Source organism: Danio aesculapii, chromosome 10, assembly GCF_903798145.1.
Source record: "Danio aesculapii chromosome 10, fDanAes4.1, whole genome shotgun sequence".
Lineage (NCBI taxonomy): Eukaryota > Metazoa > Chordata > Actinopteri > Cypriniformes > Danionidae > Danio > Danio aesculapii.
In genome coordinates, this window is record NC_079444.1 from 12692955 (window position 1) to 12753902 (window position 60948).

General features: G+C 36.6%; 4 protein-coding genes across 12 annotated transcripts; 1 reads left to right on the plus strand and 3 right to left on the minus strand.

Annotated features, from left to right (window-relative positions):
• Window positions 1–10014: 10014 nt before the first annotated feature.
• Window positions 10015–25931, minus strand: hnrnpd (heterogeneous nuclear ribonucleoprotein D). Of its 5 annotated transcripts, none has more exons than XR_008838431.1 (8): window positions 25582–25931; window positions 20003–20171; window positions 19739–19900; window positions 19522–19653; window positions 15746–15842; window positions 13834–13989; window positions 11096–11609; window positions 10015–10409 (listed from the first exon to the last, which is right to left on the minus strand). XR_008838431.1 is itself a non-coding variant. In XM_056466521.1 (8 exons), exons 1-7 carry the CDS (start codon window positions 25740–25742, stop codon window positions 11542–11544), a joined length of 945 nt encoding a protein of 314 aa, XP_056322496.1. In that variant the 5' UTR covers window positions 25743–25931; the 3' UTR covers window positions 10015–10409; window positions 11504–11541. The 5 variants fall into 5 exon arrangements, 4 of the variants coding, with proteins under 4 accessions (XP_056322496.1, XP_056322495.1, XP_056322497.1 ...); XM_056466521.1 differs by having other exon boundaries at window positions 11504–11609; XM_056466520.1 differs by having other exon boundaries at window positions 10015–11178; window positions 11504–11609.
• Window positions 25932–26123: 192 nt separating this feature from the next.
• Window positions 26124–33120, minus strand: hnrnpdl (heterogeneous nuclear ribonucleoprotein D-like). 4 transcript variants are annotated; one of them, XR_008838453.1, is made up of 8 exons: window positions 32895–33120; window positions 31098–31266; window positions 30850–31011; window positions 30600–30731; window positions 29214–29319; window positions 28973–29134; window positions 27150–27694; window positions 26124–26421 (listed from the first exon to the last, which is right to left on the minus strand). XR_008838453.1 is itself a non-coding variant. In XM_056466859.1 (8 exons), the coding sequence occupies exons 1-7, from the start codon at window positions 32981–32983 to the stop codon at window positions 27624–27626; spliced, it is 891 nt and encodes a 296-aa protein (XP_056322834.1). In that variant the 5' UTR covers window positions 32984–33120; the 3' UTR covers window positions 26124–27253; window positions 27606–27623. The 4 variants fall into 4 exon arrangements, 3 of the variants coding, with proteins under 3 accessions (XP_056322834.1, XP_056322832.1, XP_056322831.1); XM_056466859.1 differs by having other exon boundaries at window positions 26124–27253; window positions 27606–27694; XM_056466857.1 differs by having other exon boundaries at window positions 27606–27694; window positions 32895–33119.
• On the plus strand, window positions 27173–43848 carry enoph1 (enolase-phosphatase 1). Of its 2 annotated transcripts, none has more exons than XM_056466861.1 (6): window positions 27173–27271; window positions 34641–34742; window positions 36332–36534; window positions 39159–39291; window positions 40561–40684; window positions 43409–43848. In XM_056466861.1, the coding sequence occupies exons 1-6, from the start codon at window positions 27173–27175 to the stop codon at window positions 43546–43548; spliced, it is 801 nt and encodes a 266-aa protein (XP_056322836.1). In that variant the 3' UTR covers window positions 43549–43848. The 2 variants fall into 2 exon arrangements, with proteins under 2 accessions (XP_056322836.1, XP_056322835.1); XM_056466860.1 differs by lacking the exon at window positions 27173–27271 and adding an exon at window positions 34306–34552.
• Window positions 43849–47969: 4121 nt separating this feature from the next.
• tmem150c (transmembrane protein 150C) lies at window positions 47970–60694 on the minus strand. Its single transcript, XM_056466862.1, has 9 exons — window positions 60461–60694; window positions 59850–59898; window positions 57732–57834; window positions 57588–57641; window positions 56577–56609; window positions 56321–56388; window positions 54872–54999; window positions 53736–53913; window positions 47970–48606 (listed from the first exon to the last, which is right to left on the minus strand). Exons 3-9 carry the CDS (start codon window positions 57803–57805, stop codon window positions 48398–48400), a joined length of 744 nt encoding a protein of 247 aa, XP_056322837.1. The 5' UTR covers window positions 57806–57834; window positions 59850–59898; window positions 60461–60694; the 3' UTR covers window positions 47970–48397.
• Between the last annotated feature and the right edge of the window lie 254 nt (window positions 60695–60948).

Genomic DNA, 60948 nt, shown 5'->3' on the forward strand with positions numbered 1-60948 from the left:
TAATTATTAAATTATTGTGCATGGCAATTGTTGGGGCAGTGTGATTATGATAGTACTTTGTACACAGCCAACTTGTTTGTTGGAGTTTGTCTGGGTGGAATGAATTGGCCTTAAGAGAATCAGTAAAAAAACATGGAAAGAAGGATGGCATAAGATTACACAAAAACAAAACCTAATCTTGAAAGAATTGTTCTCTACCGAAAAGTCTTGTATCATAAACAGCAAGAAAATTACATTGGAAGAGGTGCAGGAGGAATGGTCCCAAGTAAATCAATGGAGGAATGAGAAAATAGAAAGACCTATGAGGGTAAAGACCTATGGTAGAAAAGATGGATGGAGGAACTGTGGCGTAGCCTTGTTGGAGACACTTGGCAGAACGTAAGCAGAATGCTGACTGATCAAAATGGAGCCAGAGGGACAAGCAAGACTGACAGATCCTGAAGAATAAACGTCCCAGTGGAGCTCAGAGAGCAAGAAACCTATGCAGAAGCACTGGGGCAGTGGCCCAAGGTAGAGCAATAGACTTGGAGGCCAGAGGTAGACCGAGGGGATCAATGCAGTAGGTTGAAGCTTGAGACCTGAGGCAGAGCAGTATTGTTCAATTCAATTCATCTTCATTTCTGTAGCTCTTTTACATTGTAGATTGTGTTAAAGCAGCTTAACATAGAAGTTCTAGTACATTGAAACTTTGTCAGTCCAGTTTTCAGATTCGAAGTTTTCACTGCTGAAAGTCCAAGCACTGAAGAGCACATCCATCGATAGGCAGCTCCACAAGTCCCAAACCAAGCAAGCCAGTGGCGAGGAACAAGACTTCACCAATTGAAGAAAGTGAAGAAAAAAAACCTCGGGAGAAACCAGGCTCAGTTGAGCACAACCATTTCTCCTCTGGCCAAACTTCTTTGAGGGCAGAGCTGCAGTCTTGGCACTGAAGGCTGGAGAACACTGGATGTCCATTGTGGAGAAAGCTTGGCAAAATTGGAGGCAAAAATGACAAGGAGCTCAGCGAGACAAGTGGAATATACACTGAAGGACTGTGAGGTCTTTGAAGAGGAAATGGGACTAAGATGAGAATGTTTGTAACTCAAATAAAATCATCAAAAATTAGATTTGCAAGCCACGAGGAATAGGATCACCAGTCAGCAGTGGTAAAATCAGCAAATCAGCAAATCGGCAAATCAGCAGTGGTAAAGAAGATTTGAGGAAATGGATTGCATGAGGAAAAGGAATCTTCAATGGTAAAGGGATAAATGGAACGCCACTTTCTGGAATTAGCGGCTCAGACTGAAAAGACATTGCTTAACATTTAGCAATCTGATTGAAATTTTTATCAGATTGAAAATGTGGTTTCAAATTTTTGCATTTCTAATCTAATCAAGAAGACATGTAAACACTATAAAGTAATGTAAAACTGGTAAAATGACAGATGACTGAAGCAGAAAGTCAACAAACAGAGTATAGATTCTGGCTTCTGGACAAACACTGGAGTCAAACCACACACCTAGACGGACTTTGACTAACCGTGCCTAGTGGATATACAACTGGAACTGTACATGACTATTCTATTCTTAAAAATGGCTATAGTCTATTTACCAACACTGACACAACCAATGCTCATTACATACCAGTGGCTTCCAACCACATTCCTGGAGGCCCACCAACACTGCATACTTTATACCTGTCTTTGGTCTGGCTCTCCCATTTCAGGTCTTGGAGTCTCTACTAAGCTGAATATCTGAATCCGGTGTGTGTGTTTTAAGGCAACATATGCTGTATCTAAAACTGTCCCCATTCACTATTCCCTACATTAGTCTACTAATATAGTCCACTTGAAGGAGGGAATGAAAATGAGTGAGTAAGGGGAGTGATGACGTTTTGTTTGTGCTTTGCTGGTTGATAAATCCCTTAGATGGATTGGACTTCTTAGTCCAATTATCTTCTTAGACCTATTATGCAAAAATCACTGTTATAAGGGGTTTAAACACAGTTGTGTGTCAAGAGTCTGCGAATATAACCAGCTTCTACTGGTAAAATTGATTAATGTTATTTTTTATAATCACACTTCATAAAAGCAGTGCAAAAACACTTTGACATACTCTCTTTGTACGTGTCCACAGATGGGGAGAGCTCTGGCTATTAGTGACTATCTCTCCCTCATTAGCATCGGCTGTTAGTCTTGTTTTTGAATCTGCCACTATGCTCGCACATAGGCATTTGTAGCTCCGCCCTCTTTTAAAATAAGCACAATCTCTTTTGATTTTGAAGGGCCATGAAACCCCCCTCTTTCGGTTCAAGTTTACCTCAGAATTTAAAAAAATGCTTTGTGATGGGCGTGGAGCTCTGCAAGCAGAGGGAGGAGTGGGCGTGGCCGGCAGAGCAGGTGAAAAAAAGGGGAGGGAACAACTATCGTCAGTTGGCTCACAAAATGAGACTCAAACCATGAGGAGACCCATGCTTTTATAGTTTACAAAGTTAAAATGCAAAAAAGTAAATAGTAAGTAATTTAATGCCCTGCTATTTGTTATTCGTAATTTCATATAAACACAACCACAATTTGTTCTATCATCATAAAGATAACTGTTTATATAAACACTATAAATAAAGAGGACTTATCTCCTGCCTGAATGCAGACACAGTGGCAGTGTAGCAGGTCTCTTTCTCTATCTATTCCAACCATTAGCCCTTCCGGTATTCGGGAGGATTTTATACCTAGGCGGACACAGCAGCACGGATCTAGGCAACATGTCTGAATGGTAACAAACTCAACTGATAAAAGACAAAGTCCGCCATTCACCAATTCACGTAAAGCTCTCCCGACAAAAATGCTTGCTGCAAACAAACAGCATTGCTGTATCGATCCTGAAAGAATCTCGGGAAAAAAAACATGCAACAAACCCCGCAGGTCATGAAAACAAACACATACGACCCGTGCCATGCACGGTCTCACCAAGTCATTGGGTCTCAAAGCTTGGCAGGTCTGCCATGCCTTCGGAAAGCACATGCTCTCATAAATAATTAAGAAGCAGGCTCTTCTCATAGGATAAGAAAACTCCGCTATGAATAACTCCACTAGCAGATTTGCACTACGTCACTGATTTTGATCCCACCCCAAAAATAAACTTAAACCCGGAAGATGAAATTAGCTGACAAAAGCTCAAAATTATCCAGTTTTCCCCACAATTAAAGCTGACAGCTGCTAACGTTGTCTTAACTGTCTCAACACACACAAATCTATTAAAATCCCCAAAGAAGTACTCTATGGTTTCTTGAACCTTTAAAGTGACAGTCACTAAAATGGGACAGTTGGGATCAAAGCTTAAAAGGGGCAGCTTTAAAGAGTTATTCAAGAGTTCACACGTAGCTCACGATTTATACATAGCTTGTTTGGTGTGCTGTCCCGGGAGAGAGCCCTGAGCTCAAGGGATCCTCGAGCCCAGGGCTCCCTCCTTTCACAGGGCGAGGGGAGATTGAGGTCAGGTCGATCTGAAACTCCCCCGCTGCTGAGGCCAAGGTGAATTTCCTGAGAGTAAGACATTAGAAAAAAGATTTAGGCTTATTTTATCTATAATATAGAGCACATTTGCATGGTGGGAGGAAACCGGGGAACCCGGGGGAAACCCACGCGGACAGGGGGAGAACATGCAAACTCCGCACAGAAATACCAGATGGTCCAGTGAAGACCCAACGCCATTGGTATTCTTGCTGTGAGGCAACAGTGCTAGTCACTGGGCCACCGTGCCGCCCATTCTGGATAAAGGTGGAAGAAGGGGAGGAGGAGGGTTTCTTCCAGATAAAGATAGTTGTAGAGAGGAAATGAGGATATATATAGTGTCTTGGGATCCTTTGATTGGAGGATCATGATTAGCTAATGTGGACCAGCTGGGTCAATCATGAGCACATGCTCCTCTCGAAATTAGTTTAAAATTAAACTTCACTAAAACATTATTTGTGGGTTATTTTGAGCTGAAAATTCACAAACACTCTAGGTATACTCATTCGTTCATTTTCTTTTTGGCTCAGTCCCTTTTTTAATCTGGGGTCGCCAGAACGGAATGAACTTATTGTAAACTTCAGTGTATTGTTAGGTCACTCACCTTTTATTTTCTCTTTGTCATGTAGGCCGACTACAACACCGAACCAGCAGTTCCTCCCAGCAAACTCAATCAAGTCCAGGATCAAGTCAATGATGTTAAAGTGATTCTCAAAGACAACATCAACAAAGTGTTGGAGAGAGGAGAGAGACTAGATGACCTGATCGGCAAAACAGATGATCTACAAGCAACGGTACGAGCTAAAATGACACCAGCATATTAAGTTTATTGATAATGGTGATCTTATAAGAACATTAAAAGGCATAGATCACCCAAAAATGAAACTTCTGTCATCATTTACTTGCTCTAAACCTGTTTGAGTTTCTGTTGAACACTTGTTCTGAAATTAGTAGAAAAAAATGTAACCATCAACTTCCATAGTATTAGTTTTTCCTATAATTGAAGTAAATGGTTTTAGCTTTCTTCCAAATATTGTTTTGTGTTCAACAGAAGAAACTCATAAATGTTTCGGAACCACTTGTGGGTGAGTAAATAGTCAGTAAAGTTTCATTCTTGGGTGAATTCTCACTTAAATGATGGTGGTAGTTCCACAAAACATACCCAGCAAACACTGTTGTGTTTAATAGACATCTAAACGTAGACAGCTTGGCTAAAACAAGGCTAAACTTGTCAGTGAAAATCTTATAGACATCTAAGAATAGCCCAAAACTAGACCAGTCGTCAAATAGGTAGATTAGACAGACTTTATAAGTGTAGTCATTTATTTCTGTTTATTTGATGACTTGTCTAGTTTTGGCCTATTTTTAGACGTCTGTTAGATTTTCACTAACATCCCAAATTTAGCCTTGTTTTAGCCAAGACTATGTTTAGACGTCTATTAGACATCTTTTAAAAACAAAAAATGCTTGCTGGGATATACAGTTAGGTCCACAAATATTGGGACATCAACACAATTCCACCATTTTTGGCTCTATACACCAACACAAACAAGATGTGCTTTAACTACATAATGTCAGCTTTAATTTGAGAGAATCTACATCCAAATCAGGTGAACGGTGTAGGAATTACAACAGTTTACATATGTGCTTCCCGCTTGTTAAGGGACCAAAAGAAATAGAACAGAATAATAACCATAAAACAAACTTTTACTTTTTAATTCTTGGTTGCAAATCCTTTGCAGTCAATTACAGCTGGGTTTCATTCCTGGTGGGGCTCTGCCAGGCCTCTACAGCAACTGTCTTCAGTTTTCTCTTCAGTAAGTGGAATACAAGCTCAGTCGGATTCAGGTCAGGGGTTCGTTCTTTGTACATGGATTACTCAGTTAGCTGGATTTGGTTATTGACAATTTGACACGATGCAGGATCGTTTTGTTCTTCAAAACTGATCCGAGAGTTGTTGTCATACCAACAGTTCTGGTAGCTCAAACCTGCTAGGAAGCAGGCTCATTTCATGTAAACAGGATTAGATTGGGTCAGTTCAAGCAAAGATAATACTGAAAGTATGTACCAAATGCTGATATTTTCTTACAGTAGTAGTTATATACACTTGGGAAAATAGTAAAAATATATATATAAAAAAAAAAAAAAAAAAAAAATATATATATATATATATATATATATATATATATATATATATATATATATATATATATATATATATGTATATATATGTATATATAACTATATAACTGTATATAAAACTTATGCAAACTGCACTCCAATATATGAGTACAAAGACTGCCACCTGGTGGTTCACAGAGAACATTTATTGATATGAACTTTTTAGATCGCTTTAGAATTAGTACAATTTGTGTGTAATAGACATGCACAATATGCGACTTTTTAAAATAAATAAATACATGAAGCAGTAGTACATATGCAGTCATGCACATGTTTTGACAGCTAATATGACGGTGATTTGATGCTTCACAAAAGCTGCAGACACCTTTACCGATATCAAAATGCTTTTGTAAACATCCAGTTATTTACACCGATTAAGAATCTTTCCTTCTCAATACTCTTCTCTTCCCATCATTCTGGTACAAGTTGATCTTGATCTCATCTGTCCATAGGATGTTGTTCCAGCACTGTGTAGGCTTTATTAGAACTAATTTGGCCTTCCTGTTTTTGAGGCTCACCAATGATTTGCGTCTTGTGGTGAACCCTCTGTATTCACTTTGGAGCACAGGGCCTTCTCTTTATTGCTGACATTAATGCACATACACCTTCCTCCTGGAGAGTGTTCTTGATCTGCCCAACTGTTCTGAAGAGTGTTTTCTTTAACCAAAAAAAGAATTCTTTGGTCATCCACCACAGTTGTTTCTGTGGTCTTCCGGGTCTTTTGGTGTTGCTGAGCTCACTGGTGCGTTCTTACTTTTTTAAGAATGTTCCAAACAGTTGTTTTGGCCACGCCTGATGTTTTTGCTATCTCTCTGATGGGTTTGTTTTGTTTTTTCAGCCTTATGATTGCTTGCTTCACTGATAGTGACAGCTCTTTGGAGCTCATCTTGAAAGTTGACAGTAAGAGATTCCAAATGCAAATAGCACACTTGAAATGAACTCTGGACCTTTTTATCTGCTCATTGTAATTGCGCCATGCTTAGAACAGCTTAGAAGCCAATTGTCCAATTACTTTTGGATCCTTAACAAGTGGGAGGCACATATGCAAACTGTTGTAATTCCTACAGCGTTCACCTGATTTGGATGTAAATACCTTCGAATTAAAGCTGACAGTCTGCAGTTAAAGATCATCTTGAATCTTTGTTTCATTTCAAATCCATTGTCTTGGTGTATAAAGACAAAAATGTTACAATTGTGTCAATGTCCCAATATTTATGCACATAACTGTGTGTGTGTGTGTGTATATATATATATATATATATATATATATATATATATATATATATATATATATATATATATAACTATTTGTTTTTATAAAAATTTATTATTTCTGTAATTATCTGCCCTAGGCGGACTCATTTCAAAGAACGTCCACGCATGTTGCCAGAAAGATGTGGTGGAGAAACACCAAGATGATGATTATAATTGGAGTGGTAGTCGTTGCCATCATTGTGTTAATTGTTGTGTTAGCCACGCAAGTAAAGTAAAAACGATCCTTTTCAATTCAGTTGTATTGATAAAGCACATGTACACATACACACACACACACACACACACACACACACACACACACACACACACACACACTAAAATGAACAGCCTTTTTTAAGACTAAGAATGTAACGTTTGGTCTGGGTAGATTTATGTGTAGATAATTTGCATATTTGTTTGTTTTATTGACATTTCCTGTCAGGTTCTATTCAAATATTGTGTGAATATGTTAGGGCTTGTATACGATAGTTTCCAAAAATCATATCTTTCTAAAGATATTGCATAATTGAGCTTGAAATGTGCAACTTGTATGTATGAAATGTGACAAATTTCATGTGCTAATGCTCAAATAATAATAAAAATATGCAGAAGAACGACTGCTAATCAAATGCAAAGGAAGAAGCAATCAATACTCTAATATTAACACCTGATTATGCTTTATACTTCATTTCTGTTTCTTGATAAGCTGTAGTTTACCTTTTTGACAATATTTTTGTATTCCTTTATCTATAGTCCAGTGTTTTCCCATTTACAAAGATATATTTTGATAGTTGTGTGGGTGGGTACCTCCTCATCCACCACCAGTGTGCAGCATCCACTTGGATGACACGACAGCAGCCATATTGCTGAGGAGACGAGAGGAGTGATGAAGCCAATTATGATATGGGGACGGGATGGTTAGGAGGCCATGATGGAAAGAGGCCAGTGGGCAAATTTGGCCAGGATGCCAAGATACTCTTTTTCAAAGGACATCCTGGGATTTTTAACGACCACAGAGAGTCGGGACCTCAGTTTAACATCTCATTCAATAGACGGCGCTCACTGAGCAGTATAGAGTCCCCTTCACTATACTGTATTGTCTAGACCAGTGTTTCCCAACCCTGTTCCTGAAGGCACACCAACAGTACACATTTTCAACCTCTCCCTAATCAAACACACCTGAATCAACTTATCATAACATCAGAAGAGACTCCAACACCTAAAGTTAATGGGTCAGAAAAGGGAGACATCCAAAATATGTACTGTTGGTGTGCCTCCAGGAATAGGGTTGGGAAACACTGGTCTAGACCCACACAGACCACAGGTGGGTTACGCAGCAGATGCCCTTCCAGCTGCAACCCAGTACTGGGAAACACCCATACACTCACACATTCAGACAGTGAGGGAACCCGGAGCACCGGGATGAAACCAATGCCAACAAGGGGAGAACATGCAAACTCCACACAGAAACGCCAACTGACCCAGGCTGGTGGTTGAACCAGCGACCTTCTTGTTGTGAGGCGACAATGCTAATCACTGAGCCACCGTTATTTTCTAATAATTCAGCAGCCAGATGTCAGTTATATCATGTAGTGTAATTGAAAGCAAGTTTTTGGTACACCCCCCCCCCCCTCCTTGTGAAATCCCTTTTAGCCTCTATGTTTATACATGTGGTCAGCCATCTTGTAAGCAAGCTATACTTTGAGAGCAAAAACACCATGATTCATTAATATTCAAAATATTAGTAGTGGTGGCGCAGTGGGTAGCACAATTGCTTCACAGCAAGAAGGTCACTGGTTCAAGCCTCAGCTGGGTGAGTTTTCCCTGTGTTCGCGTTGGCCATAATGTGTGTGTGTGATCGTGATATGTGTGCGAGTGTGTATGGATGTTTCCCAGTGATAGGCTGCGGGTGGAAGGGCATTCGATGCGTAAAACATATGCTGGATAAGTTGGCACTTCATTTCACTGTGGCAACCCCAGATTAATAAAGGGACTAAGCCGAAAAGAAAGCTCCACGCAATCGATTTGTGTTGGGACAACATGAACGAATTAAGTTAGGTAGTTAGTTTTTGCAAATTGAAGTGGATTTAAACTATTAAGTTGCCAAGAAACTCAAGAATTGTGCTGTTTCAGCTCAATTTAAATAAGTAGCTTGAACAAACACATTTAGAGTGCTCCAGTAGCCCCTCATGTCTAGAAAAGGTCTAAACCGGTATATGACACCAGCACATATGGTTCCTGGAATGCTATATTGGAAAATCATTTTTACTCATGACACTGATTGTAAACTCAGTAAAAGTACATGCTTGGGTTGGGTTTAGTTGACCTTTTAGTAAGTTTAAGGTCAAATCTTTATGATGTCTTTGTCAAGAGGTTGTATGACCTATAATAGATACGACATTTTATACTGGAAGTACTGATTGGCATGTATTTATATTGTAAAGGGGAAATGTATGAAACACATTTAAAGGAACAGTTTACCTAAAATGGAGTTTACACTGAAAACAATATATTCAGTCATAAAGACTTACTATAAACATTTTGAAAACCCTCCTTGTAGTCATAGCACTCCATATTATTATACTGAAAATAGTCGAAAGTCATTTTCTTTACTATTTTACTTACGAAAAACTATTCACTTTTGGGTGAACTATTCCTATCGGACACCTTGATGTCAAAACAATGACACCAAAACATCAAATCGATTTGATCAAACCCTAACATCTATTTGACATCCACACATTGATGCTCTTTTGACAACAAAATAACCACACAATAAATATTCAAAGAACAGTTTTATTCATCTGAAAGCTTCGCTTCCAGACTTATGCTGGATTTTGTATCGCTATAATGTGACGTAAACTTCCCTGACGTAAAAATGACATCAATTAGACATCTATTATTGGCGTCAACCAGAAAACCGATCATAAATTGATTACAGGACAGTTGAAAAGCTGATTTGTGGCTGACACCAATGTTAAATGCTAATTTTATATCAAGGTAGTCAGCTGACATCAAACCGATTTGCATTTTTGATGTTTTTTTTATGTCGTCATAAAACGAGGTGATTCATTTGTCAAGAAACACCAGGCTTGAGGTTCATAGACTTTATTTAGTTGCATTTGTTTCCAATGGTTTACATGACTGTAGCAAAATACTGCAATGTGAAATGAATACTAGACGGTCTACGCAATAAATTAATAGACCTGCAAATGAAGAATTCTGTTTTTTTGTGGTTCATTGTACTCAACACAGCAAGAAATATGATTATAAACATACACAAGCTCTACATCAACAAACGTAAATGCAAAAAATGAAATTCAGGACACTTCTCAATGCAAAATAACACTTAAAATAAGTTTTGAGTGTGTTTTTCTTATATATATTTAAACACAATTGATGATTTAATAGGCGACCAAAGTGTAGTAATGTGTCGACATCCCGCCCTTTCGTTTTCTCCTCTCCGGTTTGACTTTCTCCGTTCCTTCTGAAAAACAAACAAGTAGATGTGAGTTACGCTTCACGAAGACACCAAGGCATCAAATGTAAAGGAATCCCAATTGATTAATAATAAAGAGAAAAATGTGACTTTGCAATAAATAGTTAATGCAATATCGTAACAATTAAAATGCAAAACCTTCCATTAAAACACAAAAGGAAAACATTACAAGCATAAACAATACGAGCAAGATTTCAAAAGGTTAAAAAAGAGAATGTATGTTAGATGAAATATTTTCCACCGCTGTCAGTAGAAAAATCACACAATAAATACAAAATATTATTCAAATAAATAAATAAAGCACTTCTCCAGCACAGCGGCGTCCAAGTACGGCTTTTAGGATTACAGGATATTACAGCTACGCGAGCTACAAATAAAGAAAAGCAAGCATTACAGTTAAGATTAGAAGTGCATATTAACAACTGGAAAGTCCAGAGAAAGCCGTATCCTTCAAAAAGTCAACAGTTAAGCTTTATTCCGTCATATATTACCATTACTTGATGGTGCCTGTAAAAAATGGCGTTACATTATGATTAAAATTACATTAGACCAATCCCGAAGAGATTTAAAAAGAGCAAACAAATCGAAGATAAAAGCTTGAAGTGTCCTTTTTAGGTTTTGCTGTAGTTGCTGTTGTTTTTATAAGTCATATACAGGATGTTGGAAGACCATACCAAACGGGAGCATTCGAGAGCGTACGCCTCTCGTACCCTGAGACAATCGGGATGTCAGCTCATGGCCTGCAAGGAAGTCCCCGCTGGCAGGTACAAACAAGGTATATGTCAGAGTTAGGAGACAACATTCTTTTCCTGTTCTTGTTTTCTTGCAAATCCAAATCTTGTAAATCTGGTAGCCATTTAGCAGTACTGTACCTGTTAAATTTACAGTTAAAAACCAAACAGCCAAAAAGCCAGCTGTTACATTACTGCCAAAAGTCTCTATGTTACCACTACTGTAAAGCACTTCAGGGTGCTGTGAAACTTTCGAGAAAAACAAAAATTAAGCCATGTATACATTACGGTAATTCGATCAAATGGGCATTTTCTAAAAAGGCTTCGGGTGTTGAGCGACGCGACACTTACCTGAGCGTTTTTTTCGCTTGGTGGCGGGAGTTTTTACGTTAATACGGCTTGTAGTTGTTTTGATGGCCGCCTCGTCTCGGGGATTTGCCGTAGCCGGTCTGCTGATCTACAGTTAGGAGAACAAAACACAAACAACGCAAATGTCTGTGGTTAAACGGGTCGGTGAACGTTTGCGCCAGAAGGTGGAAAACAGAACACAGCCTCCGAATAAAATTGCGGTTGCAATTTTGGAGCCAAATTCGTAATACTTGCGTGAAATATGTACACGTTTAAGCCCAAAGTATACTTCCGGTTTTTATTTGTATGCAAGGATACAGCGGGCGACAAAATTTTCGAATTTGAAAAGTTTTTGAAGGGCTTTTCTCAAGTGTCAACGTTGAACCAGGCTATTTTTTTCTAAACACAACTTCTGAAGTCGGCAGAAACAAGCAAACAAAAAAATCTGTCATTTGTCGATCTCGCGAGCTTGGCTTTGAAAGATTGGGCATATTATAGGCCAATTTATACTTCGGCGTCAAGCGCACGTGGCAGGTTTGGTGTAGCTTTTCAAAACTCTCAAAAAGTGTAACGCATCGCGACAATGTGGAGCGCAAGATCTGTGATTGGTCGACTTTGTGATGAATGTGGACGAGACCGAAGCCAATGGTGGAAGTGTTTAACAAGTCCAGATGAATATTTTAGGGTTTGTTTTGTTTATTTTAAACACACAAAAATTTTTTATGACTACAGTTGTTGAGCACTTCTGTTCCCGCCTCTTTTTTTTTTTTTTCATTGAATGAATGGGAGTTGAGCTACTTCTAGAATTACACATTTCAGGCGTCAACCCAAAACACTGCCAAACAACCTTGACACTGTGGAACACAGGAACCCTAGTTAGCATTTTGCAAGTGTTATTGTTAGAGAAACACTGACAGAACTCAAAAGTATAAATGCTGATAGCAGCGTAAGATATGTACCGTAGGGTACGCCGATTAAGGCTGATTTATACTTCTGAGTGCATGCAGATCCAAATCCCTCGTCATGACTGACGCCAACCCTGACGCGCACCTCTCAAAAAATATAACTACACATCACAAAGACGTGTATCACTATCATGGTATTGATTGTATCATCTGTATTGTTGATGAGTTTTAAAGGTGGTCACACTGCACTATTCGCCCAATAGACTTCTATTCATACGCATGTGAAGATTGTGCAACTTTCAAAGTTCAAGCTTGGTAAACACAGACTTGCGAAATCGCATCTCGTGATTGCGTGAGACCAATAGAAGATCAAAACAAGACCTCGCTGACAAAAATTATAAATATAAAGCAAATGCTCGATTTTTTTTTTTTTTACGTCTAAGCATCTTGTTTAATTCCAACCCTTTTCGCAGTACCGTACGACGTACGTATGCTCAAACTCTAGTGCGATCGCGGATTTACGAGTCTTGAGTCCTGTGAAAGAGCTCCAGATGGAGACTTTTGTTTTGTGTTTACTTTATGATTAGAGTTGTTGCACGTCCACGGGTTCCCACCTCTGAATGAGCGAGTTTGAGCGACTTTTACAGTAAGATAGCATAACAGGTATTTTCGGTGTAAACAAAACACTCAGGTAGAAACTCGAGACAGAGGATTATAGAAACCCCACTGCCAGCTAGCATTTAGGAAGTGTCAGAGCATAACAAACAGAACGCAGACGTATAAATGCACGGCTACACGCAAGGCATGCGCCGTGAGTTACGCCGATCACTCAACGAACAAGTATAACTCAGCCTTTACTCAACGCAGAAGTATAAACCGTGGATATGCTCACAATAAAAATGTACAAACGCATTAAACAAAATATATATCAAAATACCAAATGAAGTATACTTGGGCTTGAATCGTATTCCAAATACTGTATTCTGAAAATATGGTAAGAGACAAGGATTTGTGGAGTAAATGGGTGAATGTTTGAAAACTGTTTATTATTTTCTAAAAACGACCACTGTCCAGTGGTTGTTTTTTGCATGGCCTACAGATTTACATGTCCGATGGATTCAAAGGCACTTTGACAAATGTGTTTTGAAGCTAAGACATCCCTTTCTATATTTAGCACCATAGTTATTATAATACATATGTACAATATAGCTTTGTGCAAGCAAGCCTTCCCTGTAAGACAAAAAGCAATTGCAGCAAGGTTCTAGAGTTTTCTCTCGGAAGCGTAAGGCATGTATGATACAAGCATGTGCATTCTGCTCTCAGATAATTTAGTGCACAATTGTCATAGTCCGGGTCGAGTACCGACAATCCATGAAACAATATATCCTTAGTTTTTTCATCTGTGCGTTCACAAACAGTATTACATACTGCTGTAGTCACCATATCCGTAGTAGTTGTTGTAACCCGAGTAATCATAGCCCCCGTATCCACCATAGCCTTGATTGTTGTAGCCATAGTTCCCGTAATTTCCATAACCTTGATTCCAGTAATTTCCGTATCCCTGGTTCCAATTTTGATTGGGACCTGTAACAGACACCAAACATACATCACCATTAATAATGGCTCAAGTGTGACTGCAAGTGCATAAAATCAAGGACAATGCAAAAATATACACATACACTCCTAAAAATGAATTTACAAACACAGCGATGTCATAGAAGAACTGTTTTTTGCTATCTTTTTATTGCGAATATTATTTTATATGATCATAAATTGACAGTGGTGATTCCTGTTTTTTTATTTATTGATTTTTAAAACGTATAATATTAATAATAATTGGAAATCCAGCTACCGTAATAATCAAAGCTTTGGAAACAACTGGTTGGAACCAAAGTTCACTGGACTGTGCAGTCGCAGCGGCGGACTTCTACATTCCGATTGGTTGCCGCTGAGCCGCGTCATAGCTTATTACTACTAACCTTATTCTACAATGCGGACGTGTGCATGTTTTTGATTGTTTCCGATTGTGTGTTCGTGACTATACCTAAAAAGTAGAATAATATAATAAGAAAATGTTAGTTTGCAACATCATGCAGCATAACGAGCGGCTTTTAAAGTCTAAAAATCAACAGAAGTGAATGAGACCGGAAGTCTTGAGCCAAAAAGATTCCAATGGCTTCGTGAAGAATACGGTCAATAGAGTTAACTTGATTTCAACTCTCCTCGACGCCCACACCAGCAAAAACACAGCTCCAGTGATTCCCACACATAGACTTTACTTGGGCGGGCCGCCCAGATATATTATTATAACGGTCGCCCAAGTATATTTGGTGACATTTATTTTTTTATGATTATCGTCCTTTAACACTTTTTTGTATTCGCCCAATAGCCAAACAGCCGCGATGGATAAACTAGTGGAAAATCCCTACACGTTTTCTACTTCTCGTTGTGTGCGCGCAAAAACTGTCAACACTCATACAATCTAACGTGCTTTGCAGAGACCCACAGGACTCACAGAGACGCACCTTTTCATGACTTAAAATGCATCTGTCGGGGGTTTCTAAATCTCCTAAAATGTCCAGGATTCGGTTTCGCTTTCCAAACAGTCATCATTTTTATTTTAAGCCTGATTTCCTTTTGCTTGGCTTTGCAGCTGACAGCACGTGCACAGTGCAAGACTGAGAGAAACATTATATAATTAATTCTTTCATCTAAATGACTCAGATAACCTTTTCTATTTAATCAGAGAAGACGAAATTACATCTAAACTGGCTGCAAAGTATATATACATGTACGTTAAAAATGGTTAATTAACTCATTTGCCTTGTTTACTTTTATATTATACTTTTTAGAGATTTTTTGATGTCATTTATTTCTCATTTGCTGTGTATTTGTTTTTACATTTGATGATGTTGATATACTACATGTTTTATACATATCTAACATGCTTTGGCAATACTGTACAAAATGTCAACAGCCGACAAAATACTGTTAAAATTTTTTTTTTTGCATGTAGGTAACCATGTGCCACGGGTAAAAGGTGTGTTTCAATCGGGCTACCACAGCAAGTATATTTCAAACCTGTGGGAAGCACTGAGCTCCCATTGAAAATGAATTACTTCCAGCTACTTTCAACGCAGTTTGTTAATATCATCATCAACATTACCGAAGCAACCTCAAGGTGGCAAATTAGCGACTTTAGTCACCACCAAGTGGGACCAACAGCTACAAAGTTGCTGCTACTGTGATTGAGGTTTAAGGCAACTGATCTTTTCACGGCCGGACGGCTATCTGCTCAGAGAAAATGCATTAGCATAGAGAACAAAAGTGTGATGCGCACCTCCTCTACCTCTCCCTCTGGAGGTGTATCCTCCTCTTCCACCCCACTGCTGCTGCTGCTGGTACTGCTCCTTCGACATCGCCACCTTCACCTCACACTGCACAGACAAGCGCACACACACACGTTACACCATATATATTCACAATGAGCATTTCAACACAGATTCTAAAATAATAATAATAATAAATGATTGTGCTAAGATATAGATATGTGAATGGCTCATTCAGCACTTTCAGCTTTTCCACAATTATAAGATGTAAAAACAGATCTGTTAAAGAGCCTCTATGTGTAACCAAGCTCTAAGTGAAGTGAAATATCCAGCTAAGGCTTAAATCTGAAAGTGCACAGTGTTTAAAACTATTGATTCATCTATAAAAGAGTCGACTCATAGTGCTTCAAATAAATCATCTTGATAACGAGTCTTTAGCCATTTCGGCGTAACGTCGATGCAAAACATAAGCCCCGCACAAATTTGGCGCACACAAACCCGGGAAAATTGATAAACACTGTAGCAGATCCCAGTTGAATCAAGTCATGTAGACGCTGTACTCAGCTGGATATTATTGGAAGTGTGAGGGGAAAGTTAGTGTTATTTTCTCTACCCAAACAAGAAACTGTAAAGAGTCAGTGGTTGTTGTTTATTTTTGCAAAAATACCTCAGCATTTTAGCCCAGCCTTGTGCTGTTCCCGTCATTTTTCTGACGAGTGCTTCTGGAATCTACATGCCTACATTGGGGGATTCGTCGGGATTTGTTAAAGGAAGGATCAGAAAAGACTATTGATGTGTGGGACTTTGTCAGAGCTTGACAGGAACTTTACAGTTCACAGTTCATGGACCAGTTTCTTCCTCCAGTGTAAGTAAGTGCGATTAAAATGGTTGCATCCTTGTTTTCTCTAGCTTGCAAATTATGTATTTAATTGTGTTTTGTTACTTGTAACTGCTTGTAGTGTATCTGGTTAACTCTTTACATTCTCATATTGCGTCTGATGCCACGTTGAAAACGCATCGCGTGCCACTTTGTTTACGGATTTAAATGCATTTGTGACCTCGCGTTCCACTGCCATTTGTGGTTGCTATGGCCACCGTCAGCTGTAATTACAGGAGTTTTCTGGGATAAATAACAAAACGGGAGGGTGGCGGGAGATGGGTCTGAAATACGGGAGACTTCTGGGAAAAACAGGGGTGTTGGCAGGTATGCTCACACATACACTTGGCACTGACTACTTTAATATTATTGATAAGCCGTGGGTGGGCATTTGACTCTGTCTCGCGCTGAACGCTGTTGACCAATCACAACAGACTATCATTGGTTCAATCAGCGCAGATTAGCTTCGCACTAAGGAGGGGTTTGGGAACAAATTGATTGCTGAACAAATCATAATAATACATAAAAATAAATGCATATTATAAGACCATGAAATTTTTTTGACCTTGCATGCATAATAAACAATATTTTTGGAATCATAAAATGTCCTAAAGTTCTAAATAAAACAGAATATTTGAAGGAAATCAAGCATCTTCATTTCTATCTTCCCCACTGCATTATTAAAATAATATACATTTCAAAATGGTCTTATAATACTCAAAATCAGTCAGGAACAAACTTAAAAAAATTTTGTTGTCTGCCACTCAAATGGATTAATTTCTTCTGACAAATAGGCTATCATTAAAACTTGGCTGCCAAATAGAGTAGAAAGGCACAAATTAATTTGAAATCTCTGCTAACAGAGTTAAAAAGATTGTTGTGTTCAACTGTGCCACATGGTTGAGAAAACTGCAACACCCATACTGCACTGAGTATGATGTCATCCAAGGCCACGCCCAGTCTTCTACTACTGGATAGGCCTGATCAGAGATTCAAATACTCCTTAGATGCTTTAGCAAACTCTTAGTCACAGTGGTATCAATGGTAAAGTCCCCGTTTCAAACTAAACAAACAGAAGGTTTCAGGTCAAACGAAGGAGTGGAAAACTATGTGGTTCCTCCCAAACCTTTGTGTAATAAAACACCATTTACAATGTTCAAATTAAGTCATTATTTGAACTAAAACAAGGTAACAAATAACATTATTAAAACAAATTCTTAAAGGAATGGTTCACCAAAAAATTAAAAAATTACTCACTGTTTACTGACCCTTAAGTAGGGATGGGTACTGAAACTCTTTATCGAGGGTACTTTATCGGTATCGGTGCTACATTATAAAAGACAGAAGTATCGATAAGCTCTGACGTTAACGGTTCTACTTAATCGGTACTGGAGAATTATTGCTGAATAAACATTACATACAGTGATCAACCTTTTTCTAATTTGCGATATTTGATATTCGTCTGCACAGTTGGCAATCTCACATAGGAAATGCTCATGTTTCCGGCGAGCGCATCAAGTAAAAAAAGCCTTCACAGTTCTCGGCTGTGCGTGCACACTCAGCGGAGGCTCGCGCTAAGCAGACACACATAGCTCGCGACACAGACTCACGCACACACAGCTTGTAAGCTTGCGGAGTAAACCAAATGTGTTGTATTTCCCGAGTGGACAGCAACAATGCCCAGTTGCAACAAACTCAACAAGTTGTTTTTTTGTGTAAGCCAAAATGCAAGCAATCTGGCTAAGTTAAAGTATCTTTCAAAAGTGCATTAACTGCAATGCAAAGTTTTGACTGCCTAGCTACTAACATTAACTTTACATCATCCACATCATTTTGTCAGCAGTCAATCACCTAAATTTGTATAATAATATTAATAGTTAAATAAACACACACATTCGGTTACAATGAAAACAGTATTTTTTTCTGCAGTGGCTTAAATAAATCTTAAACATTAACAATGCTTTTACATCAGCTGTATTTACAAATATACTGTAGCCTATGAATAGCCTAATAATAAACTATGCTTATTACGAAATAAAAAAAAATAATTTACATTGCAAGATGCCACAAAACTGTATTAAAAACACAGTTAACTCATTTATGTGAATGCGTTAATGAAAAATCATTATAAAATCGTTATCATTATAAAACATTATTTCACTTAACTCCATTTTGCAACTCAAAGAGGGTATTTTCAACTGCAGGCAGCACAATAAACCAAGAAAGATCCCGACTTCTGGCAAAAAAATCAGACATGTTGATTTTTCTCCAGAAGAATGGTTAAAAATTGAGTCATTTTCCTCCAAACCATTGTACATTCTTTTACAGGTAAAAATATCTTTATTTGTTTTACAATTATAAAGTTTAGTTTTATTTTACATTAAAACATAATAAAATAAAGTGTTGTTAATTCTGTTCAATTTGTTTGTTTTTTCATACAAAAAAACTACAAAAAGTTAAAACCGTTAAAAGTACCGAACCGTTAAGTGGTATCGATAAAAGTAGTAATACTGTTAAAACCTTAAAGATACCCAAGCTTGCCTTTCTTTTTTCTGTTACACACTTCAGAATATATTATGTATTCAGTAGAGGACAAAAACTCAAACTGGCTTAAAACAAGTGCAGGATGAGTAAATGATGACTGAATTTTCACTTTTTCAAGAACCATCTCTTTAATGTGTTAAATGTGTTCTGTAGATTTTAATATATTGGTTCAAGAAAGACTTCTTAACATTGTCTTAAAGATTTTGATATATTTTGTCTATTTTAATGTGTGCAAATATATCTAAAAGTATATTTCATTTTAAAGACGAGAAACCACTGTTGCCGTAAAATAACAAACCAACAATTGGGATTACAGCCATGTGATTTACAGACACGTTCAGATGCAAAAGTGCTATTAAACCGTACCTTGCTTAACCCAATGTTGTGGTACTTCTTCTCCATGATTTTCTTTACCGGCTCCTCCTCTTTAAATGTTATAAAACAAAATCCACGTCTTTTGTTAGTTTTATTCTCCATTGGCAGCTCAATGGATTCCACCTGGAGGGTAAAAAAACAGAGATTGAATGCAAATTGTTTATAAGATTTTCACTCATTTTATATAAACGTCCTATTAACTCCATACCTCTCCATAGGCATCAAAGTACTCTCTAATCTTCTCCTCTGGAGTATCTGGAGAAAGTCCTCCCACGAATATCTTCTTTACAGGCTCTTTAGTCTTCATGGCCTTTGCTTTTTTAGGATCAATCACTTTTCCATTCAGTTTGTGCTCCTTTTGAGTGATCACCTGGGATAATTTCGAGACAGGATTTCAATTATTCAGTCAAAACCATAACTCAAATGTGGTTGATTCTGGTAAGCAAAAACTGAAATCTATCCAGAACGATACCTTTTCCACACTTTCAGCTTCTTTAAACAGAACAAAGCCGAATCCTCTGGACCGGCCTGTCAAAGGATCCAGTTTCAAGGTGCAGTCGACCACCTCTCCAAATTTGGTAAAGTAATCTTTCAGGTCTTTCTTTGTTGTGTCCCAACTCAAACCTCCAACAAACATTTTCCTAAAAACAAAATGCGGATAACATTAAAGGTGTAGTTTTTACCCCATATTGAAAAATCTGTCATAATACAGGCCCGGTTTAATTTAATAACTTTTGCTAAGGTAACGCGAGGACGGAAATCCACACTACCCCAAAGTTTTTGACCCATGAAAATGGAGACATTTGAAAATGCTGCAGAGACTGTTTTCGATTGGAACATTGGTGCTCTGTTTCAGTGTGGACAAGGGATAGGCAATTAATTGAATTTTTATCGCAAACTCGGTCCAGCAAAGTTGCGATAGTCATGCACATCTTCTCAAGAAAGCATGGATAGTTCATGGGATGATAATTGGTTTAAAAGTTTTTTTCAAAGTGATTTTGAAATGTCCTGCTGTTTTGAAAATCACAAAAATGTTCTGTTATACTGTAATGACATATACAATAGGGTTGGGCCAATTTGGCATCGTACGATGTCTAGTGTTAAACATTGTGATGGATGATGGCATCGTCGTCATAGGCATCGGGGAATTAATTATTTGTAGCCTACTGTTTCAACTTCCTGACCCGCATGGTTTTTGTTTTACCCATAACCAAATCATAAATAAATAAAATTTGTTACCCACAAATTACCACCAGTATATTACTTTTTCCGCAGGACTCTGGCATGAATAGGCAGAGTGATCTCTGTCGTTATAATGGCGTCGACAAACTTGGTTGGTAAAAAAGGTGCACAACCAACAGGAACCAACAAACAGTATTTGAGGTTTTCACGAAAATGACTTAATACAAGCGTGAATGCAAAAGATTGAAGCAGTGTACTGACTCTGTGACACGTTACCTGATAAATTCAAAAGACCGAAGAGTCGCTAGATAGAGAAAAGATGAATTACATATCACATTTAATAACTATAGACACCATCCAGCAGTACATCCTTGATAAACTGTCCGACTTGCACTACTCGAAGCATCCGCTGAGCTGGAGCTCAGACGAGCTTGACAGTATGTGCATGAGACTGTGTGTGTGTATGTGTGGTCACGTGATGTGCATTTTCAGCAAGTGGCACTCGTATAGTGTGGAAGGAGGACTGTTTAGAAATGCTAAATGAAACGCCAGTGTGGATGCGGATCGTTTTCGTTCTAAAATGCCATTTTAAAACTAAGACGTATTAGTGTAAACGGGGCCTAAGTGTGTATTTTTTGCGAGTGGGTTTGCGAAAGGTGGCGGGCAGTAGGATCGCGATGTCGGCTCAGCATCGTGACGTCTATCGGCGATGGACGATGGCATCGTCTATCGACCCAACCCTAATATAGAACATATTTTAGAGTGGTAATCACAATACTGTGGTATTTTTATCCACTGTTATTAAACCGTCAAAATCTTATATCGGTCCATGCCTAAGCATGGTATTATTTGTAATACACAAACCCACAAAGCTGCCAAAGTACACACAAAGAAACCCAGCAAATCTCCAGTAATAGCAGTTGCTGAATAAACAGAAGATTTACTGTTTACACTGATTCATTGATAAAAACATACGTTGGAATTTCAGGCGAGGCTTTTACTACAGCCGTAGTTGATTGAGAAGCGACACAAACAGCTCTTTATCGCAGAACGATTATCTTTGTCATTATTGACCGATTAAATTCATATTTAAACAGATTTTTTCCATAGCTTATCAGTGTACTACGACTTCATGTAATGAACGCTGCTCCATTTAAATGCGTATACTGGAGGTTGACTAGATCTGGCTTTACTGACAAAATGCGCATGAAAATTGCCTCAATTAAATCGCCCTGCCTTATTGTGGACGTAGCAAAATGGAGACATGGCTGTTGACATTCGCTTCCTGATTGGGTTTTTTGAGTCACTGCATATTCTTCCCTTATTCGTCAACCTCCTATCAAATGACCATAACGCTAACGGAAGACAGAGGATCATTTTAGCAGCCATTGTGCAGTTAAAATCTGACTGTGTTCTAGTCCAATTTTAGACACTCACTCGCACCCTTCACTTGTTTTCTCGGGGGAATCCCGAATGCCATTTTAAAGTGTGTTCCACTTCTTCATGTGAATGAGGGAAGCTTACATGAACATACCCTCAAGGGAGTCGCACATTGCATCATGTATTTTAGAATTCTAAACATAGATTTCTATTAGGGTATGCACACCAGCGCCACAAGTTAGTGGCTGTCCGCAGTGCCCAGCTACAACTCAGGACACTGTTCATATTTCTACCTCACCACAGAGCGACACCTGAATAGTTTCATATTAAATAATATTCGAATGTGCGTGTCTGGTGTGCGACCCCCTTGAATCCCTCGATTTTGAGCGAGAGAGCGAGTCCCCTTTATATGCCCACTATGCACCTATGTGTTCCAGAATGCAATGTGATTGTGACGTCACAACAGTGTAGTTCTCAAGTGCTCAAGAGCATTTATTGAAACTCATTCAGATGTTCCACCAGTGGTGGACACTTGTGTAACATAATCAATAGCTTCTTTCACACATACAGACCCATGTGTGAACAGGCCCTTTTTAAAAATACTGGTAAATTCGTTTTGCAATTTTCTGGAAAGAGTAGTTGTTACATTACCGGTAATTTGCCAGAATGCTGCGCTGTGTGAACGCAGAAGGAAGATTGCCGAAAAGAGCGTGTTCACGTTTAGAACGCGCTGACGTGAGACGTCTACTTCAGCCAATCAGAACACTCAGACGCTTTCATATCCGCGTGGTTTGAAAAAAAAAAAAAAAAAAAAAAAAAAAAAGCCTTTGAATATTTTTCCAGACACATTTAACTGCTAGATGTTAGTCAGATAACGTTTCTATGTTCCTTCTTAATGCCAAGTGAGTAAAAAATTACCGATAAAATGCTTTTGATAAACCACTGTTCGTTTACCTTCAATCTCTGCTTGACGCGTGTGCACGTGAAGGAGCCGGTGAGCGCCAGCACACAGACATATTATGTACATCTCAACATCTCAAAGTGTTCCACCATATGTTTTCATTTAAGTTGCTCACAATACTTATCCATCCACAGAGTTTGTAATGTAGTCAAGTGTGTAAACATTCAGCTGCGGTTCGCGTTTCTGCCTTTGGATGCCTCACAAAGCAGCTGCATGAATGCTAAAGCTTTAAATAAAAGTGAAACCATCAAGAAAAGGCCTTCTATGTATACAAATACAAGCGCTGCCGTTTAGAGGTAATTTCCGGTTACTGATGTCAGAATTTACCGGTGTTTTGGAATGGATGTGTGAATGGTCTTTTACGTAAAAATTCTGGAACGTCTGTGCCTGTGTGAACAGCGCCTTTTTAGGAATTTACCGGTAAAGTCGTTCCTGAATATTTTCGAATATTTACTGGTCTCACTGTGTGAAAGGGGCTAATGATGTACATCCGAGAAAACGACACGAAGGTATGTTAGCGAGTGAAGGGCATAAAAATTTGGACTGGAATGCAGACTCTGCTTTTGACAAGTAAGCAAATGTTGAGTGAAGCACATACTTCCTGTTCATACTTGAACATACATTGTGTGTATGCTGGTCACATGATGTACGTTTTAGCAGTATAGTGTGGATAGAGAACTTTCCAGAAACATTAAAATGAACACTCTCCCCACTTGAACAGAAAAAATTATATTTTGAAAAGCTGAAAACCCCTTACTTCCATAGTATTTTTTTCCTACTATGGAAGTCAATAGCTACAGTTTTCCAACATTCTTCAAAACATCTTTTGTGTTCAACAGAAGACAGAAACTCAAAGGTCTGGAATCTCTTGAGGGTGAGTAAATAGTGAGAACGTTTTCATTTTAGGGTGAACTTATCTCTTTAGGGCTTTTTCTATCTGACTTTAATCTGATTTAAACTTAAATAAAAATATTCCTTCTTTTCATCTATTCTAGAAATGCCTGAGAACATGATTAGCATGTTTGTCATATAGCAAACACTGGGTTGTAATTATATGTAATGTGATGTGCAGCACTGTCTCTTTTCACATGAGCAGCTCATGATAACAGTGTTTTAGACTCTCAGTGCGCCCCGGTTCCTGGTAAATAAATCCTGCCCTTTCTGAATGTCATCTTTGCAGATGCTTCATTTGAGTCTAAGTCACTTATAATGTGCATTTGAAAATGTAACTGTGACAAAGTATCTTCCCAGGCTAGTCAAGAGAATCAGTTAATTAACAGAAGCATTTCATTATTTTCTTACAAAAATTAAAACAACCATAAATATTAGATTTAGTTGTTATTTTAAAAATAAATTAGTTGTTAGATTTAGTTGTTATTTTAAAAATAAATTAGCATTGCAGATTAGCAGTAAAATCATTACTATTCATTAACTTTCTATATTGACTATTACAATTGTATACCTGAAGTAATGACCAGTCTTTAGAGGAAATATTATATAAACAATGACTAACTTGTAAGACTAGTCTAAGTAGTTCTGCAACCGACCACAGGTGATTATATTTCAGTCTTGGTTTGCCATAAAGTTATTCATTTATGCATACAACACAAAAAAAAAACATTTAAATTCTAAATCTGAGTTTCTCAAAATATGCTTTTGACAAACTGACTTTTGACAAACCTGCATTTGAAAGGCAAATGTATTTGGAAAATGAGTCAACTTGCAGCTGGCCGTTAAAGCGACAGTTCACCCAAAACTGAACATTCTGTCATCATTCACTCAATCCTCCACTTGTCACAAACTGAATTTTTTTTTTTCTTCTGTTAAACAGACAAAAAAAAAGGATATTCTGAAGATTTTTGGAAACCATTGACTTCCACAGTACTACTATGGAAGTCAACGGTTACAGCTTGCCAACATTTTTCCAAATATCTTCTTCTGTGTTCAAATGAAAAAGATTTGGAACCATTCAAGGGTGCGTTGCATTTTAGGGTGAACTATCTCTTTAATGAATATTAGGGAACACTTTTCAGTGAGACATTTTTTAAAGTATTTATTACTCTTTCATCAATTCACATTAAAAATGTAACTAATTATTGTTAATGCATGTTCATTACACACTACTAAGATTTGACTTGTATATTAAATACGAGATAATAAAAAAAATTACAATTTTAATAAACATTTATATTAAAATTAACAAATGATTTGAATGCATTTCAATTGTTAGTCCGCATTAATTACTACTAACGTTAACGTAAGTCAAGTGTTCATTCGATACTCCGACACATATATTCGTGTTATTTACATAACCGGTAACTTTTGATATAAAGATATTAATATTACATAATGATGATCACAAATAATAATTCAATGACTAGAATACTTTGAATGGATATAAAACGATTTCTTGTTTATAACAATTACTCAACTAATCGACTACTATTGAGAAACGATGTATGAATTCAAGGTTATTTTATTCCTCAGTTACAGTCTGTCCCCATGATGCATCAGGAGCCGAAACTCACCCTTCGTCCTCCTCATTTTTACTGGCATCAATCTTGGAGCCCTCGGCTTCTCCCTGTCCTCCATTATCCCCCGAGATCTGCTCTTCGCCGAAACCTTCTCCATCATCATTTTCCTCCATCTTCATCATCGGGTCTTCGCCCAGAAACTGCTCCTCCGACATCTTTGATCAACTATCGGCGAAAACACGCGCAGCTACAGTCGTTTCTATAGACGAAAACGTCTTAGGTTGTAACCGAAGCGAAATGGCTATAACTCGTGTTAATGCGGCTCAAATTCTCGTTTGTATTAGTCTGATTTCAGAATGTCGATGGCAACGGCGTCCATTCACAAAATGGCGGAGAACCGGAAGTTGAACGCGATGGCGTCATTAAGGTTAAAAAAGTCGACGCCGCTTTACGCTCATTGGCTGTAGGGCTGGGAATCTAGTTGGTTTATCCCAAACCTTTTACCTGCAAATTATTGAATTATATATGTACATTACATTTTTTTTAAACCTCTGAGTCATAAATCTTATATAAAAGAATCACACGACAAAGAAATATTCGTTTTCTCAGAATTTTTAATCCCTTTATCCAAAAACGTCAGGAAAAGAACTAAAAATACAAAATAAAGGACACTTTTCCTAATCAAGACTTAAGAACACATCAGCACAAAACCTACAGGTTCAATCTGAACAAAGCACAGAATAAGACAAACTTGGAAACGAAACACCTCGCTATTTACAAGGTTAGACACTGGATTTGTCCCCAGAGGACCGAATAACGTTTTTAATAGTTGTTTAAGGACAGGATTCCACACAAGCTGCCTCCGAGGAGCAATGTCGAAGTCAACCTGCCCACCTACAAGAGAAGAGAGCAGAGATGAATCACTCGGTTTCCACACCTTAAGCAAAGCACGTCCATGTTTCACTGTTTAACTTCTTGAGCTGTCGATTTTAAACTAGGAAAACCATCATTAAAGATTAAAGATCATATGTTGAACGTCTCTGATTGACAGAACAGCTCATAAGCCAGCAAAAGCTTCAGCTCCAAGCGGTTTGTGGACCAATCGAGGAGCGAGCCCAAACAGGTTAACCTTCATCCAGTGTAAACGGTATGTTTATTGGAAATTATAGCCAATACTTGAACTGGTTTTAGCAGATTTCTCAGCTTTTAATGGCTTCGTAAAACTCACTTTACATATGATCTTTAAAAGCTATGCTTAAGAAAAAGCACTGAGGTGTACCCATTTGAAGTTCTCTATGGCCTCTAAAGAAAAAGCAAGCATTATGAGAGAGTTTATGCAATTATTTACATGGGGAGGTGACCAAAAACCAAAGATTACAAATAAATAAATAAATAAATAAATCAATCACTGAAGCTCCACAACTGAAATACAAGAGCACTACAATTGAAAAAGAGCATACAACAAAGCAGTTATCAATCACTTTTAGGTTACATTAACAAAGTCCTGGAAAAAAACATTTGGAACTGTTAACGAAAACCAACAACTTAATGAAAATGGGGGAAAATCTCCTTTGTCTTTTTGTTTGTTTTACGCTGGTACAGGAAGTTGGAAGAGACCATACCACAGGACAGCGCTTTCTTGTGCATGCCGTGCTCTCTGCCCGCTATGTGCGACGCCCAGAGAATGTCGTGGTCAGGTGACACACGGCCTGCAATGAAGTCCCCGCTGGCAGGTACAAACAAGGTACAATAATCAGAATTAGGGAAAGAAAGGAAAAATAAGGAGAGGCGCCTTTTACTCTGTACCCTTTTAGCCGTACATTACCTGTTAGCATTGCTATCAACTTTTTCTATGTTATTCCTTTATGATCACCTGTTAAAGCAGGAGGAGAAAATGGAAACACCTACAGAAAAACGCTTACGCTTTTCTGGCACACTAAAAAAAGCAAAATGGCTACACAAACTGGTGCAATTAAAGATCTATAGACATTTACTCGACTCCTTAGGCTGTTAGTTTATTGTCTATTGATCTTTAATATTGAGGTCGAGCTCAGAGCGCAGCAAATAGGCAGTCTTACCATTGTTTCGCCACTTCATCAATACGGCTGGTAGCTGTTCTGATGGTTTCCACTGTCCCGTGAGGCCTTGCCATAGCTGCTCTGTTGACCTATAATTTAATATATACAGTGATGAGGCCCGGTGTATCAGAAATGTAACATGTATTTAAAAAAACTAAAAATAGTATGTAAGTCAGTTTCTCAACCATGCACATTTTCCATGTCTCCTCAACCAAACACACCAGATTCAGACCATCATTAGCAGAGACTGAAAGCCATCTAATGGGTGTGACAGAGAAAGGAGACATCCAAAACATGCAATGTTGCTGGTCCTCCAGGAACGTGGTTGAGAAACACTGGTGTAAATGACAGTCAATGTGCATTAAAAACTACACATAACCGTATACATAAATCTTTGTTGGGACAACTTCTTAGTAAAAGCTAAGTTTGCTAAAGGTAAATGTTAAAAATTCACTATTCAGCACACAAAGTGAACTAAAAATGCTTTTAAAAAAATTCCCGTAGTTTCTTAATTTCAAACAATTTGACCATTTAAATAATGTAATACTATAAAATCATGTTTTAAATATGATGGATTCATTTTACTGCCACTTAATTTTAATTTTTTTGTCAGTGGATGAGGAGGAATTTTGAGTTTATTGCCATATCAGCTTTTATGGCTGTCATGGCAAAAAACAGACCAAGTTTACCACATTTTTTAAATATAATTTTTTATAATTATAAAAATATTCTAACAATTAAAATTCATCAACAGCTATAAATAATACGCAAGATAAAATAAATAATAATGAGAAGATAAAAATCTAAAACAGGTTTACTTTTGATAAAAATTGGACTATTTTAGAAGGATTCACATTTAAAAAATATCTCATGTGAAGTCTCCAGATAAAAATAGATTTTTGGCAGTGGAAAATAAATGGGGAGCTACATCCTAAAAAAGCTAGCTAAAAATTACAAAATGTCTAACCATTTGATAATCTGTTTCATTCAGAGAGCAAACCTATGTCTTATTCTACACATTCTAATATTTATAGTGAAAAGAAAAGGCTGAAGGCCTTGGAAATTTGCAATTTTAACGTATATATATATATATATATATATATATATAAAAAAAAAAACACACTATATTATGTTTTTAAATGTTTACAAATTGACAATGTTATACCTGAACTAAGTATAAAATAATCCCAGTACAAAATCTCTGCATTATAGTTTTTTTTTTTCAAAAACTGTGTATAAACTCCCACCAAATGGGTTTTTAGCAATAACGATTAACTCAAGCCACACGGAATGGCTGAAAAAAAATTGCCGATTCATTGCACATCTTATTTTATTCAATGCTTAGGAGAAAACACGTGTTAAATTACCACTGTAATCATCATAGCCTTGTCCATAGCCATAATTCTGATAGTTGTATCCTGAATAGTCATAGCCAGAATAGCCGTTGTAGCCCTGGTTGTATCCGTTGCCGTAGCCTCCGCCATAGTTCTGGCCGTAGTAGTTGTTGTACCCTTGATTATAGCCTTGTCCTGTTCAGAAAAACAGTTTGTTGGTTTAGTTCAAGAACTTGTGGAAGCAGCAGCTCTTGTCATTTCTCGAAGCGTTTACCTCTTCCACCACGGCCCCTGAAGCCTCCTCGTCCACCTCCAAAGCCCCGGTCTCTGTTCTGCTGCTGTCTGTAGACTTCTTTAGGCTGGGCTACTTTAATTTCACACTGTGAATTGAACATAAAGAGCATCACTACCACATACAGCCAGATGATGTACAAAGATATTTGCAAAAATAAAAACTGTTAATATAATGCTTTTTAAAATCAGGTGCCTTTATGAGTATCTGACAGAATCAAGCTGATGTAATTTCCAGCTAAAGCATGTCATGCTACAGGATTACTGTCACACGAATGCATAAAATGACTAAATTCTCTTTTGTGTAAAATCTAAACTTCAAACAACACTTTACAATGCATTTTTTATTTAATTGAATACTTTGCAACACTAAAAACAAGTTAGTAGCCCTTTCATATGCAAGTTTTAAATACTTACCTTAACCAATCTGATTACTATGCTGCATGTTTCATGGTCTTTTTATCACGTGATACCACAAAGTGAACCTATGTTTTCCATTTTATGCAAACTTAACGAACGTCCTAATTTTAATGTGAAGCATCTGATTTAACGATTCTCAAATATGTGCAAGAACATGCATTTCATTATTTAAAATGTTGAATAATGATCCTATTGATCCATTACACATGATGGGCGCTACAGTGGAGAGATTAGAGCTGCTGGATTTACAACATGTTAATTCATCAACTTCTCCCAAATACATAAAAAGTGGCTGTTTTTTTATAATTAAGTTTATTGAAAAATATAAACAACATTATGTAGAATGTAAGAATACAAATAGTAACCAGACATTTTTTTTAGCAATTAGCAAAGGAATAATAATAATAATAATAATAATAATAATAACAAAAAAACTAAAATACAACAAACAACCCCCCATCCATACATGGTGTAATTGGTGTAACCTAAACAGTGTGTCTCTTGCGCATTGTTCATTTATTTATAAAATAAAAATGAAAAATGTCCATAGACATTAGCATGTATTCTACAAACCATAAGTGTTATGTTTTGCAGCTACTTATGTAATTTGTCTGAACCCTAAAATAAAGGTTATTTGTTTGATAACATGGGTGAATTGTGATTTTTCACAAGTGTCGTGCACATTTTTTCTCTGGCTCAATGGAGATTAAACTCAGCAGTGGATCATGTGATGTATTGAACACATTCTAATCACATCAGTGTAATCATACACTTCAAAGAGTAATCTCCTGGGTTTGGCACATTTATTTTAATGTTTTTATGAGTCATCATACAGTAACATTGTAAAAATAACTATATGAAATCTTACTTTACTAAATTTTTACTTTATTTTAATTTTTTTGGATTTACTAAACTGATTTTATGCATCATATTTTTGTCATCAACATACCTTCCCTGATCCGATTTGATGGTATCTGTTCTCCAGCAGTTTCTGAACAGGCTCTTCTAAAGCGAATGTCACAAAGCAGAATCCTCGTCGCTCATTTGTCTTGGTGTCTGTGGGAAGCTCGATGCTTTCAATCTTTTGAGAGAAAAAAAAAACAGAGTGGATTAAAAGTACCAGTTTGGGGATCCTACTTCTTCCTTTACTTTTATGTTGAATATTAGCTCTCGTACAGATTTGAACTCCAGTTACTCACTTCCCCATAAACTCCGAAGTATTCCCGGAGCTGTTCCTCAGTCGTGTCTGGACTGAGACCACCAACGAAAACCTTCTTAGGGGGTTCCTTGCCCTTGATGGCTTTGGCTCTCTTGGGATCAATTAGTTTACCATCCAGCTTGTGCTCGTTCAACTCCAACACCTAAAACCAACCCATCAAGAAACAGCTGAGCATCCTGTTGTCCATATATTTGCATCATACACAATGACTGACAAGGGCTTGCATACCCGGTCCACGCTCTCAGCATCTTTGAAGAGCACGAATCCAAAGCCCCTGGAGCGGCCGGTCAATGGGTCTGTTTTGATGGTGCAGTCGAGGACCTCTCCAAACCTGGACAGGTAATCAGTGAGGTCTTTCTTGCTGGTGTCCCAACTGAGTCCACCAATGAACATTTTCCTACACAAAAAAGACAAGATTCAAATCACGTCACTGAGTAAACAATGCATTATTATCTGCTGCAACATAATAAACCGTTTTTTTTTAAACCTCATTACTTATACTTTAATAGAAATTATAAACCTTTAAATTAAAAAAAAAAACAATGATTTTTACTAAGGAAACAAAATCTTACAGATGCTTTAAGACTCCCAAACTACAATTATTATGAATTACTTCTTAAAATAATCAGTGCAGTTATAATAGTGACTAAAAGTTTTGTAAAATATTTATTTACCCTTTTTTATACATCAAAAGACAATAAAGCCATGTTGGTAACTGTTATACAGGTACCACAGCGTGTAAAATGTTTTATAATTTTTATTATCCGGGTAAAAATTCATATTAAATGCAAGTAAAATGTGATGATGTTTAAAAGGACTTCAGAATGGCATTGTTTGTTTTTTTTTTTTGTTGTTGTTGAGAACAAAATCAATATGCGAGTTTGGACTTTCGAAAAGTAATAAGTAGGCCCACACGGAACCTGCGTGTGCAGAAATGTGCAAACTTTAAGCCAATCATTAAGTATATTTACTTGTGTAAATGTGTGTAAATTTATATTTATTCCGTTTTTAAATTAATTTCAGTAATATTATTGACTAATATGAAAATGTGCATTTAATTTATTTACAATACAGTTTATAAAGTAATATTTTCTTTTAGATTTAATAATTTTTTTTAAATATTGTCTTTTAGTAGAGACATTATAAGAGAGACTTGCTTTGTTTACCAAATAAGTGGATCTAATTAGATTAGCATTGTAAACATTAAATAAAAGTTAAAAAGGTATTATTTTTAACTTTATATATTACGCTTTTAGTTATGATACTCTCAAAATCATTATGCATATTAAATCTGCAGATTTGTTTTACAAAATTCTCCACAGAAAGAGCAAAAAATGCCTGCATATTCTGTATGTCCCTTCAATTATGAACTCAGTCACAGCCATTTAATTAAATTCCATTGCGTTCAGTATTGACGTCAGTAATTCTTAGAATAAATGCAATTATATTTCATAAAAATGTATAACATTAAAGTAAAATCTTGAATTCATAGCTTAATTACAATTTGTACTTCATCTGAAACCCCAAAGTATAATTTATTAGGTATTTATAATGATTCAATAAACACATATTCATTATTAGCATGATAAAAACACAGTAACGTTAACACACTGACGTTAAACGTTAACGTTAGCTTTTTTCCCCTCCCACAAATTTCCAAAGGTATCAGATAACCCATATTAACGTTACATTAATTTCAAAATAAATACACGTTCTATAACATAACCATTCTTCAGATGCGTATATGTTATAGCAATTTTGAAAGCGTTATAAGAGTTAATAATAATAATAATAAATAACAGACAGAGACTGGACGCAAAGCCATTAGATGCTAATCTGCAAATGGGTACGTAACAACAAGATTCCAGGCGTCTTTAAGCTCTATGTTGTGCATATTAATAACGTATAAATATTAAAAAACACATTCCATGTAAACTAGTCGTTTAAATATTAAGAAGACCGACGTCTGCCTGCACTAGAGTCTCTTTGCGGTGTGTCGCAGGCAGGCCGCGCTCCGGGACTCACCCGTCATCCTCCTGGTTTTTACTCGCGTTTATTTTGGAGCCCTCGGGAAACTCATCGGTGCTAAAGTCGCCTTGCTCTTCAGCCTGCATTTTAAAGTATGTGTAGTTATATTGATCCGCCGCGAGATATATATATATATACAATAGATTATATTACGCCGGTTTTAAAAGGTCAAACACTTCAACACGAATAAAGTGCCGCGTTGATTAAAATGGCGGATGGACGGAGATCAATGACGAAATCCGTCTGCACGAGGAAGAGAGGCAGTGGGCGGAGCTTATGCAAATACCTTCGTTTGTTTATTTACTTATTTGTTTATTTGTGATTTATTTAATTATACTACCTAGTGACACTATTAGACAGCTTATGTAATTAACGTGTTCCTTGTCACCCCTTTCTTTGCTCTAGTTTGATAGTGAAAACTGACATTTCTTACAATATTATTTCAAACAATTGTCTTAAATACACTGATTTGTAGTTCCAACTGGCTTGGTTTAGTCGCCCCGCCACATAGACGGCGCTAAAATGAAAGTTGGAAACAAAACAGAGGAAAAATAATTCACAACGACTACATGAAACCTGGAAAATGTGCTCATATGAACGACAAGACCCATGTAATTTATTTAATATTTTATGCAAACAAAGCATGGGGATATATTAGTGGCAAACATAAATAACAATAACATAAAAATAATAAATATATTATAGGAGCAATATATCTATTAATATATATATATATATTAAAAAGATAAAACACAGGCATAATTTTACGCAAATACAAATACTTACAAATATGTATAATTATGTATTATAATGTATAATAATCATAATAATATTTTTATTTCCAATTAAATGCAGAAGATTTGTTTTATAACAGCTACAAATATAAATTATTTTATTTATATTAAAATATTGTGTACGTACAATTAGACCGTGATAAAATTAAATATTGTGCAAATTACCCAAAATAACGTCTGCCCGAACACTATGCAGGGCTACTGTGTTTTAAAAAACAATTCTGACATTTAAAGTACACGAATTAATACACTTTATGCGATAAGGAAACGATTTTATAAATGGTTTATTTACTTCCTCACCCATCCCAGCCAGCAGGGTTGCCAGATGGAAAAAAAAAGTAATATGGGCTACACGTCGTAATGCTAAACAACAGATATATTTAATAACTGGAAACAGTAGATAACTGCTGAACTTGAAATTGTGTATTGTTTTCTAAAATCTATTATTATTATTATTATTATTATTATCATCATCATCATTATTATTATTATTATTATTATTGTTATTATCATCAATTTCTGTGCATATATTCACGATTAAATAAACGCAAGACAAATAAAACGCATAATTACCTAAAATCTATGCTGACATGATGACAGAGGGTGGAGACTTTTCTCCGCAGACCTGGCAACCCTAACCGCTCCATGTGTTAGCTCGCCGCTAGCCTGCGTGCTATTATTGATTGATTTGTCAAAATCTAAAGCCTCTCATCCGATAGAATCGAACAAAACACGAGACTTTAACACAAATATACATCGTTTGCCATTGATAAAAAAATGGCAGCGATTGCAATACCAGAAAACACCAGGGTCTTTCTTCTGGACATTGAAGGAACTACGACGCCCATCACGTTTGTCAAGGTAAGAACCAATAATAATATACAATTATGAATATGATTTATATGCTCAGACCTGTCTCATGGATCGTTTTGCTATTCATTGTCTGCAGGACATCTTATTTCCCTACATCAGAGAAAATCTGGAGGACTATCTGTCAGCACATTGGGAAGAGGATGAATGCAAACAAGACGTACATCTGCTCAAGAAACAGGTAACGTTAAACACCTATCAAAACACACACCTTTTGTGGCGTTTCTTATCTCGTCACATTTCAGTAGGTGTTTGTGCTCTTTTATATTTAATTCATTTATTTGTATTTAAATATTAATCTTATAGTAAACAAATGTGTGAAATATAGTGTTTTCTTTATCTATTCTTCTCTAACGATAAAGAAATAGCTCACCCCTCAAATAAACTAAGTCATTGTTTACTCGCCTTAAGTTGTTAACCTGTGTGAATTTCTTCACATATTTTTAATAAGAATGTGGATAATGTGTTGATGGTATATTGACTTACGTAGAATGGAAAGAAACATTATGAAAGTCAGTGAGGAACAGTTTAGTCCAAAACATTGTCTCTCTATATATTTTACTGTATCAGTTGCCTTTGACGATTGTACCTTTTGCTCTGGTACTTTGGGTTGGTTAAAGGTATATTCCTCCCAAAAAAGAAAACTCTTTCATTGTTTATTCACCCTTTACATGTTTCAATTTCAAAACCTTTATGAGTTGTTTTCTTGTGTTGAAGACAAACGAAGATATTTTGAAAAATGTAGGAAACCATTGACCGAATGGTTTCAGAAAATTTTGGCGGTTTTAAAACCTTGACTTTTCCAAACCACGGTTTACCTTGAAATGGTCCCATGCCTAATAGCTACAGATACATTGTGCATCTTTAAAGAAAATCTCTGAAATTTACAAGTATCGAAGGGTTTCATCGCTTTCCACTTTTAAATCGAGAGTCAAAACGCATCTTTTTAATATGAGAGTCTAATGAGTTTATTTGAGTTTATTTTATTGATGTATTCTTAGCATAATGTACTTTATTTTTTAGTATCTAAGCCATTTATACAGCACTTTTGTCAACCTTGGGTTGTTTCTAAATGTGCTTTATAAATGGAGAACTGAATGAATTATTTGTGTTGAACTGTAGCTCCTGGTCAACTATAATCCCGACTCGACATCGCACAGTGTGACTATTGACAGTATGATAACACTGGATAAAAATATTGCGGTTTCATGGTATTGTGATTACTACTCTAAAATATTTTTTTAAATGTCTGGGTAAAAACCACAACTTTTGTTTCTCATTGAGCACAATACTGCAATGTTTAAGTCCATTGTGTGCTTGTCACAGATGTAGGTCTAGTCTGACCAGTAGCTTTTAATGTGGAGGGTCTTTTGCTGCTGAAGATACTGTTGCCATAAATAAATAAAATTGTCTTTGACAACAAGTTGTTAATATTTTGTACTTTGTATTATATCATCTTTAAATTAATTTACAAAAAAGGAAGTACTGCTTATGCGAGGTTTGGGTTAAGCAGTGTCTCTGGACGGGACAGTAAATTTGACATAATTATTCTCTCTTCTGGCTGCCGTTATCAGTCTCTCACAATTTGTTTTCCTTATTCTGAAAGTCTTAACTCTATTCCTGTGTAATTCTTTCATTATTTGAGCAAATATTGTATTGTAATGCTGAAATCATAATATGTGCAGCCCTAGACTGAAGGTATGATGACAAACTCTAATGAACACTACAGACGACTTACTTACACCTCAAATGTGTGTGTTTTTTTTTCAGGCAGAAGAAGACTTGCGGCAGAATAAAGCATGCCCTGTTCACACGGTGGACCAGACAGTGCACACGGATGAGGAGAAGGCCATCCGTGAGGTTGTGGAGAACGTCCTCTGGCAGATGGCAGCTGACAGGAAAACCACTGCGCTCAAACAGCTGCAAGGCCACATGTGGAGAGCAGCCTATATGATGGGGAGAATCAAAGGCGAGTAAGTAACCACGTCTTACCACCGTGCATTCAGCCAATATGTGTGTCTGTCATGGCTGACCTGGAGCGGAAATGTTTTAATAAATCTGCTTCCTTTACCTGATGGAGGTATAATTAATCCAGAGGCCTGTTTCACAAAGCCAGTTTCTTCGATATGGTTACTTGCGCTACACCCAGGGTTCCCATGCTTCTTAAGTTCTCGAAGGCCTGGAAAGTACTTAAAAACAAACACAGGTCCTTGAAAGTGCTTGAATTGAAAGTTTATGGTCAACAATTTTACTGTTCTGTTTTCAAAAACTGAGAAATTCCTGATTTAAAATTCTTAAATTTATATCTTATACAAGAACTATGATAAATAATGCAAATTTTATTTATTTTTCAGAAATCACATTTGAATATTGACAGTATTGAATTCAACCAATTTTATCACAATTCTTTGAACTGTTTAAAACGGTTTACATTTTTGGAAATGACACATTCAAAATATCATTACTGGGATTTAAATGTAAATATTAAGTGTATGTGAAATGTTAAGTACAATAAGGACTTTCATTGCGCTATATATATATTTGGGGTGTGAATTACAATGGTGCTTGATTTCAAATTATTAATGATTTCAAAAAGTCCTTGAATTTGGTGTCCATAAAAGACATTCTTTAGTTCGAGATTGGAAGGTTGGAACCATTGGTTTGAGATTGCAAACCCAAACTGGACCAGTCAGCTTTAAGTAACATGACGTATATCTGCGTATATCATACATGCCAGAGTTAAACTCAAACTCTGAACTCTGGTTAAACTCTGCATTAAAAGAGAAAGTTTATATCAAGCTTTATGAAACTACTTGGTGTAATTCTGGAGACAGAGTTTCTGTAGTCATGTCAAAGCAGTAACTAAATCATCATAATATCATCTCAAAAACATTGCAAGAATTAGATTCTTTGTTTCCATCGAGGACTTAGAGAAACTTGTTCATGCTTTTATCAGCAGCAGGGTGGATTACTGTAACAGCCCCCTCACTGGCCTTCCCAAAAAGACAGTCAGACAGTTACAGCTCATCCAGAACGCTGCAGCCAGAATTCTGACCAGACCAGAAAATCAGAGAACATCACACCTGTCCTCAGTTCTTTACACTGGCCCCCAGTTACATTCAGAATAGATTTTAAAGTATTATTACTTGCCTATAAATCACTAAATGGCCTAGGACAGCAATACATTAATGATAATGTAAACACTTTGAATTTTCACTGTGTATTTGAATTTCCACTGAAATGTGCTATATAAATAAATTTGCCTTGCCTTTGGATTTTGGATTTGTTTGGTTTTGTCAACCCAAAAATTGCTCTACAACTCGATTTGTGCAACAGGCCTCTGGTCAGAATCATGCTTTGTTCATCTTTGTTCATTTAGGCCCTGTATGAATTCAATTCAAGGTATATTGTATAGTCACACAATAATTTCACAATAATTATTGTTACTTTATAAAGGTAAATGTTGTTACATTACAGTGCAGATGATATTATTAGTCTTATTATCGATATACATTATCGGCCGTGGATATTAAGGGCTCTTCAGATTAGAGCTGAATAAATGTGTAATATGTAAATTCTGCATTTTGTGTCCTGGCGTGAGTTTAAACGTGTCTCGTTGCTCAGTAATGCAAAGTCAAGCTCCCTTCTCAAAATAAACGTCCCACATACATAGTAAGTTAAATATATGCTTAAAAATAACTAAAGCAGGAAATTTATCATTGTTGTTTCATTAGGAAACATTGTTGCTTCTCAAACACTGCTTGAGGCATGCATATTAATGATCTCAAAGCTACATATGAGTCTTTGTACTCCTGATGATGCGGCTGCTCATTAGGCCCAGATAAAAGACCTAAAGTAAATGATGAGGGCGTGGCCCATGAGTTTGGGTAACAGTCTGCTTTGTGTTCTGATTGGATCTATTTTTTTGACACTGACCTTATTGGCAAAATTGATAACAACAAGAATTTATGCAAAGCACTAATCCAAATTAAAGATATCTCTGAGGCCATTGACAATTTAAAATTAAACAAATCTCCTGGAAACGATGGTTTGACCACAAATTTTCTAATTATATTTCTCTTTAATGTTTATTTAGAAAGCCTCAAAAAAGGTGTTCTCCCACCCACTATGACCCAGGGTATTATACGTCTGATTCCAAAACCCCATAAAGATCATTCTCCGTTGGAAAATTGGAGACCCATAAGTCTTCTGAATAACGACTATAAGATATAAGCTATGATTTTTGCTATAAAGATTAAACGTCCCAGATGTCCACCAGAGTTTTACATTCATGGAATTTACATGAGAATGAGGAAACAGTCAGGTTCACTGCATGGCCATTTCCATATACTTATATCTTATTAATCGACTATGCCTTGGATAGATATACCCAGATTTTCCTTAAAAGGCACCTTTAAGACAGTGAATTTAAATACTTTGTTCTAGTTCACTCTTGCAAGCATGTTTAGGTTTGTTGGTGGGGACGTTCTAGATTTAGTTCTTGTTCACTTTGCATTAAACCAGGATGTAATGCATATAATCATCCAGCAAGTAAGACTGAGTTTTACCGTATGTTATATCTGTGGTTTTGTCGCAGGGTTTACCAGGATGTGCTTCCAGCCATCAGAAGGTGGAGGCATCATGGACTGAAGATCTACATCTACTCTTCTGGAAGTGTGGAGGCGCAGAAGCTGCTCTTCGGCTATTCTGACCAGGGTGACATATTAGATGTAAGCAAACAGATGTTTTCATTAACATTTCATTTCATGTCATTTCTTGTGTTTGCTTCAGATTCAGATCTCTGATATAGTCTGGATGTGGGCGTTTAAGTGGCAATGAAACCAAAATGTACTCTTCTCATTTTTATATTTCTAGCAAGTCTTGTCAAAAGTATCAAGTTCAGTACCAATCAGTACAAAAATTGTAAAAACATCAATTTCCTGCTAACATTTAAGCGCTGTTGAGTGCTTAAACACCACTGATTGGCCATTGTGTTCACATGCTCAACAGAAATGACTGTGATTTGCCGTGTATGTCACCGCTGTTCACCGAGTGCAAATACAGATACACGGACACTGGAGCATTTCAAAGTCCCGTCAATCAGCTGATCTGTCTTTAAGCTCATATATGAGCGATCCACTGATGGACCGACTGATCTACATTGCTTTGAAACACTTCCTATTCCTGTATCTGTGTTTGCACTCTGTGAAGAGTGGTGAACTGATGACTTTTACGGCCAATCACAGTCATTTCTGTTGAGCATGTGAACACAATGGCCAATCAGCGGTGTTTAAGAACGTACTCCAATGTGAGCGGTAAATGGACGTATTTTTTAATATTTCATTTCGAAGTTGATACTTTCGACAACACTAGTTCTTGTTGTAAATGATGTATCTGTGCACTTCTTTATTTCGTCCTTCTTTCCCCCTCGAAACAACTTTCTTCACTTCTTGGTCACATGGAATGCCTTTAGGGCGGACTGTCAGTGGGTGTCTCTGCTCTGCCTTCATTTATTCATCAATCTTCCTTCATTTTGTTAGCAACACCTGTCTTTCAACAGGTGCAAAATCATGCACCACCTTACATTTTTCTCATTTCAGGACTATTTTAAGAGGATGTACATCTTGATAGCGGAAAAAGGGACCATCTTAACTTCCTTTTCATGTCGACATTAAGAAGGGTCACGTGCATCACAAAACCCATTTGAAATTTGAATTATTATTAGATATGGTTATCTATGGGTTTTTTTTATCCAGTAGGTAGGAATCAGGAATTGTCTCAGGTTTATTTTGGCCTCATGTTCATATAGTTGGCTAAAATGTCATAACGAGTTAGTGCAATAAATGGAAACATCGTTTTCCCCATGAGTTTTACAGATGTTGTGCTGAAAAAATTATGTTTGTTTCACTTAAAAAGGATGTTTATACAACACAAAATTATCTCTATATATCTAGTGTGATGTGCTAGTTCGAATTGTTTTATTTATTTATTTTTTCCAGCTGTTCGACGGCCATTTTGACACCAACATTGGCGCCAAAGTAGAAAGTAAAAGCTATGAGAACATCGCAGAGAGGATTGGATGCCAACCCGAGGAAATCATGTTCTTAACTGACGTCACACGAGGTGTGTAGACAACAACACATTAAACAGTGTATTTATCACATGCTCTATGTGCCTGACAAAAGTCTTGTTGTTGATCCCTGTTGTAAGAGCAACTAATAAAAACTGGACTTCTAGTTGATCATTTGGAAAAGCGGCAGAAGGTGGATTTTTCTGATTAGTCATCTGCATCCCAATCATCACAAATACTGCAGAAGATCTATTAGAACCAGCATGGACCCAAGATTCTCAGAGAAATTAGTCATGTTTGGTGAAGGAAAAATCATGGTTTGGGGTTACATTCAGTATGGAGCCGTGTGAGAGATCTGCAGAGTTGATGGCAACATCAACAGCCTGAGGTATCAAGACATTTGTGCTGCCCATTACATTACAAACCACAGGAGAGGGCAAATTCTTCAGCAGGAGAGCGCTCCTGCTCATACTTCCACATCAAAGTTCCTGATAGCAAAGAAGGTCAAGGTGCTCCAGGATTGGCCAGCCCAGCCACCAGAAATGAACATTATTGAGCATGTCTGGGGTAATGTGAAGGTGGAGGCATTGAAGATGAATCCAAAGAATCTTGATTAACTCTGGGAGTCCTGCAAGAACGCTTTCTTTGCCCTTCCAGATGACTTCATTAATAAGTTATTTGAGTCATTGCAGAGATGTATGGATGCAGTCCTCCAAGCTCATGATGGAGTCATACACAATATTCATTCTTTTTCCACTGCAGCATGACTTTATATTCTATACTGTACATTATTTCTGTTAAGTGACAAGACTTTTGTCTAAGCAAAGTCAGACCTTACTGTCCTAATTAAATCATTAAAATTCTAGGCATGATCATATTTTATTTTCGTGAAATAAGCGTAATCTAGCGGTCTTTGCCTTTCATATAACACACTTCTGATACAAAATGATCAACTAGAAGTCAAGTTATTATTTGTTGTTCCTAAAACTTGGATAGGCCACAAGACTTTTGTCAAGCAGTATAGTTATTATTCATGCAATCCTGATGTAAAACTGTATCGCATCCATGCTGTTTTCTTGTTGTTTTACTGTTAATTTTGTGTACTGTACATCCCAAATTAGTTCCAGAGTATTAAAGCATATTTCAGATTGTAGGTTTTATGCTTATTATTGCGATATTATATAATAACATATTAAGAGGTATTTTTTCCAGTATATCACAGTAAGATTTCAATTATTCAAAGTGCCTAAATTCAGCTTTATTAAAGGCATTTGTCACCCTAAACAGAAAAATGTCATAATTTACTTAAACTTTACTTCTTTCAAACCTTAATGAGTTTCTTTCCTCTTTTAAACACAAAAGAAGATATTTTGAAAAATGTCAGAAACTTTGACTTCCATCATATTTGTTTTTCCTACGATGAAAGTCAATGGTTACAGGTTTTTTTTTTATCCCTTGAATAAGGAAACTCATAAAGGTTTATAACCAGTGCTTGACATTAACTTTTTTGATCACCAGCCACCGTGGCTAGTAGATTTCCAACGTTACTAGCCACTCGCCATTTTCACTAGCCACAATTTTGTTGTTTGGAAAAGATATTTTATAAGCATAAATTTGACTTTGACATGCTAAAATGGCTTCATTTAGATGTTATGTCCACATGCCTCCTCATTCCCTTCACTTGTGTATGAGCTTGCCCAATGTGCATGAGCAAATGGGTTGAGTCGCAATTAGTTTGTATTTCACATGACTTTTCAGGGCTCAATATTAGGGATTTACCAAATTTACCTCTGACCACACCAAAAATGAATAAATAATTTCTTAGCCACAAATTTCAAATAATGTGTCAAAACAGACAAAATACACCTGTATAAATGCACTTTTTAATTCAACAAAACGTTTCTTTAAAAAATATTGGCATTTAATAAAAAGAACTATTGACATGTATCTAAAATATGCACAGTAATCCCTGTCCTGACTAAAGGTCCCAGATCACCAGTGAACCATACATAAATGGCGATTTAATGTCATATTAAAACACTGTTATTGTAAAAAAAAAAAGATAATTAAACTATATTAACAAAAATAACTAAGCAAAAGAATATATATATATATATATATATATATATATATATATATATATATATATATATAGCTTTTTGTCAGTCTATTTCAAAGAGAACCAATCACACCAGTTGCGTTTTCTCAAGGCACAGTTGCTCGTATTCACCTGCTTTATTTTGCTCGCACGAACAGTTATTTTTGTCAGTCGTGCTGCTTCTCGATTCTAACATCACATTTGCACTAATATTGGGCCATCGTTATTGTCGAACACTGCTTTTAAGAAAACTACAATTTAAAAAGTATTTCCAACTAGCAAAAATGGTTAGTAGGAGTGTCTATCTAACCCGCCACAGCTGAAATCTACCCGCATTTGGCAGATTTGCGGGTAATGGCCTTCAACTCCTAGACTTCAGCTCTGCACAAGAGGTTTGGCCAGTTGAGAAATGGTCGTGCTCAACTAAGCCTGGTTTCTCTCAAGTTTTTTTTCCCTTCACTTTCGTCAATTGGTTAAGTTTTTTTCCTCGCAACTGTTGCCACTGGTTTGCCTGGTTTGGGATTTGTTGAGCTGCACATCGATAGATTTGCTCTTTGCTGCTATAACACAATCTACATTGTAAAAGAGATATAGAAAAGAAGATGAATTGATAGAGAGTAAATAATAAATACATTTTTATTTTTTGGGATAAACTAACCCTTTAATCTCCCCTTCACAGAGGCAAAGGCAGCAGAGGACGCTGGCGTGAACGTGGCTGTCGTAGTAAGACCTGGAAACATGGAGTTAACCGAAGAGGAAAGAGACCATTATAGAATCATCACATCTTTCAACCAGTTAGAAATGATTGGGAACGTTTGATGGTGCAGAGCTGGAGTTTTCGGATCGGATCATGTGGAAAAACCAGCGGTTATTTGATGATTTTCTGTTGGACTGAAACTCCAAGACTCCCAGGTGCTTGTTTTTCGGTTTTGTTTTTTACACTGAAACCCATCTTTGCATTATGATACACCCGCATTCTCTTTGAATGTTTTATATTCAGTGTTAATGTGTAGCATATGGCATATTCGTATCAGGATATTATTATTTTTTGTCTCCCACATGTGCAGTGGTCAAATTGTACCTCATGTCAAGCCCGCTCTTATAAACCTCGATATTAAATGTTGTTGAAAAATGTTTATTCCAAAAAGGACACATCTAAGAAAATCACATCCGCCACAGTTAGATACACCAACACCCGAAAACAGATGTTTGTTTTATTAACAAAATACACAATTATGAGCAAATGTCAGAGATGTTTAACATCAATATTTAACATCTAGTATAAAATGCTGCATAACGTCCTTTAAAATGAACCCTGGGTTTGTAATGGGAGTTATGTTTCATACTATGTAGCTAAAAACCCATAAAAGATTTATGTTATTTTTAGAAATATCCATATTGTTTGTTTTAATTTAAACCACAATCCTTTTTAAGTTAATTCACTTGATTTGGTGTTCTTCAATCAAAAATCTGCTCTGAAATTACAGTTCTCTGATGATGTTGGTTTGACAGATTGGGTGAAATCTATTAGTTTGCTGCAAACGAAAGACGAAAACAGGAGCTATAAAATAAATCCTAAAAGATTCCTAAGATCCTAGGCAAAAAAAAGTGATCTCATCTTTTTTTTTTTTTGGACATTCCTCGACAGCCGATTAATGGCAACTGTAAGCAGATTTTACTTCTGATAATATTCTGTCAGAATTTTTAGACGCTTTCCTGCATTGTGACTTCAACTACGACGGATGTCAAAGATGTAAAAAAATAAATAAATAAAATAGGAGCACTGAACCAGTGTAATCCAGTAGGATTTTAGATCACGGATTGGATCCAATCTTGGATATGGGTTTTTTAAAAGTAAGAGGGATTTTGAATTAAGATCAGACCATGCAATCCAATCTTACATTTGATTTGGATCAAACCTGCCCTTTGGGTTATTCAAAACTTTGAACTTCTATTTGATAAATAATATCTAAACGCTCCAGGATATTGAGTGAATTCTGCCAGAAGCTCACAGAGAACAACCCTCACGGTCCAAAATGAATGTGGTTTGTCTGTTTTACAATGATGTAAATCTTTCATTGGATTTCTACTACATATTTCAGTCAGTTGTGTGATTTTCATCATGTTAATCTGTATATAAGTTAAAAAACCCTGGGTTCCTTTTAAGATTATGCAGGACAGCCAAATGAACTATAGTAACATGAACACAAAACATCAATGATGCAGTTTCTCCTTAAAAATGATTAAACCTTTAAACACTTTTCCAAATTCTCCAGTTCTTGCATGGAAAAAGAAGTAACATTTCATTCATTCATCCAGATTGCCATTTCTTTTAACCAATATTAAGAATGCAGTGTCTTAAAGTGCCCCCATACGCTTATTTCATGCAGCCACCATTTTAAAAAACGAAAGCGAGACTGCGGTGGAAAGAAACCCGGAAGAGGATTAGCACTGTAAATATTGCAGCAACATGCTGTGGACTACAAACCTCCAGCTGTTGCTGGGATTTCAAAATGCAGAAATGGTGTAAACATCACTTAATTATCATTCAGTTAAGTTTAATTTAAACAATTAAAAACATATTAGGCATCAAACAAAATCACAATCTCTTTAAGAGTAATACGCTTAAGTGTCCTCCTTCAGGCTTCAGTTCATGGCAGCAGGTAAACACCATGGGGACGCTTTCCTGCTTCAGTCTAACCCGGTAAGCGATAAAACAATGCAGTTATCTGTAGCACATCCTCATGTTGTCTGTAATAGTGTTGTCTCGATACTTACATTTTAAAAACATCCATTCCGTGCTAACATTTAAGCGCATTTATAAACAGCCCTGATTTGCGATTGTGTTCACCAGTGCTCAACAGAAATGATTGTGATTGGCCATGAAGGTCTTCAGTTCACCGCTCTTCACCAAGTGCAAACAGATACACGGACACTGGAGCGTTTTAAAGCCGCGAAGATCAGTCAAGTCATCAGCATATCACTTGTCTGTGTTTGCACTCTGTAAACATCCACGAAGAGCGGTGAACTGATTACCTTCATGGCCAATCACAGTCATTTCCTTTGAGCACTGGTGAATACTATGGCAAATCAGCGGTATTTAAGAAAGCGCTCAACTGGGCTTAAATGCTAGTTGGAAATGGATGTTTTTTTAAATTTCAGTACTGAAATTCAGTACCGTGACAAGTCTAATATAGCGAAAGAATCAGTTTGAGTTTGGGAAAGAAAACATTAGCTAACTAGGACCATTTCCCTTAACTTCGCTTAAATGAGGTTTGATATCCCTTTTTATTTTCACTTTCCATTCAGAACAGACCTTCAGGTCACTTGGAAAGCAGTGAAATTATAAATTTATGTCACTTTTCTTTTCGCTGATAAGATATATAGCCAGGCACACAACAATACACCATCACTGACGCCGTTCCTGCGTAACTCGATACTTCGGTGATACTTCCGAGTTTCTTCCCACCGCAGCCTTGCTTTCACTTTTAAAATCGTGGCCGCTTGAAATCAGTCTATTATGCATTCTCAAATATCACCTTAAATGTGTTGTGTTATTAGCCATTTGCTCATGTAAAAAGTTAAAAATGGAGTTACTGTCTGCCAAAAGAAGAGCTGATTGTAAAGAGCCTGGAACTAATCGTCAATAATTCTAGTCCTACTTCATACACAATCCTATGAAGGTTTGGGCAAAATTCAAGTCTACAATCTTCATTGGCTGCTAGCGAACAACATTTATTTCACCCTCACACACTTTTGTTGTATTTGAGGCCTGGAGGTGTTGCTAAGTGGTTTTCTGTTCTAGATAAGCAAGTACGCTTTGAATAATCTTCCAGCGGATGAGGATTCGTGCTCTAATTGATACAGTAAAACTAACATCATTACTGCTTGTTTTTCTTTTTATATGTGCAAAGGAAGAGCTGAAATTCACATTTAGGCTGTGTAATCCATATATTCAATTGTATATTTACCTCAAATTGATGTAATATGATTGCAGGAGACATAATTAATAATCATTACCATTAAAATAATTTAATAGGAGCACTTTAAAGGATTAGTTCACCTAAAAAATAAAAAAAATCTGTCATTAGTTATTCACCCTCATGTCGTTCCAAACCATTTTGTTTATTTTAGGTGAAATCCGACAGCTCTCTGACCCCGTAGACCGTTAACGTCAAACGAAATCGAAAAACTGACGAACAAATGTCAAACAAAATCTGGCTCACCCATAGCAAACTTTTTTGTAGGGTTTTGTTTTGGCTCCTAAACACCTTTGAGCTACCATTGGTCCATTGCGATTACACAATTGGTGGACTTGATCTGAAATTCCGCCCACTTTGATGTGGGATTATTTATTTATTTTGAGCCGGCATTGCGATCCTCCGCCCCGCCCTCGGCGCAGCAGCAACCTCACGGAAAATACACACGTATACCCATTTACACTAATATGTCTTAGTTTTAAATTGACATTTTACGATGAAAACGATCCACGTCCACACTGGCATTTCATCTCTGAAAAGCCCTCCTTCCACACTATACTGCTGAAAACGCACATGCTGCAGCGTATGCGCGCGTATGAACGCCAGCAGTCAGCTTTGAGCACAAAACCCCAGAGAGCAGTGCACGTCGGACAGTTTATCAAGGATGTCCTGCTGGATCAAGTCTCATTATAGTTGTTAAACGTGACATTTAATTAATCTTGTCTTTATCTAGCGACTCACAGCATCAGTACACTGCTTTAGTCTTTCGTTTTCACGCCTGTATTTAGTCATTTTAGTGAAAACCTTCGATACTGTTGGTTGTGCACCCTTTTTAGCAACCAAGTTTGTCGATGCCATTGTAACAACACGGATCACTCTGCCTATTCATGCCAGAGTCCGGCGTAAAAAGTGATATACTGGTGGTAATTTGTGTGTAACTTTTCTTTATTTATTTATGATTTGGTTATGGGTAAAACAAAAACCATGCGGGTCAGGTAGTTGAAACGGTAGGCTACAAATAATTAATTTATGAATTAATTAATTATTCATAATTAATTCGCCGCCTACGAAGACAATGCCATCGTCCATCACGATGTTTCACATTAGACGTCATACGATGCCAAATTGGTCAAAATCGCCCAACCCTAGTAGCTACCTTTATATATTATAACACTTAAGCTATTAGTTACTAGTTAATTAGTTAAAGTTATTAGAAACTACCTAATAAATTTATCGTAAATAATAACCATAGTTTATTTATTTTTTTATTGTAATGTAGAGGATCAGAAAGCTCTTGCATTTCATCAAAAAATGTGTTAATGTAGAATATTACGAAGATAAATGAAGATCTTACTGGTTTGGAACGACAATTAAGGACCATGTTCATTTTTGGGCTAGCATTCTGTTTAATAATCAATATCTTTTAAAGAATGAATGAATTAAAACCTGTCACTGTAGTTTGATCTTCTTCAAAAAGTCCTGGTTACTTCACATAAACGCAGAGCGCATCACAGTAAATGGTTGTGCATTTTATGAGTTTGTCGCTTTTGCAAAAGTCTATCTACACATTCAGAAAAACAAACCCATCCAAAAGTAATTCTATAGAGATTACATTCGGTTTACATGCATGACATAAGTCGAAAAAACACTGGAAGAACGAGGGTCTGACAGAAACAGTAAAAAAGAGATTATAGTTGGTCAGACTGATACTCTGAGACCTCCGAGAAGCTTTCCGACAGGCTGAGTGGAGGGTCCTGGTCGTCGCTACAAACAATCTCAAAATGATAGTGGCGAAACTCGATGGCGAACGTGCCCAGGTATGTGAGGAAAAACATAACCAGCGCCCACTGGGCCCGGGCAGCGTGCATGTGGAGCCGCTGAGCCATCAGAGCAAAATCTACCATCTTTGGTCAAGGTGAAACATTGCAAAGCAATCAAAATGGAAAAGGAATGAGGAAAGGTAAGTAGAAGTTTCAAATAATAAAAGGAGGATTGGGTGATAATTCCAGACCTGTCGCAATAATCAATGTATTGAATGACCTTAAAGGTGCAGTAAGTTTGACACCCAGTGGTTGAACTAGGTATTGCACACCAGGGTTGAAAACACACACGCATGTACATTTAATAATGTTAAAGAGGTTTAATATGTATTAGTAAGATTATAAACCGTACCATTTCGTTGGAGTGCAGTGAGTGCACTATTTGTGCTTCTTAATGGCTGTATTTAAAATTCTGTCGCAGTTCGTCTGGTGCAAACAGCCAAATTACTTATTACTGCAAATTTTGTCATGTTGTGTGTTGTTAGGACAAGGTGTTACAATCTAACCTGCTCACATAATGTTTACGTACGTAATATTTATATTATTTCCTAATTAAAAACCATATCATGCGGAACTCTGAATCTGTGTCTCATTTTGTAGTCTGCTAGGGTCGCATTTTGGTCGCAGACGCACACTTTGAGAGCTTTCCTGACCATATCTGTCAACATTTGTCTGAAATTCCTTGAGACAGGGTCTGAGTAACACGGTTACGGGCTGTGAAATTATGGGAGTTTTCTGGGAGAAATAACAAAGGGTGGAGGGTGTCGGAATACGGGAGACTCCTGGGAAAAACAGGAGTATTGGCAGGTACGTTCCTGACTGATGTATGAAATAAGCGTTTTTCCACCAAGGCAACTTAGGGTGCTGAAATGTAATTGGCTAAACTGGCACTGGGCGAGTTAAACGTTCCGGCACATAATGCATATTTTCAAAACAGAATATCTGACTTTAGCAATGTTTTTTCATAAACAAGAATGTTCACTTAGCATGTTTCTTAAACATCTGCAAACATATTATGGTATTTTTTATGTTTTAGAAGAGTCAAAAACTTACTTACAACACCTTTAAGTATTTTTGGTGATGCAATGTACAGTAGTCAACATTCAAAGTGAATAATTTAGGACAACTTTTGATGAAAGGTGATGCACACTTTAAATGTTGACTACTGCATATCATCATAATTACAAAAAAAAAGTTTATAACTGATTCTGCAGCATCAATCATCTCATCTAATCTCATTTTCCTGAAAACTACTGATGCTTTGTGAGAAGTTGTCCAAATGAGTTCTGTTTCAAAGCTGCAGTACGCTTCCAGACGTACATTTGCAAGTAACATTAAAGCCATTTGACAAGGACATCACCGGTGCCAAAGCTTATATTAGGAGATTTAATTTTTAACATCTATTTACAGAACCTAAATAACCTTAAGAATGAAAAGTTTTTGTCCCTTGAAGGTGTTTAAGGCTATTTCCATTATTATCACTACATGGCATGAAATGGTCTTAAAATGACAATAATTCAAATACTGTGATTAATTTCTGTGATAATATATTTCATACAAAATTATTTATTATGACAGACCTGGCTATTTTAAGTACTTAAAGGCATAGTATGTAGTTTTTGCCACAAGAGGGAGGGTATTTACAACAAACAAAAACTCAGTTGACACCATGACTGAGTTTGGAATCACGGGAGTTGTGCACTGTCACATAATTCCATACTATATAGTACGCTAAAATCAGTATGCGAACAGAGTAGTATGTCCGAATTCATAGAATTCAAAAAACAAAATGCAAGAAGTACACAGATGACCTACTAATTCCCACGAAATTCTGAATTGCGCATCGGATGGGCGCTACACTACCCTATGATGCACCGCTAGAGAATTCATGAATAGGAGTGAAGCGACGCAACTGACACGGGTAGGTCACACGATGATGACAAAATGGCGGATGTAGTACCCCCGAGTTCCATTCATACTATATAGAACGCACTTTTCTAACACCCAAGTAGTACGTTTAAATTTAAAAGCAGTATCTACTGAGTAGTAGGTGATTTCGGATGCAATCGTGTCTTCGTTATCTTAAAGGACTTCTGCAGAAATAGACAAGCTTAAGTATCCAACACTTATTATCATGGTGGTATGAAGTAGAGTAGAGCTGAAACTGTCAAAGAGAAATGAGAGCTCTGCAGCAATTGAAAGCACTGAAGCAGCAGAGCTTTTATTATGCCACAGTCCATCACTTCCTGTTCTTCTGCTTGTGATCATGTGGAGAAGCAGTGTTGTTTTATCAGATTAAGTGAAGTTTCATAAACTAATTTCGAGAGGAGCACGTGATATTGAGCATGACTGGCCGCTCATCTGTAATCAGTAATAATCCAATCAGAGTGATCCTAGTTTACAATAAATGGATTGTTTTCTCCCTACTGCTCTATCTTCGTTTTTGAAGAATCCCCTCTTCCACCCCATCTCCTCCTTTTCCTCCCATTTCCAAGGGGGAGCTCTTGAGACCTACCTGATCTCGGATCTCCAGATATGCTTATTTGACTGGGCGGGAGCCTTGGGCTCAAATATCTCTGAGCTCAGGGTTCTCTCCCGGGACAGCATGCCAAACCTGCTATTAACACTAAGCATAACTAAGTGACAACTCTTGAAATACATTTGAGGGTTCTGTTATAATGCTACTCTGTGCAGGTTAATAAAACACACAACATATTAAACAATTTATTTCGTGCTGATTGGAAACCAAGGGCATGTGATGTCATTAGCATGAATACACAGGACATGGTCTGTGACACGAGTTAAAATTGCTTGTTTTTCTGGATTAAAAAATTCTTTGAGACATTTGGAATAATAGAAGTACCTAAATCAGCAAAATATATAACACCGTTCTTGTTGTTTTTGGATATTTTAATGAATAAATCGTACACATTGTGCCTTAAACTTAAATCATCTCAAACTGGTTTCTTTAATGTGCCATTGAGTTCACTAAATTCAAACAACCTCAGTCACCAGATCTTAGTAAAACATCGCGTTTGTGTAACGTGAGATTCTATTTATGGATATGCAGCTGACAAATCTGATGGTCTGTAATGCTGTCTTGATGAGGACCACGATATCTGAGAAATGTTTTCATGTAAATCAATGCTGTGAAGCAGAGAGGCAGATCTTTTGAATGATTCTCTAATGCCCGATTCACACGGGGCTTCAGCGTCAACGCTTGACAGAGGGCGTGTCTAAAATCGGGGCTGACCCGATCGTCAGAGCAGCGTCAGCCAATGAAATTAGTCCGCAATCGACGACTGTCTGAGCTGGTGTATTTACATAAAGCGATCTGATTGGCTGGCGAGTCCATTAGCGCTTGAAAAGTTGAGAAATTCCCAACTTCTGCAGCGAGCAATGCCACTGAGGTGGTGCCGACGATCCATGCAGTTCGGCAATTCCTGACGTCACCCATTCAAAGTGAATAGGAAGCGTTGACTCTGACGCTCCGTGTGAATGGGTGTAACGCTATATGCAATATATATACCTCATATTTTAACCACCTGCTGTGCCTTGCATTTTGCCATTGTGCACTGTGCGCCTGCAGTTGAAAGTACGTCAACCTAAAGCGGAAAATGACTGCTACGTCAGTCACGTCTTAAAATGTAAGCAAGGGCAGGGTTTCCATTGAAGTGACGGCAGTGTTTCTGTTGTCAAGAAGACTACAGAGACTTATAAAGATGGAGGAGAGGCTAGACAGCAGCTGTATGACTTCACAAATCATGAATAACACAATATTATTAAATAGTACAATTATAACAATATTAATAGCATCGCTTGTTTACAATACGCCGCTGATTCAGATGTTGTCTAGCGAGATAAAAAGCGTAGGACACTGTCAACAAAAGAGGCAGTGCAGTACATCTCACAATCTCAGAATGGAAAGGCGCGTTTGGTGTGACTGGCCCCTTTAGATGATCGTTCACCCAAAAAATTTGAATTCGGTAACGCTTTAGATTAGGTCACAATTCATGTTATTAACTACTGGCTTATTACCTGCCTATAATGAATATATGAACTGTTCATTAGTAGATCTAATTCAGCAACCCTAATCCTACCCAAAACCTAAACCCAACTTCCACCTTACTATTAATAAACCGCAAATTAGTAGTTAATTAAGCTAGTAGTGTTAGTTAATAGTTTGTTAATAGGGATGCTCCGATCAGGATTTTTGCAGCCAAAACAGAATCCCGATTCTGATTCTTTAAGCTTTATATAACTTTGCCATTGCATAAGCACAATTACCCTTTAAGTATGAGATCTCGCCTTACCTAAGATGATAAATAAAGGAAGTTACATACATGTAACGGTCAGAAGCAGCTTCACAAAAAGAAAATAGATAAAACAGATTAAGAAATGGTAAGAAGAATGACTAATAATGCAGTTATGCAATAATGCATAACCCGGGCGCATGAGCCGGATGCATCTTCCTCTGCTTGTAAACAAACACTTGCGATTGGTTCATGGGATCAGCCAGATCAACGAGTACCGATTGAGTCATGAAATGTGATTATCGTCTGATACCGATGTTCGGCCAATCGATTGGAGCATTCCTATTTGGTAATACCGTGAATTGTGACCTAATCTAAAGTGTTACTGAGACTATCCAGTCCATCATTTAATCCTCCGTTTGTTTCAAACAAGTTTGAGTCTCTTTTCTCCTGTAGATATACTGAAGAATATTGGAAAATTGACATCCATTGTAGAAACAAAACATACAATGGAAGTCAACGTTCTTTAGTAATTATTCCTGAAGAAGAAAAGACTGAAACAAGTTTAAAACCAGCAGAGGGTGACTAAATAATGCTAGGATTTTCATTTTTGTGTGAACTATCCCTTTATTACTGGTAGAATGTCATCAGAAATTGATATTCTGGTCTTATCACCCAACCCTAAAAAGAATCATTGACTTGTAAATACTGAAAAAACCATTAACTGTCACGTTAGACACTTCTTTCTGCATAGTCAACAAAGACTCCCCATCATCCTGACAAATATACAGCAGTTTAAAGTGGGTCAAAATCTTTCATGGAAGTTGTCCTAAAACTATTGAACAACACGCATTCTTGTCTTGGGACAATTCTGAAAAACTTTTTTGATCCTCTTCAATTGTTGACTACTGTAGTTTCAGTTGAGTGAGGTTACAGCGAAGGAAGAAGGATACAGAGCAGCATGCAGGAAGTTACGGCGCCGGACAGCAGGAAGCGGGGGATTCCTGCACGCTTGCCTTCATTGCGCAGGTTCACCTTAAGGGTCATGAAAGACTGCACCCAGCAGAAGAGCGTTCCCAGGCCAAAGGTCATGGACGTGCCAATGTTGTGCAGCTCCTCATCATTGGAAAGCTGGATCAAAGGGTATATATAAATATCAGAAAAAGTTTTGAGTGAACATTATGTAAGATGTAGAGTTGAAGGCAAAATGATTAAACCTCCTGTGAGATTTTATCTGCTGCTTATTGTACATTTTTAGTATTAAATGTTGATTCACTGCTATTTTTTAAAGATAAAATAAATCTTCAGGAAAGAGCTAATTTAAAAAATGACCTTAGGAAGGAATTTAAAGTTGTTCAAAATATTATAAAATAATCAAATTTGGTTGCAAAAATCTACTTTTTTATTAAATGATACTTTCAACAATTAATTGAGCACCAAACTAGAATAGAATGATCACAGTTATGTATTTATATTACTGCTTTTACAGTATTTTAATCAAATAAAACAAGCATAAGCTGTAGAGATCCAAACCTTTCCAAACCATTTTAAAAAAACTACTGTATTTTCCAACTTTTAAACCATACTAATAAACCATACTTTACCATTAAGGGTGGACTTAGTGATTTGAGGGCCCTAAGCAATTCCAGGTATGGGGCCCTAGCATTTTTGAAAAATAAACTGCATTTTAAATAAAGAAATAAATATAATTTTTTTAATAATAATAATTTAAATAATACATTTTTCAAGACACTTCTATAAAGCTTAAAGTTACATTTAAATGCTTCACTAGGTTAACTAGGCAGGTTAGGGTTATTAGGTAAGTTATTGTATAACGATGGTTTGTTCTGTAGACTATCGAAAAAATATAGCTTAAAGGGGCTAATAATAATTACCTTAAAATGGTGTTTAAAAAATTAAAAACTGCTTTTATTCTAGCTGAAATAAAACAAATAAGACTTTCTCCAGAAGAAAAAATATTATCAGACATACTGTGAAAATTTCCTTGCTCTGTTCTGGCAATAGTATTGCCGTCTGTATGTGAAACATTTCTTAACTCAAGGTTAAGTGGTTTGATTTTGTACAATACCTGGAAATTGCCAACAAGAGTCATCCCGAAGCAAGCCAGAGACAAAGCCACCAGACTGCCGATGTTGAGCCAGGGTTTGTGGACTCTGGGTTTGAGCTGCAGATACCGCAGTACTCCAAGAATGAAGCCTGGAGGTTTAGAAAATATGACACAAGTTATTTCTGACGATTCATTTCAGCTGAGCGTTTATCTTAGACGAATCTCGCAGATCAGTTTAAACCACACATATTATTTTTCTAAGTTTATATAAGTTCCTATCTCAAGTTTATTCCATGCAAACCATGTTTATAATATCTAATTGTACAATTGTAATGTGCAATTGTACGTTTATATCTTACAGTTCTGTTTTATTCTCAGAATTGCGAATTCTTAAAATCTCGCAGTTCTGGCTTTTTGTTTTACATTCTGAGAAATAAATGTGCGAAATTTCACATATAACTTGGAATTGCTAAATTAGATTTGCTCAACAGCGGGGGTCACCAATCTCGGTCCTGGAGGGCCGGTGTCCCTGCAGGGTTTAGCTCCAACTTACCTCAACACACCTGGCTGGGTGTTTCAAGTATACCTAGTAAGACCTTGATTAGCTCATTCAGGTGTGTTTTTGATTAGGGTTGGAGCTAAAATCTGCAGGACACCGGCCCTCCAGGAACAAGTTTGGTGACTTCTGCTCTACAGAATAGCTCTACGACTGAATGGACAAAACTACACACTTCTCTGACATTTTGTCACATAATTGTGTATAATTTTGACTTCAAATTTTGCAATTGTACATTTATAGTTGAAGTCAAAATTATTCACCATCCTGTGAGATATTAATTCTTCTAAAAATACTTCCCAAGTGTTTTATAAAGTATAATCACTAATTTCTAATAATGAATTTCCTTTCTTTCCCATGATGACAACACAATCTTTTACTAGTTATTTTGCAGTATACTAGTATTCAGTTTAAAGTAAAAATTAAAGGCTTAACTAGGTTAATTAGGCAAGTTATTGCACAACAGTATTTGTTCTGTACAAATAAAATCTATTAATATTGACCTTAAAATTGATTTCAAAAAATAAAAAACTTTTATTACAATAAAAAAGACTTTCTCCAGAAGAAATAATACTATAGGAAGTGCTGTGAAAATGACCTTGCTCTACTAAATATAATTTAGGAAATATTTAAAAAGAAACTACAAATTTCAAAGAAGGGCTAATCTTTTTGACTTTAACTCACTTACAGTTCTGTTTTTTTCTCAGTATAGTGACATCTTGAAATTGTGTTTATATATCTCTCAATTCTGGCTTTACATTTCAATTCGAAGTGTGAATTTTGAAATAGAAACTTGCAATTGCTAAATCAAAACTACTCTTCATATTACCTCTCGAAATGAACGGCAATAAAAAAAAGCTTTTCCCCCCCAAAGAAAAGCAGCTCCTTTGACAGAATGTGAGCACCATTCATACCTACAAAGGCTGCCATGTTCATGACTTGACTGAACACACAGCTGGCAGGTGGAGCATTGCCTGCAATGCTAAACAGTAAAGACGGCACATAAGAATATTTATCAGACCTCTAAAAAAAAGAAATAAAATTATAACAAAAAATGAATATATATATATATATATATATATATATATATATATATATATATATATATATATATATATATATATATATATATATATATATATATATATATATATATATATATATATTTACCTGATATATGGAGGAGATTTTGATTCCGACCTCCTAGGAAGTTGAAGGAGGCATTAACATTATTATATCAGGGTCAGAATGCCTTTTTATTTTATTTTTTTGCTGTTTTTGTGCATAATTTATGAAAAAAATCAGTGAATTAATGCAGAATTATTTTGAGTGTAGCTAAAAGCCTAACACATGAAATAAAAAAATCTAAATCAAAAAGGTTTACAATCTAAATCCAATTAGAAGCACTGGATTTTGTTTGGTGAACAAAGATCTCTCGTAGAATAGACACACTAAAAGACAGACAGTATTACTTTATGAACTGTATCGCACATAAATTATTAAAACATTTGCATATTCAAAATTTGCATATACCAAAATACTATAATTAATATAAAAACTAGCGATAGGCAAAACATTATCACGATTAATCACATAAAAAATATTTGTTTTGACATAATTTAAGTGTGTGTACTGTGTATATTTATTATGTATATATAAATTCACACATGCAAGCATATATTTTAGAATGGTCACACTTTATTTTGATGGTCTGTTTGTTGAATTAATGGTACATTGCATCTACATGCCAACTAATTCTCATTAGATTATAAGTACACTGTTAGATTGTGCTTAGGGTTAGATTAAGTTGACATGTACTTGCTAAGTTTCTTATAGTCAGTTAAATGTCTGTTGAAGGAGCACTATCAACAGATATTAAGCAGACAGTCTACTAATACTCAAATGGACCATCAAAATAAACCTTTAGAATTTTTTTATTTATATTGAGATATAAAATATGCATGTATATTATATTGTATATATATTTAAATATCTAAATATCTATGTAACAATGTGTGTATCACATATACATTATATATATATATATATATATATATATATATATATATATATATATATATATATCTCTACTACACACATTTACATGTCAATAAACAGATTGAATGATGGGCTCATGAATATCTGAAAAATTTGCATGAAAAAGTGCGCGATTTTCCTTACTTGTACTCTGAACTGAGTGGTGTGATTTTTTCATCCTCCACAGCAATGAAATACCTGTTCATAAATGAAATGATATTATATTTATTTTAAAGGCAGCTTAAATCGTGAAAGTGGAATGTAGAAAAGCAGGTTTTAGATACTCACACGACCCAAAGGCCTGCGGCTGTGAAGAAAGAAAACATTACAGGCAGAAACATCCATGGACTGCACTTCCTCATGTCTCCTTATGAACATCAATGAAACAACCCTGAAATAAGACAAACAATGACAAAAACAGCCTGCTTTTATACAGTAGCAGACACCACAATGTGAATTTCCACATCACAACATCTGATTTCAAAATAAAATGTGTACTACTGATCTAATAAAGCATTGTGTATTATGTACTGTAATTAAATACTTCATTTAAAGCAAGTAACTACTGGTTTTATGAGTTTTAATGCAATATATTGCAGGTTCGTGGATCGTTTTTCAAAAAGTGTGCCTAATTGTTCTGAATGTGCACTTAAACATCGTTTACATTCAGGGTTGGGCAAAAATGCATTGAAATGTATTTTAAAATAAAAGATTAAATACCTCAGTTTTACATGTATTAAAATAAACTACAAAATACAGCAGACACAACATGTAACAATAAAATGCTGTGTTTTGTAAATACTACAAAATACTTTTAAAAGGGAGCATGACATTTCTTTGCAAACCTACCATTAATAGGCATGTTCGATCAATCTCTTCATTATTAAAAATAAAATTTTATTCAGAAAGTTCTGTCTTGAAGATGATATCTTTAATGACTGGAAAAAAACATGTAATGCAGATAATGAGTTGGAACATAGTACTATATTGCTTCATTGTGTTTCTGTCCATAGCGTGTCTAGTGCAATTGACATCATCCCTTTACAGCCTTATATTTCAAAAGGGTGATGAGGAGGTTATTTATCTTTGCTCACATAATTTTTATAAATAAATATCAATTTTGACATCTTCACATGGAAAACTTTCTTTAAGAGTAATACGCTTAAGTGTCCTCCTAGACTTAAGTTCATGGCACCAGGTAAACACCATGGGGGCTTCCCTGCTTCAGCCTATGTAACCCGTTGAGTGATAAAACAATGCAGTTCTCTGTAGCACACCTTCGTGTTGTCTGTAATACTGTTGAGCCGGTACTAAAGTTTTTAAAACGTTCATTTCCCATTTGAGAGTGTTCTTAAACACCGCTGATTTGCCATAGTATTCACCAGTGCTCAACAGAAATGACTGTGATTGGTCGTGAAGGTCATCAGTTCACCGCTCTTCACTGAGTGCAAACACAGATACACAGACCCTGGAGCGTTTTAAAGCTGCGAAGATCAGTTGATTGCTTGTCTGTGTTTGCACTTGGTAAACAGCGCTGAAGTGCAATGAACTCATGACATTTATGGCCTATCACAGTCATTTCTGTAGAGCACCGGTGAACACTATGACAATTGAGCGTTGTTGCGTTCAACAGCGCTTAAATGTTAGTGGGAAATTGACGGTTTTGATACATTTTAGTACCGAAATTCAGTATTGTGACAAGTCTAATATAGTGAAATAATCAGTTTATTACCTTGAGTTTGATAAATGGCATCTAAACCGTGTGTTTGGGAAAGATAACGTTAGCTAACTAGTGCCATTTCCCTTAACTTAGCTGAAAATGAGGTCTGATTTCTCTTTTTATTTTCACTTTCCATTCAGAGCGGACCTTCGGGTCACGCGGAAGATGGTGAAATGATAAATTTGTGCCACTTTCTTTTCGCTGATAAGATATACTGCCAGGCACACAACATTCCTGTGCGACTCAGGCGATACTTCTGGGTTTTTTCCCACCGCAGCCTCGATTTCGCTTTTTAAATGGCGGCCGCGTAAAATCAGTCTATACCATGATACCGTGAAACTGTGATATTTTTATCCAAGGTTATCATACCGTCAGAAACTTATACCGGCCCATGCCTACAGCCATTACTAGACTCTTATTTATCAGCAGGGGTCGTGTGGATTACTTTGAAGCTGCATATATGGATTTTGGAGCAGCAAAATGGTTTCTTTAGATCCTCGTTATAAAAAAAACCTTTAATGGATACGGAGGTTGAATAAAGTAACTTGTATACATCTTGTATGGCATGAGGCTGAGTAGAGAATTAGCAAATGTTCGATTTTTTCGGCTTCAACTATTCCTGGTGATGTTGGGAGATGTTCATTGTGTTGCACTACAAATAAAAGGTGAAAAATTCAGCTACTGACCAGCTTCAAGATTTCTTCCAGAATGCCTGATGTGCCGACAGACTTCAGTCTACAGAGATGAAACAAAAATGCAGTCACTTTATCTGCATATATATCACAGTATTGCTGATATTTCAAACCTACGAAAGCATGTATTATTAATACCACTTTTGGTCTGTTAATATTATCAGTAAATGTTCGGATGTTTAGGTCAGTGGACAGCGCCTTGGTTCTGAAACTGGACTGACAGCTTCATTCAGTGTGAATAGAGACAAAAATAGAGAGCTTTCCCTTCTCTTTATTCCACAGTCACAAATAAAGCCACAATAAATGCGTTACTAGTGTGGATAAAGACACTCTTTGTGTGACTGACTTTACATATTTCTAAACATCTGCCTATTTATTACAATTCCCCGTTTTAAAATTCTGTAGACAAACCAAACTGTGTTCACTTTGAAGGGAAATAAGCTCATATGCCAATTAAAAACAAAACTGGGCTGCGATAATACGCACTATTTATCCGACAAGCTGTCAAAAAACATGTATTGTGTTCGCCATTAGAATGAAAAATGCCATATCTCGTAATACAGTCTTCCTTCACGCTTTTGTTAACAGTAAGTATAAATGCCTACCTTAAAAACAGCACACTCTTCCGTCGCGTATAAAAGCCGTGTCGTCTTCATTTCATTAGGACTCGACCACTGACATCGTTTGCATTCGGCTGTTTGTGAGCTCTGTGCTCTACCAAATGGAGTTTTGCTGAATCGAAATACGATTTGAAGTCCTTAATTCATGTGTAGGGCCTGACAGACTCGGTGTGATAATTCTCAGACAGACATTGCGAGACGTGAATGTTACGAGTCGAGTAGTCAAACGAGTCGTTCTTTTGAACCAGTTCTACTGAAGGAATCGAACAAACCGACTCGCAAAGCATTTGAGCATCACTTCATACGCTTCGGAGATGTTGTGCTAGGTAAAAGTCAGAATTGAGAGCTTTGTGAGTATATTTTTTCTCAGCCAAATCCTGGCTTTGTTTATCATAACCAGACTATTGAAATTACTGAAAAAATGTCAGAGTTATGAGTTATTATGAGGTATAGAATTATTGAAGTCAGAAAAA

Excerpts from the sequence above, each read along its gene's own strand:
- hnrnpd (XM_056466521.1), bottom strand. The coding sequence starts at position 25,742 with ATGTCGGAGGAGCAGTTTCTGGGCGAAGACCCGATGATGAAGATGGAG. Across the intron at positions 19,901-20,002 it reads AAGCTGAAAGTGTGGAAAAG|GTGATCACTCAAAAGGAGCA; the intron begins GTATCGTTCTGG and ends AAATTATCCCAG. Across the intron at positions 15,843-19,521 it reads ACAACATTGGGTTAAGCAAG|TGTGAGGTGAAGGTGGCGAT; the intron begins GTACGGTTTAAT and ends TTGTCTGTGCAG.
- enoph1 (XM_056466861.1), top strand. The coding sequence starts at position 27,173 with ATGCCGTGCTCTCTGCCCGCTATGTGCGACGCCCAGAGAATGTCGTGG. Across the intron at positions 36,535-39,158 it reads ATGGGGAGAATCAAAGGCGA|GGTTTACCAGGATGTGCTTC; the intron begins GTAAGTAACCAC and ends GTTTTGTCGCAG. Across the intron at positions 40,685-43,408 it reads CTTAACTGACGTCACACGAG|AGGCAAAGGCAGCAGAGGAC; the intron begins GTGTGTAGACAA and ends TCCCCTTCACAG.
- hnrnpdl (XM_056466859.1), bottom strand. The coding sequence starts at position 32,983 with ATGCAGGCTGAAGAGCAAGGCGACTTTAGCACCGATGAGTTTCCCGAG. Across the intron at positions 31,267-32,894 it reads AAAAACCAGGAGGATGACGG|GAAAATGTTCATTGGTGGAC; the intron begins GTGAGTCCCGGA and ends TTTTTTGTGTAG. Across the intron at positions 27,695-28,972 it reads AGGCTATGATGATTACAGTG|GTCAACAGAGCAGCTATGGC; the intron begins GTAATTTAACAC and ends ATTAAATTATAG.
- tmem150c (XM_056466862.1), bottom strand. The coding sequence starts at position 57,805 with ATGAGGAAGTGCAGTCCATGGATGTTTCTGCCTGTAATGTTTTCTTTC. Across the intron at positions 56,389-56,576 it reads AAATCTCCTCCATATATCAG|CATTGCAGGCAATGCTCCAC; the intron begins GTAAATATATAT and ends TTTACTGTTTAG. Across the intron at positions 53,914-54,871 it reads CTCTTGTTGGCAATTTCCAG|CTTTCCAATGATGAGGAGCT; the intron begins GTATTGTACAAA and ends CCTTTGATCCAG.